A 67,904-nucleotide genomic window follows, 5' to 3' on the forward strand; every position below is an offset into this window, starting at 1 on the left:
GAATTTAGATCTATTCAGAGGCAAACAGGCATCTGTAGTCGGTTTACCCCCAGTCAGAGATAAAGGTCAGGTAAAACGGCGACTACCACACCAGTGGAAATCTTTTTCCAGGCAGAATCCTTCAAGCTGCTTTTGAACTGAGAGGAAGCAGAACAGGGTGCATACAAATAAAGCGCTGCTACTGAGAAAGAGAGAGAGAGAGAGAAGGAGAGGCATGAGCCGAAGCCTCATTAGTTTAAGGACCTCATTTGGCTTTTCTCAGCCTCACCTCTCTACCTTACCATCTGCTGCTCGCTGTCACAATGCTGCTGCTGCTGTTGCCATTGAGCTATCTGTCAAGAGGGATTATTGGGGAACCCACACGCTGAGCACGAACCACCAGACGCCAGATGCTGGCGTCTAAGTGGCCGAGCACTGCGCACACCCCAAGCGCACTTCACTCGTTCAGTTCAGGTACTCAACACCTTCAGTGCTCGTCTCCTGCACGTCGGCCATGTTGCGTTTCCATTATTTATTACCCTCGTCGAAGGGGAGGCGAGGGTATTGCAATTGGGTCCGTTTGTTTGTCTGTCTGTTTGTTTGTTTGTTCGTTTGTCTGTCCGAGCGCATAACTCAAAAACTAGTAACCCAATCGACTTGAAATTCTTACACAAGCAAGGTTCTGCCCGTGGCTCAGTCCTCCCCGAGAATGGCGTTGATCCGGATCTGGATCCAGATTCTAGAATTATTTTTACATCTGGAATTGTGCCTCTGCTGTAAACTGGCACTTTAAGAGGGGGGGAAATGAATGGCATGATGGGAAAAAGAGTCCAGAAGGAGTCTTGTAGTACGTTCCGGAGCAGCAAGCTAGAGCAGGTTTGGCCCCTCTGATCCGGAAGCCCTGTTTACTGTCTCACAAGATCGAATAGTCTTTTGGAGGAGAGGGTCTGCAATCTCTGATTGTCGTTTTCTAGTTCCATCTGTGATAGGACTGCCCGATATGGCCTAAAACCCCATGAAAACATCCCTATGAATACAACAAGACAAGCACAAAATTCATCCTACTAGCAATAACAAGGCGTACTAAAAATATCCAAACCCTAGTTCAGCCCCATTTCAAGTAAAAGCATATACTGCTTTACAAAATATTTAAGTAGTTAATCTTGTAGCACATACACGTGTTGTAGTTCAGCATTCTAGCGATGTATTCTATTTCCTGGCTTTCGCTGGATGTGAGCTTCAAGCTAAGGGCCTTCCTGCTCTTCACTCCGCCAAGCCTCGAGTTTGAATTGACAACATTAATTTTGCAATTCAATAATTGACCTTTCCGTAACACGGCCCCCTCCCGCCCACTTAATGCAGACAGAGGGGTCTCAGTCAATATTTGTCCAGAATGGATGAAAACGCATTAAGTACAATGGCAAAGCTGACAGATCTCTCAAGGATACTGATATTTCGCTGGCAATCAAATAGAAGGGCTTCAGATATTTCAGTGAAGGCTATTTTCACACTGTTCATGTCAAGCAGGGTAAGAATGCATTTCTATGACATGATGAATAAATATCTGTTTATTCTAGATAAACATACAGCACCATCATTTCATGACTATAAGTACATTTCTAAATAAGTGTGATCGGCTGAAACTATTTCTTACTATCTGACAATAGTCGACCAAAGAGGAGGTATTTACACTACCGTCTAACGGTCAATAACCATGCAGAATAATACAAGCATCCCATGATAAGATCAAAGTCAGATGCTAATTGGCTTATTAGTTGGATAAACGACAGAGTTGTCACCACTGAGGTTTGAGTTGTTAAGTGGCGTTATTCATGGGTGGCAACTGGCAATTAAAAGTTTACAAATGCTTTCAGTGGCGTGGGAGGGTACCGCTAACTGCGGCTGTCAGTAGCCTTTAGCTATAAACACTGTGATCTGCAGGTCGAGGAGAATTTAGAGAAGTGGAGGTCTGCTCTAGAAAAGAGAGGAATGACGGTGAGCAGGAGTAAAACAGAGTACATGTGTGTAAATGAGAAGGTCCCAGGGGGGACAGTGAAGCTACAAGGAATAGACGTAAAGAAGGTAGAGGACTTCAGGTACCTCGGGTCAACAGAGCAGAGTGATGGAGAGAATGTGGAAAGGAGGTGAAGAATCGTGTGCAGGCAGGCTGGAACGGGGGGAGGAAAGTATCAGGTGTGCTCTGTGATAGGACGAAGGGACAGGTCTACAAGACAGTGGTGAGGACAGCCATGATGGACGGCTTAGAGACAGTGGTGAGGACAGCCATGATGGACGGCTTAGAGACAGTGGTGAGGACAGCCACGATGGACGGCTTAGAGACAGTGGCTCAGAGGAAGAGACAGGAGGCGGAGCTAGAAGTGGAGGAGATGAAGATGCTGAGGTTCTCCTTGGGAGTGACCAGGTTGGACAGGATTAGAAATGAGACAATAAGAGGGACAGTGAAGGTTAGACGTTTTGGAGACAAGGTCAGAGAGACCAGACTTTGATGGTTTGGACATGTCCAGATAGGGACTATATTGGTGGACTCACCACCCGCCAAGGGAACCATAGGGGACAGGTGCGATGTGGATTGGGTGGCAGTCGACGGGGGGGGGGGGGGGGGCTCGACTACCCGATCCCCAGACACAGAGAAGGTGGCTGTGGCGGGGGAAGATGGATGGACGGATGGATTACCTGTAGCAATCTCCCAGCACCTCTCTGCTGTCAATACCATTTGCACACAAGGAACAGCTTCTCATCGTCACAAATCCTTTCAATCTTTTCACGTTGACAAGATCAAATGTTCCGTGTTGTGCTACACATCCAGAAGATCACATGCACAGTGTCGGTTTACAGTGACAGGGCTCGTAGAAAAGCAGCCCTCCTAATGATGGAGGAAGTCTCTGAATTACTTCCAGGCTGGAATATTGTAACTCCCTATTGTCAGGCAAGTCCCTGAAGACTCTCCAGCTGATACAGAATGTCGCCAGAACTAGTGTCAGAGATCATATCTCTCCTTGACTGGCCTTGCTGCTTTGACTCCCAGTGAAATCCAGAATAGAATTTAAGATCCTTCTCTTCGTGTTCAAAGCCCTCAATGGTCTTTGAGGGCTTGCAGTAGTCTGCTAGCTATCTAGAACATTACACTCTCAGGATGTAGGATTACTTGTGGTCCCTCAAGTCTCAAGAAGTACAAAGAGGGCAAGAGACTTCACTTATCCTCTTCTGTGAAACCATTTTCCAGTTCAGTCCAGGAGGCAGACATCCTTTCTATACCTTTAAGAGCAAACTTAATATTTTCCTTTCGATAAAACTGATAATTAAGGCTAGACTAGAATTCCTGAAGGTGTAATAATAAACACCGACTGACATCATCATCATCTTCATCATTATTACTATCATTAGTATCATCATTACGGTTACTATCAGTGTTGTTATTGTAATAGCTCGTAGAAATACTAGACTTTGTGATCTTTTGACTTTAGTAACTGTTGCTATCCACAATTGATTTTGGGGTTGCACATGTCCCTGTCCCTGTCCCTGTCCCTGTCCCTCACTCCCTCTCTGCCTCCACCTATTTGCACCAACCCTCTCCCTTCCCATATATTTCCCACTTTTACTTTCTCTCACCCACTCAAACCTGTCGAGGCAGAGGGCCGCCCACCATCTGCTCAAGGATTTTGCCTCTTAAAAGCGATGTTTCCTCAATACTGTCAGCAAGTGTTTCCTCATGAGGGATTGTTGGGGCTCTGGAGAATAAAAAGTACAGTCTAGACCAGCTTTTCCTGGAAAGTATATTTCAGAATGATAATTTTTGAGGTGGGTTGAGATTTCATCACTATAGCAAGTCAAAACGCATCAGTATGATTCGGTCATGTTTTCATTTTCACATTAATTTCTCACGTTTTGCTCTTCTGCCTTAGCGGAGTGTTGTTGGGTTTTTCCGGCGGGTTTTCGTCCCTGTTGGCTTGGACTGTGTACCAAAACTTGATTGAATACGACGGGTTTTTTTAGCCACTTCTATCAAGCGTTGTGTTGCTGAGTCCTAATTCCTGTTGGTGTGAGATCTGGCAGCCTGTTGAGAACCTGCATATATTAGTTCATGTGAAGGACTTTTGAGATCTCACCAATAACAATGTCAAACCTCAAAATGACTTGGTCAGTTAGCAAAGCTAGCAACTGTTGAGCTGTGGATGGACCTTCTGCTCTGTGCTTTACCCTGAAATGACTAATAGTCATTGTGATAAGATATACTGTACCTTTGGTGCTGCACCTTATTTTGCCTTTATATTTCCACACCGACCTTTTACCACCGAGCATGCTTTCATTAGCTTTTGCTCATAATGTGTATTCTTTTTTTTTTTTGCACATAGCCTGTAGATGTATTACTCCCCCTTCTGGTAGTAGTTCTCCATTACTGCCGAGCTCAGGTTAAAATGAGGGGAAATATCTCCTGATGAATAGACCACAATCTTTTTTTTCTATATTAATTAATGACTATTAGATTTTTTTTTTTTAAACATTTCCATCCCTCAGCCAATTCATTAGATTGTTAATTTATTTGTGAAAACAATATGACACAAAAGTGAGGGGAGGAAATCTGGTTTCAAAATTCAGTGGGGCTTAGTCCCCCATCCTCTGATATTTATCTGGTGGTCGTGGATTGTCCACATGTGCTTTCTCAAAATCCAGCTCCAGAATGTAAGTGGAGGAATTCATTTCAAAGACCAACTGACTTTACCATACGATAAAAATACTTTCCCTCAAATATTATATTGCACTGGTTCTCCATCTATATTTGTTTCCCTGCACAGTAAACAGAAGGGCCCAACATATTATCACATAAGGGGTGGATGGATGCTACCGAGGAATTGCAATGCATTGAAGATGTATTATCTATGATAAATACAGTACTTAATTGTGTTCACCTTTAAATGCTTCCACTATTCCACTGAACTTCAAATGGTGCAGCTTTTTGCATGAGAGACAGAATTAATTATCAGCTTCACCAAGACTACGGTCAGAAATAAAATAATAAGACAAGGTAACCATTAAAGGGCAAAGTTCTGCTTACATTGGAGAGGAACCGCAGCAACAATGATGAATCAAGCAGGAGTTAAATCTGGCTGTGAGTTCACCGTTCAATGGTGCACACACACACATCACATTGAATTTCGACTCTTAAATTATTGTCATTTTCAGTGCCCAGCAAAGTGAATGAGTCACTCCAGCCTGGGTGAGATTTCTGCTCTACGCTAACGAGTAAGATGTTAATTTAGTCTGAATTAGAAAGAGTCAGTAACAATAAAATGAAGTGCGTGATTACGTTGCATACAGGCTGGCCTGCTGCCTCTCGATGCCTCCTTTGATATCACTTAGAGAGGATCATTCTGAGTGAGGTTTATATCAGTTTTGCCACACAATAAAATAGGCTCTGTGCTCATTTCGAGGAATTTTCCACTCAAGATACGTTTTTTTGGTCTGCTTATTTCCAGTTGGTGTGCACAGTATGATATATAATATACCAGTATTGTATGTAATATCTGTAAATCTGCTCAGATAGGAAATCACCGAGTGATGCCAGTGAAATGTTGGCATGATGCAAGCTGACAATGAGCCATCAAAGCAAGCAAACCACAGTTGTGTTGGAGAATGAACGTCCTCCGATGCCCTTCTGTAAAGTCAAACTGGATGTCATTAAGAGGAAGGACGTCTTCTTGGGGATGGAATTGATTAATAGAAAGAAAAAAAACATTTAATGTTCGTAGCTAACCTCGACGTCTCGACACGCCATCGGGGCAAAGCAGCAACCCTTAGACGGTGGAGGCTTGTGGCTTGACATCTAGAACTATTGTTATGCACCAGTGTGGGAAATTGTGATTAGAACAATAGACAACATTAAAGTAGGATTCAGCAGAATCTGCTATAGCGAGTAAAAATAAACTGCTGCCGGTCTGCCTGATTTATAATTGAATTATTTCTATTTCTTAGGAGTTTCCCACATCGAGAAAAATGACAAAAGTCGAATAGAATCTGAAGATGATGGTGGTAAAAATAAGAAACTTCACACAAGCAGGGCGTCTGAGGGAAAGGGCTTGCATTATGAGCTGTAAATCAGCTTCATGCTACCCAGAGGCGACAACGACAGATGATGATGATGATGATGAAGATGATGATGATGATGATGATGATGAAGATGATGATGATGATGATGATGATGATGATGATGCTGTCTTTCTGACTTTCTTCTGTCACACCCAGAGATTTATTCAGATTTAAATAAAATGTGTACAAATCTCAAATTCGTGCCCCAAAAAATAAATGTGGACATTTTTGACCATCATTCGCTTTGGTGAAAATGTGCACGCATTAAACGTGCACGCATTAAACGTGCAACACGTTGTGCGTGCTTTGACTGAGAGGATGTGAGCGAGCGTCGCGCATCTTCAGTCTGAGCCACGCGTCGCCTCCACAGGTGCGACAACGCGCGGTTCCCTCCGCCGCCCGTGCCGTTTACGCGCAGATCGATGCCAGATATACTAATAATCAGCGATTATGTTTGTCGCGACGACTAAATCGTCAGGAAACCCACGCGAACAGAAACTCAAAGTTTCACTAAAATCAGGGTTTATATATCCACGCAATCGAGAGAGAGAGAGAGAAACACGCACACGTGTTTCATTAAAAAAGCCGCATCCGGTTACAAGCAACGCGGAAACATTCACCTGTGATTCACGGAGCATCCGCCAGTGCGCGGGGTCTGGATCAGCGTTCAAAGGATGGAAAACGACGCTCGTCCGGCCACACGGACGCGCACGATCCATGAGAAGCGCTCGCAGGTCAGCGCCGTGACGCAACTTTGATCGGCGCGCGTCGTCTGGTCCGCGCGCAGCTCCTGATGCGCTCCTGACTGGCACTTTTTCTTTGTGGCGACAATATTAATGGGGAGGTGGGTTGGAGGCTCGGGTTCAGGCGTCACGTTCCCACGGTTGTCCGCCAGGCGGAGCCGTTCGCAGAGACACGCGTGGGTCGGGGAGGAGCAGGGAAATAAGGACAAAACGAGCGCAGCCTCGTTTTAAAACGAAGCCATAACCTACGGTGGCCCTGAAGTGCAAAACACAGCAACAAATCGTAACGCACACAATAAAAAAGGAATCACGCAAACAAGAACGGTCCCCGTGACCGGGGCCCTGATGCTGATTGGACAGAAGCACGGAGCGAAATGTTTCTTATCATTTAGTACCAGGTAAGAGAACCGCGTCAGAGACTAGAATTCGTTTTGCCCTCGACAGCATGTCCCGCATCAAAGTAATTCCTGATCATTTCTCCGGTAATAATTACATATAAACTTTGGTCAGAAAGACAATCCAATCCGCATCCAGGCCCCGGTCACGGCAGGTACCTACCTTTTCCGGTCGGACCTCTTTTGTTTGCGTGATTCCTTTTTTATTGTGTGCGCTACAATTTGTTGTTGTGTTTTGCACTTCAGGGCCACCGTACATAACCGCCCCGGGCACGCATCAGCCTGCATGCATGCAAAACACCTTCAAAAGTCAGGACCCCATTATTGATTATCTCCATTTCAATGTTTGGAGCCCTGCTGTGGAAACGTCCCACATGGAACTACACACCATGTCGATTAACAAACTACAATCTGTAGTTGTTTGATACAATAAGCTCTCACATGAACACTTTAAATAGCAAAGATAAGACATCAAATGAATGAAATCTAACATCAAACGGAAACAGGTGGTCTGCCCTCTCCGGGTTGGTGGGGACTCTTTGCCTCTTGTTCACAGGTGAGGGAGGGGTGGAGCCTGAGGCTGACAGACGGATCGGCGCGGCGGCTGCAGCGATGGCGTCGTTAGATAGGTCCGTCGTGGTGGAGGAGGAGCTGAGCCGAAAGGCAGAACTCTCGGATTTACCGGCCAACCTACGTTCCTGCTCTCACCGACGGCCATGAGCTCTGGGTCATGACCGGAGGTGAGTTCTGGGTTCCTCCCTGGTGAAGCTCAGTCACCAGGGAGGAACTCGGAGTAGAGCTGCTGCTCCTCCACGCCGAGAGGAGTCAGCTGAGGTGGCTGGGGCGTCTATTTCGGAGGAAGTGTCTGGGGAGAGGGACGTCTGGAAATCAGACTGTTAGCTCTGCGACCGGGCCCAGGATAAGCGATGGATGGACAGACAGACGGACGGATGGATGGATGGATGGATGGATGGATTGATGGCTTAGGCGAGTGGTCGGTGAGGAAGAAAGGAAACCAACTCATAAAACATTGGAGTGGATCCTAATAAAGGGGCAGTAAGGGATTTGGATTCACTTTCTTTGATATTGCAGACTCGGGCTTTAATCACCACATCCGTGTTGACGCAAACATCTCGATGGATTTTGAGGAATTTCGATGGAAGGGTTGGGAAGCAGCTGGAAACCCCCATTTATTTTGGATTGGATCAGGATACAGTCAGGAGAGTTTGGTTGTTTGTTGTTTGTTGTTTGTTTTTCAGTAATGCAGGGCTTTTAGACCCCTTTCATGTGATATTTAAAACAATATCACATAAATAAGGAACCTTAATTGACGGTATGTAAAGACAAATTATTTATTCTATCATTTTGTTTCCACACAACAAAAGCTTGATGGCACCAAGTAGATTTTCTCCTGAGAACTGATACAGTATTTTGAAAGCAACAGCTTCAGTGTTACCTGATTTATCAGCTGTAATTTTATCTTAATGAAGATATAAATTCAAAGCTACTTAAAAGTAAATGATGCTCATAAATTCTCAGTGCAATCAGCCAAAGTAGGAAACGCTCTTCATCATAATTGTTAGCAAAATGAACAAAGTTTCTTCATAAAAAGTCAGATTTATTTAAAATTCAACAGTAAATCTACATTTTTCAGGGCGTAGACACTAGAAACACACAAATAAAATGTCTATTAACAGGTATACGTCAAGTAAAAAAACTAAATCTGTGGTTTTCTGCTGCCATTTAACAAACATGATTAGGTTTTATATTTTATAACACAAACTGCTTGTAAATTTGTGACACAAAATGGAAAGTTAAGTCAGTATTTGTATCATGAGAAATACCCGTACTGGATGAATCCATTTGGAAAATGTCTTTTTCGGGGACATTAAGAAAAGCCTGAGTGACATGTTTATTTATCATGAGTTAATAAGAACCACTGCCGTTTCAATTATTGAGGAAGTTTAACACTACAGTTTTTTAATTCTGTCTCGACTAATCTATTGATTTATAGAGAACAAGTACTAAAATAAATATAAAAAAAACAGCTTACAATAGGTAAAATAAATAAAAACAGCTTACACCAATGTGTGCATGGTCACATCGGTGTAAGCTTTTTGTTTTTTTTTACCACTGCATATCCAATTTTAAATGATATTTTGTTAATCCTAATCCCTTACCGGTCAATCACACTAACTAGTCTGAACAAGCAGACATCAATAAGGAGCAAACTTCTGCCGCTCTGATTTCTTGACACCGGCTGTTGCCATTTTTGTGCTGTAAGGGGCTAAACCCTGCGCTAGGCTAGCAGCCGCTGCCGGGTGGACAGCCAGGAGAGGAAGACCTTTCATGCCAAGCAGACTGGAAACAGGGATGGCGTAGTGGGGGTTTTGGATGGTTGGCAAGGTGGAAGAAGGGTGGACGTTAATGGTGGTGGGGGCTGGGGTGGTGGCCGCTAGGACAGCCATAGAGGTAGCAGCGGCGGAGGCAGTGGGAGTGGACTGGGGGAAGCCCAGGCTGAGGTCCACCGGGGTCGTGGCGGCAGCGGCAGCGGCCTGCATGGTGTATTTAGCCATCTCTAGGCTGCAGGGCAGGACGTTGGGAAAGGGGAGTTTGGGCGGTGAAGGGTTAAGAGGAGATGGTGGAAAATGAAAAGGGGAACGAGTGGGTGGGAGAAAGGAGAAGAGGGGTGAGAGAGAGGAGAAAAACAAAAAGAATCAACAAAGTATTGTGTTAAAAAACAAGAGATAAGGATTTTCATGCAGCCAAGAGAACAAAGCGATGACATGGCACAAATCGAGCCCCGCCCCCCGACGGCGGGAACTCTCACCTAATTCGTGGTCGCATGGCTGCAGCTGCATTGTCGCCAGGCAGCAAAGCGAAGCTCCGCTTTGCATTTTAAAATGTCTCACCTGGCATTGATGAGGTACTGAGCCACGCTAATGCTGCCCGGCGAGCCTGTTATTGTCACTTGGCGCATGGCTGAACCTTCCATGGCGCTGGCAATCTTGATATGTGCTCCAGAGACCTGGCGAATTTCATTGATCTTGCTGCCTTGTCTTCCAATTATGCAGCCAATGAACTAGGGGGGGGGGGTAGTGCAAACATGTGAATAGCAATTCGGATTTAGACTTCAAAACCGCATGCAGAAGCAACTAAATGCTTTCGATTCCTTAACCATGAAAATAAAACATTTGGATTCACATTTATATCATGACATTAGAAGTTAAACACAAAAAGAAGACTTTCAGTAATGGCGGATTCTTCTGGATCTCGATCCAGAGCTTTTGAAGATACAACAAATCCGTTTGTCCACCACTAAATCCACAGTGTCTTGATGAAGGACGGCAAAAACAGAACCTCCTTTGTGGAGAGAAATTATTGAGAGTATCCAAAAACATTCAAGAGATGAAAATCTAACGGTAATTAAAAAAAGACCCCATTCGGGCCACTGAATTTTGGGTGTGGTATTGGCTCAGACTTGGGTTGGGCACCAGGGGGGCACCAGGTCAAGTCCCGACACAGTGTGGGCTGTTCACAGGGGCCCAATACAGGGTGTAAATGTAATTTCGTTGTGTGTGTGTGTGTGTGTGTGTGTGCATTGCATGCAAAAAGAAAAAAGAATTTAAGATCTTAGGTCGAAAAAAATGGACGAAGGATGAATTTCCTCTTGTAGCTAATAAGGCGAAACCCTTGCAGCAATGGGGCATGAAACAACTAGGACTAATGATGTGATTCCGGAGCGGCATAAACACAGTGGCACTCACGTCATTAGGTAACGCCAGCTCTTGTGAACTTGTGGGGGCCGATGCATCCAATCCTGTGAAGTAGAGCAAGTGAAGTATGGCACTAACGGGTTTCACTTTCATGGTAGGACAAGTTGCCCTACTTTATCTAGTTCATCACTCGCACACTGCTATACTGTATACGTCCAGCATTCAGCGCACACTTTATCCACAGCATAGCGTAAATACAGAAAATTACATTTTCATTACCTAGAGTGTATTTACTAAACACCAGTTCTGCATATATAGTCAAAATGAACTGTTCTGTGCTCAGTTAGTTTCGACAGAGTGTGGGAAATGTAGGTCAGGGATGGACAGGGCCAGGCAATGTTAGAGTTGGAGAAGAAATGTTGCAAAGGTAAAGGATGGGGGTTGCCACGTCAGGATTTGTTTTTGAATAGAGAAAGGAGGGAAATGCAGCTGAAATTTAGAGGGGATATGAGAAATAGTGAAATATTTGCTCAGCCGTGAATATTTGTAATTTCTCACATTTTCCTCTCAGAGAAAGGGAAATGTGAGAAATTCCTCTTTCGTTCTGTTTTCTTCGAGCTGTGAAACGGATTCCAAACAGTGATCATCGATCGCTCTGGTGCTCAACCTTAAAACGTCTATGGTCGATTCAAATTGATGCAAATACTTGAACTTTTCATCAGGAGTCTGCACACTCTGAGAGGCGGAGACACCCTGGTAGGTGCATTTGCTGGTGTGATTCAGAGAGGAGTGACATTAGAGGGATAGATGGACTTCCCCAGTGAGTCGTCGGTACGTACCAGGGAAGGTAGGATTGCTCTGCCCAAGGGAAGGGAGGGGGATATGCTGCATAGCCAACTGGTGAAGCTTGGTCAACTGCAGGGTAGGACGGAAGTTAGAACTAACCAATCAAACGGAATTATTCCAGAAGAGCTAACAACGGCGGTCCAAAGCCAACCTTGATGTTCACAAGCTACTCTAACGGTGTCATGGCGACGCTTACTGGCTGATCGTAGCGGCCATCTGGAAAATACAGTCACAGCTAAGGAGAGCTAATCATTTGGAGCTTCGCTGTTTAATCAGAGCATGCTGCTGCTGTCTGTTAGCGTTAGTGGTGCCAGCAGATAAGGGTTGGTAAGAGTTTCATCTTTAGAGCGCAGGGGTACACAAAGGGCGTAGTAGTAGTGGTGGTTTGGAAGGAGTGGTAGGTCTTCAGGGTAAGCTGTCAGTCACTCAAACAAGCATACTTACATCTGGATGTGAAAAGGTATACGGCCCGGGGATTGCGAAAGCCTGGGAAGAAACACGAGAAAGGTTGCGGCCATACGACTGCGAGGGACAGACGTGTTCTGACGTGTGACTAGAGAAGGTCACGGTGCATGAAAACTAACACAGAGAATCCATCCACTTTCCCTCGCCTTCAAAGCGCTAATGCACATTTGATTTGATGGAATGTAATCGAAATGCCATCTGCTGTTCCGCGCTCTTTTGACCATGCTCGGAAATCCAATGACATCATGAACAAACGCGTGAGAGGCCAGAACAGATGGCGCAAAATTCAGCGCAGCAATAGCCGGCTCATTGAGAGCCTCAGCTTTAGTCGTAACACAATAAGTCCTTAATTTCTACAGAACAGGTTACAACTTATCTGAATAATTTGCCTCAGACTGTTGCTTACGGCAACAACATGAAGAGACTTCACTGTATAATTGCGTTGAAAATATGCTCAATTATAAGCCTCACTTTAAAAATCACAGAAAAGAAAGACTATTCAATTGTAATGTTTTTGTTGATAAAAAAATGATACACTCACAATATTGCATCCAATCCAATGTGGCTACTTACTTGTGTAGAGTACTGTGGTGCTAACACTGCATGGGCTGCATGGGCTGGCAGGGCCTTGGGACGGTAGGGAATAGTTGCCCCTTTTGGTGGAGACTAGAGACGGCCAAAGCCATTATATTCTGCTCCAATAAAATCACAGGTTTTATTTAGCACTCATTTGCTAAATATTTCAATTTTGCAGTTACAGTTGAGAAATTGGGATGAAATCATGGACCCAAGAAACATGATGAATCTGAGTCGACAGGGAATTTGACAATGCAAATAGAACAAATGGAATTATTCATGTTTTTAATTATTTATGATTATTGCTCTTAAATACAGAAATGCTGAATTTATGGATCAGTAGTTCAGTATTCAATCAATTATGATCTGTTTGAAATTACCATATTTAGCAGTCATTAAAAGTAACATTTTGTATTTTATTTTGAGTTAACAAATACACAATTTGATGCATTCAGTGATTTACGCAGCGCTTGTGGCATTTCACCTTTGCATTTATATCACTTTATGTTTTCAACCAATTAGTGCTTTGCATGAAACCAAGAGGGCTTTTAACATTGAACAGACAGCGATTGGAATTGTCAGCTAATGGATAAAAGCCATTATAATAGTCAATGTCATAGAATATATTGACAAAATCTGAAACTTTGAAAGGGCTAAATGTTACCAGCACACACAATTCAAATGTCCTGAATGTACAACTATGAAACTCTTGCTGAGAGAGGTGGAGCCATTGAACGTGCAGATCACTGGATGCTTGGCAGTGCTTACCTCCAGCATCACCGAGCAAATGTGTCTCACGCAGTGAGTGATGGCCTGCGGCGTGCCTGAGATCGTGACAGCCCTCTCTGTGGAGTCTGGCAGCATGTCTCCTGCCACCTGGACCTGAGCGCCTGTGGTCTTAGCATGGGCAGAAAACAGATGAAATAAAGGCTTTTTTATTGTTGGAAACAGCACTCTATCACTCTATCGCTCTATCATTCAGATGGAGAGGGTTGTTGTTGTTGTTTTTCAAAGCATCTACATATTCATGCGTTTCATGTGACAAAGTGTTCGCGGCGCCATCTTGAGGACCGAGTTTGCAAGATGCCGCCTGTTTAATGCAACAACTAAGTCTGAAAAACAGGGTTAATTAACCCAAATATACTGAACGTCGAGATCGACGGATGCTGCTATCAAGAGGGGCCGCTGGATTGAATCTACTGGATTCCTACAGAACACTCCAGACTTTGCAGTGAGCACTTTGTTTCAGGCAAGTAACTTAACGTAAACATTAGCATTAGTGCGTTACTAATCAACGTCTCCAGACAAATTAAATTAGTGTCAGAGTTATTGTAATAACTCAGGTATTGATTGTGATTGTATTGATTCTTTTTATGATTGTTTTCTGATAGTTTAGTTCTAGTATAGTGTTTGAAGCATGTTTAGTTAACACCGAATGTTTTGTAGTAACCATAGAGATAAGGATGTTACAGTATAAGTATTAGGCCATGTGAAATGAAAATTCCAGGAGGGAAATGTCAGAGTTATTGTTGTATTTTCATTGTCTCATTGTAGAGTTTTTAGGATGGAGGAGGCCACGAGCGTTTCTCTAGGTATAGATCCCTTTGTCTCTAGTTTCATCGAAGGGGGTAGGGATCTATGTAAATACCTGAGAACCAACTACTTTCACCGTGTTAATAAAAGGACCGTGAGGTCCCGGGGGAGAGGTCTCTTGGTCGCAGCCGCTGGGCGAGCAAGGTCCTCCTTACTGGTAAAGTATCGAAGTTTGTCTGCCTGATTCATTTTGTGTGCGTTTAATTATTTCTTACAGTGTGTCAGGGAATTACCCCGACAATTAGGTCGTCAATGCCGCTGTCTTTTTGTAAACTATGTTGACTGTTTGAGAACGAATTCAAAGTGGCTGATGTGTTATTTGTGTCTCATTTTACCACTGCAGGAGAGAAAGGTCTGTTCTCCTGCATGACACCAGACATGTTTAGCCTCCACATGAGGTTCCGCATATTTAGCCCATCCTGATGTGAAGTAGTTGCAAGCTTCTGTACTTTGAAATGCTTTGAGGGCTTTGCCCGTGGATGGAGAGGGATTATGGACGAGGAGGAATCTGTCCGCAAAAGTTGAATCCGGCAGGTGTTTGGCAGACCGGAGTGGAGTCAGCGATTGATACGGATCTAAACCTAAAGTGTTGTTGCTTTTCTAGGGCAGTTAGGTGAGGTATTTTCGACAGAGAACATCTCTCACAGCGTAGCCGCAGGTCATCGGTATGTGACTGAAACCCATGAATTAGCTCAAACACATTTTGGCAGGCAGGGAGAGAAGCTGCGAGCCAACCGCCAACGTGGGTCTAAAGAGGAGAGCACAAATAGTGTTCATCTGAAGGACTTTGGAACTTCGAGCAGCCTTTACATACTATAATAAGTGGAATTTTTGCAAATTGCAGGAAAATACACAATTTCTTGCCCCTGTTTTCACGCATTTTCCCCGAATTTCGAGGCCCCACAGATTATTCTCTATTCTGACCATAGCAAACGCCGAACCGACATTGAAAATTAAAGTCTCTTTAATGGTGTGTTCCCACCATTTCTCGTTCCGGAGTTATTGGCCATTGAAGAGAGGCAGAGTTTAATGTCAGGGTTGGCAAGTGAATGTTTGGGGTTTCAAAAAATGTCTTTAGACGTGAATGGCACTCAAAGAGTTAAATGACCGGGGAACTACAAGGCAAGGTGTGTATGATCATACTGGTGGCATCAAAGCACCAGGGATTGCGCTCTGTGCCCCCATTTTGGTTGCAGAAAAATCAACTTCCTGAGGAGACATCTAAAAGGAAGAGGAAAAGAGAAAGCAAAGGGGCCCTTACCTCTCGGATCTCCTTGATCTTTGAACCTCCTTTTCCGATCAGCGAGCCGCATTGGCTCCCTGGGAAAACCAGGCGAAGCGTCACCGGCGGCTTGCTCGTCACATTGCTGTTTGCCATTCCTGCACTGATGTCCTGGGTGGACATTCAAAAGGATTAACAACGTTAACTTCATTTAACGCTCACAGATCAAACTCCGTGGAAAAGGAGCCTTCAATGTCCTGGAAACTCCAACGCTTTTGAAAGGCGCCCGTCGCGTGAAAACATTTGGCGCTTTGATCTGTGCGACTTTACCTCTTCAAACCTCTGTGCGATCATGGAGAAAGCTCTGAAGATGCCTTCTGTGGGTCCTGTGATGGTGACTATTCTCTCTGGAGAGGAGCCTTCTGATATGTTGATGCGGGCGCCGCTCTGGTAACACGAAGCCACAATTATTCCCTCCTGAATTGGCTACGGCTGCTCTGCCACGATGGATCAGTGACAGTTGAGAGGAAAAGCTGTCAACTCGCATCATATATTCGGCTTGCAGAGTAACTATATCAGGATTAGGAGTGAACCCAAACCATTTAAATAGATCCATAGAAGAGATATATTAGGTTTTTAAACATAGAAGACAAAATTCTTTCTTTTTTTTAGACCAATGCAGTCTCAAAATTATTCAACCAATGTTTGATGGAATCCACCTTTCTCTTGCTGCAGGTTTTCAGTGCCTGAGGAGGCAACGACGCCCTCCCAATTTTTCACGGGATGCAAAATGTTTGCACTTCCTGGTTCAGACATGCGCGTGATCCACAGGCTGCTAGGGGCGGCTGGACTGAACAGTCTCGCAAAACCTCTGTGGCTGATTTTTGAGCATACTTGGAGAATCGGGTTTTGGGGATCTCGTGCATCGAGTCCTTTTGCAAATTCAACCATGAACAGAAAAAATCTTTGGGACTCTGCTGATGAAGCATGTCTGTGAAGGCTGGCACATTGGTGCGTCGTACGAATCTGTTCTCGTGTAAAAACTGCAGTTCAAGGGCTTGAATAATTGAACCATTGTCGAGGTTGCAGCAGTCTGCACTTCGTGTCGAATGTTCTATTTATTTAGGTTGACGCAAACCGCTGACAAATAGTGTATTTTGTCAAAAATCGTTAGGTGTGACAGGAGCTGATGCCAAAGGCAGGGATCCCACTAAAGACATCAAAGCGAGCGCTCACCTCCTCCCGCATTTTCTTTACTGTTTCTCCTTTCTGAAATCATGTTGGAAAGAGTGAAACAGTAGGATTGTTTGGTTATTACAAAGGGAAGAGACAAGATGGTCAGAATGAAATAAATCCAGGAACAAATTTACCTTTCCAATTATGCTGCCAACTTCCTAAGAAACAAAATTATGACATTGTTAGAGCCTCTTGTCGTTTTCTTTGTTTTCCAGAGCAGATTCTAATCATCTAGTAAAGTTTTTTTTTTTTTTACCAGACCATTGAACATTTACAACAACAAAAAATCACTGCATAATCTGATCCATGTTCATCTTGTTACCTTCCCATGCATGAGGAGCCTCAACGTCAGTGTAATATTTAGACTCCCATCTGAAGCCATTTCTTCCTTGTCAGACATTCTGAGCATTCAAAACTGTGAAGAAAAATATTCAATGATTTGAGACGGACCCTTGTAATAATTATATATTATGTAACAATTTTTATTCAAACTTTATTACTTCATAACTTTACACAGTATAGCATTTTCTAATGCTAGCTATGCTTCTATTCCATTATTGTCTCATGCAGCTGCAGGAAATGAGAAATGCATCATTTCTTGTGCTTTTTTTCATGAATTAGGTGTGAATTGTGTTGTTTGTGCATTCTTTTCTAAGTTTGCAAAAGACAAACGACGTCCTTGTTTCAAATGTTATGGATCATTAGCTTAACAACGTGGAATTGGAAATTGCTCAGAAGATGGAACAGCCTTTTTTTTTTAAATAATGCCCAAAGAAGCCAAATTCCCTCTTTCGGCGTTCTCTAAACAGTCGTTGATGTTGTTGTTTGTCTTCTGGTTGTGATGCAGGGAGACAACACTGGATGCCTTCTTGACATTGGACTCTAGTTATGGCGATAAGTTGTGTGTCCTATTTAAGATAAGAAATGTAGCCATTTAGGCGTGGGGGGGTCATGTGATATGTGTGGGCCAATTTTCCATGCTGTGGCCACATGTCTCATCAAATTTGCAGAACAAATAAGGAATGCGTCTGTGGAGTGGAACAAAGATATATTATTGCACCATGACAGACCTTGTTTATGGTTCTGAGAATTTGGCAACAAGACATTATGCACAGAACATTCCCTGAGACGACTGGGTGACAATTTTATCAAATGAGCAAAATAATATGTCTGTTTGGATGGAAATTTTATATATTTTTTATTTTTCATATTATATAAGGAGAAAAGGGAGACCCAGAGTGTCGCTGGTCATGGCCTGTTATACCCGCAACAACTAGGCCAGGTGTCACCGATGGCCCTGATCACCGCCACAGGGACTATGCCCCGCCCACAGGGGCCGTCACAATTTCATATCACATTTCTGATAAAATGGTGCCAGGATCTGTGGACCCGACTCTTCCCTTGTGCAAACGGGATTCACAACTGCCTATTTAGAAGGACATGCTTGCATGCAGTTTGGTGTATTTTGGTGTATCTTTCAAATGATCAATTTAAGAACTGCTCTGGGTCAAATAGGGGCCACGCCACACAGAAAACAAAGACTGAGTTGCAGATTTGGGGCATTTTTAGTTTTTTTAAAACTTGGGGTACATTTGGATACACTGTATGCAAGGACATGGAAACATTTTTTTTTTTGAAGCAATAGCTCTTGGAAAATCGTGGGATATTACTCTGCACGATAAATATGAAGCTGCAACCTCTGCTAGCAGCAGCAGTCTGGGTGAAGACGGTAAATATGAAGCTACAGCGAGCAGACGGTCTTCACCCAGACTAAAAATAGGGCAAATTATTTAGCCCAGCTTTATCAGAAGGTAACAAAACTTGCCTGCAATCAAATAGCCGTACTAAACTGTACATAAACACATGTGTGAATACACGGTTCGGGTTATGTGACAGGTCATTTAATGGCTGTGGAATTACCGAGAGAGAGAGAGAGAGCCCTAGCCCTGTAACTGTAAGTTACAACTTTTACAGTTGATTCTAGTCTGATAATGTTAAGAGGCATTGGTAGGAGACATGTTTTTATTATTACACAAGGCTTGCTATTTCCCCCTTTCAAATTTGTGAAGCCTACTATGGCAATGCCAAGCCACACACCGATAGGCAGGAAGTTAAAGACTTCAGCACTGCAGGATTGGTAACCTCCTTATCAGAGAGATTTATGAAAAGGTAATAAGCAACAAGAGCGACCCCCCCCCCCTTTACAGTCTTCATAAAGCTGTAGGAAGGTGAATGGCTGAAAAATATTGCTTCTACTCACACCAAGCAGTAAAACAAAGACCAAACACGAGTGTTGGTTTTGAACAACTCTATTAATCAACTGGGAGATAAGCAAATAAGCCGAGACAAAGTCTATAATTAGATCATGTTCTGGTGCATTCCAGTGTTGATAACACCAGAATGAGCTAAAGGACATTTAATAAGACGCACAACTCTTCTTCCCTCTGCGTGTCATTATAAAGTTACAGTGGATGCATCAGCTAAACAGCAACATCTCTGTCTAATCCTATCGGCTGGGATTTGTTTAGTCAATGCTAAGACCCTTTTGACCCATTTCTGTCACCTCCCGCACGTCAGCGCCCACTCAAGACTCCCCGACAGAACACGAGCGCACGACATCTACACATCTGCATTCTGCAGGAACCCATATCGCAGTTCAATGAGAGGCTTGTGTTCAGAGTGAAAAGGAAGAAAGAGCATTAGTCTTTGAGGAGAATGGAGAACACTGACTAAGTGGATTACATGAGGCTTTCTATTCCGAATTGGAGACCGAAAAAAGCATTTTGAAAGATGTAACGAAAAGATGATTGTATTTTTAAAAGATGTTAAGATACAACAGCAATTAGAGAGAAAAAAATAATTCCATGCATTTGGTGAAATAATTTATCATAACGAATTGATTATCTCAGACGATCAGTACGGGACATTCTGCACCCCCCCCACCCCCCCCCCCCCCCCTATGTAATATTTAATGAAGCAATACTATAACTCACATTCAAGCACAACAGAGTAGGCAAAAACAAAGCAGTTCATATGAACTAATAAGAGTTTAGACTCGTCCATTAAAATCAGACGCCACTTGATGAACGAGGAAGCCTGAAATGTCCAGCGTCTACGCTGACGCGGCGTCGCTACCGGTGGAAGCGGCGCCGCCAGCCTGCCCGGAGCCCGGCGAGAGGCCTGTGATGCAGAAAGAATCATTAGAACTAACCTCATATACAAAATGATGGCTCCTCTTCTCTACGTTATCTCCTCAATGATCAGCCTTTTTTTGGGGGGTTTGTGGTCCCTGTTCAAAGTTTGCCCCCTTTTGTTGTCGGCTATGCACCGAGTGGACAGATGGCTCCCTTGTGCCCTCAGACTAGCTGGAGCGAGGGCTGGCTTTGCTATTAGTCCCTCAGCTTAGCCCGAGATAAGCCCTTACACAGGGCAAGTGAGCCCGCATCTCTTGCCTAATTCTCCCTGCTACAGCCACCAAAAGAGGCGTTCCTCAGGGCGAAGATCCCGCAAGCCAAGCAGGCCCCCCGAGGGTAGGGCGAAGAGGCTCTGTGGGCAAACACCGTCCAGCGCAGACGGAGAAGACTATAGCTGTCTATCACACCAACTAATCAGGAAGGTCCCAGCCATTAGGAGCAGACAACAGCGCCAGATAGTCTCTGGAATAAATCTCCATGCGTGGAATATGTGCCGTGGACAGGGAAGACGACTCCTTGAGGGCGAGGAAGGATAATGAAGCTTAAGAGATATTTGGAGACATTAAGCACAATGTCCTTGTGGGGTGCATCTCCCCACTCGCTGCCTCTGCCGCCCCCCCCCACACCAAGCCATTATGCCCTTGTAATGAGGCCATGGCGGATACAATGCAGCCTTTCTGCATCGGGGGAAAAAAAACATTTCAGTTGAGCTTCAAAATTGTGAAGGAAATTAATCAGTGAACCTTAAGTGGCATATTTAATTACTATTCGCTGCGTTGCACTGGAACAATGATGGCTGCTATGAGCCTCTATCAGACATCTGCACAGGCCATTCTGCATTCACTTCTCAACTGGGAGTTCAATAAAACCTCCAAGTGTATTTTCCCATGAATAAAAACACTGAAGGTCCTTGTCAGAACACAGCGACAAGATGTAGTATTCTGGCACTCTGCTTCAAAATACTTTTTCAAGGTTAGATTCGGAATTAGGCTTCAAGGATGAGGCCATTAGAAATGCACCTTTTTGTTTTTAAACTGCAAACAGAATAAAAATAAATAAATAAATAAACATTGTTTTGTCAGGAATTAATCATTTATTAACATTAACAACATTCAGCGTCTTCTTTTGCCTGTAATAATAAAAATAATAAAAATAAAAAAATAATTCCTGACGACGTGGGAGGGGAGATACGGGTTTTTGTCACATGACTTCCAGCATGTCTCCGCGCTGTCTCGCAAACACCGACTTCGCGGTAGCGGTCGGTGAGAGTGCGGACCGTTTCTGAGCGGAAACGCGTGAATCAAAGTGCCGTCGACGGTGCGGCTCCGTCAGCGGAAAGCGATCGATGGATTTTCAACAACTGTGCACTTTTGAAACTTTCCAGCAAGTCTGGAGCCACTACGGTCACGGGGGGGATTTACGGGAAGTGGTCGAGGAGGAGTTCGCGCGGATCAAAGGTAGACAGGAAACGACGGCTGTGAGGTGCAGCGTGGGTTATGACATATCTGTGCTGCGTGGGGCTCGGCGATCAGCCGGAGAACCGGAACCGACCTTTAGAAGCTTCAACCCGCTTCCGAGTCTCGTTCGTGTTGCCGGATTCCGCCACAAACAGAACAGACCGGCCTTCAAGCCTCCTGCAGAAACACTCAGAAATCCCGCGACACGTAAACGCCTCTCCGCTGTCGTCGTCATTATTTAGTTCAAACGGTCATTGCGTAGGACAAACATTCAGCTGATGACGTCATCTATCAGCTTTTCACTTTGACTTGTAATGTAAGCGTTGCTGCAGTTTATAAAGTCTGGATAAAATATAATGCTCTGTTAATATCAGCATGCTGAATTCAAGCCAGGAAACACAAACTTTTAAAAACAACAACAACATTTAGTGAAAGTTTTGGCATGACTGAAAAAGGATTTCACAAATAATGAGTTGAGTTCGAGCATGAAGGCTTATTTAGGCTTATTAAAGTCTGGTGACTTTAACATACTTAGTTTAGGCTTAGAGTTATTCATCACCACGAAGCTCCCATGCGGGTTTCCATTTGGAATTTAAGGGAATAAACTGGGAATTTTCAAAAATTGAAGGTTTACTCCTTGTAGTGAACTTAAATGTAGTTGGGGAAAGTATATTTTAGCATAATCTTGACTAAAAAGAACAGACACGCTTGAATATCCGTGCCATTCCTCCATCACGTGCACGTAGCACACTGCTTACTGCATGGCTATTGAGACCACGCCCCCTACATGCACTGTGCATTCCTCCATCACGTGCACGCAGCACACTGCTTACTGCATGGATATTGAGACCACGCCCCCTACATGCACTGTGCATTCCTCCATCACGTGCACAGATGATTTCTAGAAACTGGAACACACTTTTAAGCCCAAAGCAAAGACTATTGAAGCCACACATTTGAGCCGGTGAACGACAACAAGTGAAGAAAGTTTTGAGGATATTATGGGGCAATATATTTATTTAATGTTTAAATTGCAAATATCAAATACAAATGTATTCATCTAGTAGAGAGCTAGCTGATAAGTTAGATGCTAAATTAGCCGTAGCTAGCATCACTTATATATCTTATAAAGATGCTAGAATAAGGGAGCATCGAAGAAGTGAAGTCAAAAGAAGGTTTAGTTGTCATAGCAACTGTTGTTGTTTTGTTTATCGTAAACAGGAATAACATACCTGGACCATGCAGCAACAACTCTGTACCCCGAGTCTCTCATCAGGGAATACTGCAAGGATATTTCAAGTAATGTGTACGGTGAGAGAATATCGAGTTGTGTGTTCGTTTGTGTGTTTGTTTTATTATCGTTTATTATTATTCACTCATGAGTGAGTGCTCTGTGTCCCAATAGGAAACCCCCACAGCCACAACCCCAGCAGCAGATTGACACACGACATTATAGAGCAGGTCAGATACAGGTAAGCCCCCCCCCCCCATCTGGATCCTGACGCCATGCAGGACCAAATGATTTCCAAACAGCGTTCCCTCCCAGGGTCCTGCAGCATTTCGATGCCACCCCGGAGGAGTACGCCGTGATTTTCACCTCCGGCTGCACGGCCTCGCTCAAACTCGTGGCCGAGAGCTTCCCCTGGAGGCGGCGGGCGGACGGCGAAGCCGGGAGTCGCTTCTGCTACCTCACCGACAGCCACACGTCTGTCGTGGGCATGAGAGGGCTGACCTCTGGCTACGGAGTCGTCGCGCTGCCCGTCTCCCCACGGGAGGTGGAAAACAGGGCGAGAGAGGATCCCGACGGCGACGACGGCGGCGGCGGCCGCGAGACGCCGCACCTCTTCTGCTACCCGGCACAGAGCAACTTCTCCGGGAGGAAGTATCCCCTCAGCTACGTGGAGGGCATCCAGGCGAGGCGCCTTTACCCGGCGTGCGAGCACAGAGGCCGCTGGCTCGTGCTGCTCGACGCCGCCTCGCACGCCTGCTGTTCTCCCCTCAGCCTGCGGGACTGCCCTGCCGACTTCGTTCCCATCTCGTTCTACAAAATGTTCGGCTTCCCCACCGGCCTGGGGGCCCTCCTGGTCCGCAGAGACGCGGCAAGTACGCTCAAGAAGGCTTATTTCGGAGGAGGCACGGCGGCAGCGTACCTTGTCGGAGAGGATTATTACGTGCACGTGGCCAACGTTTCCGACAGGTGAAGCCACGCCCCCCTCTGACAGCTCGCAGTCAGTCCTGTAGCTCCTCCTCCTCATTGACGCAGGGCTTTCTTTTTCTTTCTCCCCTGCAAAGGTTTGAGGACGGGACGGTGTCGTTTTTAGACATCATTGCTGTAAACCACGGCTTCGAGGCGCTTCACAGGATCACAGGTGGTCGTCGATCCGCAGAAACACAGGGCGCCACTCACACGAGCACACGGCGGTTTCCATTCGAGCTAACGTCAGCCGCGTCCCTCCCTTTGCCTTCAGGTGGCATGCACAGCGTCCAGCAGCACTCGTTCGGCTTGGCGCGCTACACTTACATGCTGCTGTCGTGTCTTTGCCATGGCAACGGGCGACCGGTGGCTCAAATCTACACCGAGGGCCAGTTTGTGAGTCCAGCCACGCAGGGAGCGATTTTAAATTTCAACCTGAAGGATTGCCGCGGGCAGATAATCGGCTATTCTCAGGTGCATCCAGGAAACACTTCTTTCTTTCTTGCCGCCTGTTTTTTGTGTCGGTGACTGTTAAAACGAACGCTCCTCTTCACCCAGGTGGACCGAATGGCCGCCCTCTTTAACATTCATTTACGCACCGGCTGCTTTTGTAACACTGGGGCCTGCCAGTCCTTCCTCGGCCTCACCAGTCAGCAGGTGAAGAGGAACCTGCAGGTACAAAGATCAACGAGCCGGCTGCGTGTCGAAAGACCGTCCGGGGCATGTGCAGGGAGAATAAACCCGTCTTGTTCTTCCGAAAGGCCGGCCACGTCTGCGGAGACGACGTGGACCTGGTGGACGGCCAGCCGACTGGATCCGTCCGCGTGTCCTTCGGCTACATGTCAACATTTGAGGACTGTCAAACGTTCCTGAACTTCGTTGCCGAGTGCTTCGTGGAGAAGCCGGTCACAGTGGACCACGCGAGGCTCGAGAAGCTGAAGGCAGCCAAAGAGAGTCCGCCAATCGGAATTACTACTAGAGAAGCCGAGGAGACTGAGAAGCCTCGCGAAGCACCGCCGGGGGGGTCCGGACGCGGAGAGTTAAACTGCACCGGCGAGGCTTGTAATCTGACCGGCATCTATATATATCCCATCAAATCATGCGGAGCGCACGAGGTTTGGGGACGCTCCGAACGCGCCTTTTCCTTTTGCTTCTTACTTCACTCTGATTGGTTGTTTTTTTCTTCACACAGGTCCACGACTGGCCGGTGGGACCGCTGGGTCTCCTCTACGACAGATGCTGGATGGTGGTGAATGCAAACGGCGTGTGCCTGAGTCAGAAGCGAGCGCCGCGCTTATGCCTCGTTTGCCCCCGGGTCCATCTATCGTCAAACGCGTTGACCCTGCAGGCGTCAGGTCAGACTTCTTCTTGCATATTGTCTCCCTGAACATGTAAGCGCCGTTTTGAAACTTCTAAATGTTCAAATCAGGCAGATGTTCTGCTTTGAGGCGTCTTCCAGAAAAAAAGGATTAAGAATGTGGGGTTTTTTTTGTCCGGTAGGGATGGATACCATTTCGGTTCCCTTGGAAAACGGCGATCAAATGCACTCGAGTTGTCGAGTGTCCCAGAGCAAAGTTTGCGGGGACAGGTGAGCCAGACGGTGACATTTCACTGCTGTTGATGCTGGTTTGCGTCTTTGTGTTTGCATTAAGATCGATGCGGATCTGCACACGATGCACGCCGTCACAGCTTGCCGAAGTGGGGGACGCATCCAGCGGCTCGTGGATTAGATTATGTCGCTCTTCTCCTTCCTTCAGGGTGGAAACTGTCGACTGCGGGGACGAGGCTGCCTCGTGGTTTTCCGGCTTCCTCGGCCAACCTTGCCGTCTCATTAGACTCAATCCCAGATTTACTCGAAGCTTGAAGAAGCGGAGGCCGAGCGGAGGTAAATACTTTATACTTCCTGTTTCCTTCCGGACTGTTTCTTTAACCTGCGTCTGTCTATCAGACCGAACTACGCAAGGTCACACTTTCCTGCTTGACATGACCGCCTTCTCTTCCTTTGGCGGCTTCCATCATTTTCTCTTTCTGCAAAACAACGCTCCTTAAAAGCAACACTTTATTGTTGTCTAGCGGGGCATCCGATATATTGTCTAACGGGGCATCCGATATATTGTCTAGCGGGGCATCCGATATATTGTCTATTGTTTTATTACATCCCTGTTACGGTTTTATTTAAATAGTTGTTGTTGCGCAATGAAATATATGGAGTGGCTAAACGGTTGAAATATTTACAAACTAAATTCAAAAATATTTGTATTTTAATTTGCAAATATTTGACCTAATTCAAAGCCTTCGTGTATATTGTGTTTGAGCAAGGCATTCTTTTTCAGGACAATTTGCACAATAAAAACTTTTAACGCAAACTCCATCGCTTCTTTCCTGGTGGTTTTTAAATTGTAATTGAATTTTAGAAAGTGGTAAATCTCAGCTTCTTTTTTTTTTATAGTGCAACAACCTGAGATTACCTTTAATGACATCTTTAAAGCTTCCAGTTCCTCCAGAGCTGCTTTCAGTGATACGCCTGACAAAACAGCAATTTAAGACCAACAATGGCACTTTTGAATTCATAAGGTGTTTTTTTAGAATCAATCTGGCTGTCTTTTTAAATAGAATCTTGAGAATTGGCCTAATTAAAATCTGAAATATGACTGTAATATTGAGACTTGAGATTTTGTATCAAGTGAATGAAAGCCTCTGTATTCCTGTGAAATCCTCGTTAAGGATGCAGGCCTGTTAAACCACAAATCAGAATGTTTCTGAAAAATGTTATTGTCAGATGAATAAATAAAGTTTTTTCCCTTGCAGCCGCCGCGTCGCTCTCCCTGGTGAATGAGGCTCAGTATCTCCTGATCAACCTTGCCAGTGTGAAGCTGATCCAGAAGCTGATCAGCAGCCGGTTTGGACCCACCACATGTTCTGATCCTGATGCGTACCGGTACTACTTATACATGTTTATGTCCACGCAGTAACGCAGCGTTTCCGCGTGCTCCTTCTCAGGCAGGATGCTTCCGAGGGCGATGACCTGCTGGACACGCAGAACTTCGTCCGTCGCTTCCGAGCCAATTTAGTCGTCGCCGGAGTTGAACCGTTTGAGGAGGACAACTGGTCGCACCTGATTATTGGCAACGCCCGTTTCGCGGTGAGCTGGCGCTCGGAGATAGCTGACGGGAGTCCTCGGGTACCTTGAGATCAGACTTCACAAAGGTTCCGCCCGCAGGTTACAGGGCAGTGTGGGCGGTGCCAGATGATCGGAATAGACCAGGACACTGGTCTCAGATCAAAAGAGCCGCTCGTGTCGCTGTCGCTCTACCGTAGAGAAAAGGTCGGTCAAAAATACTGCTCTGCTACGGATACTACATGCACGTGGAATAAACCGCCGAGCGCGTCATTTCCTACATTTCCAGGTGACCTTTGGTGTGTACTTGGCTCACGAACGACCAGAGAGCGCCACCGCTGCACACGTGCTGTCTGCCGGCGCCCTCGTACAACCGGCCACGCCGTCCTTGAAGTAGTCAATCCTGGAGCATCGTCTTTGTGTTCACGGAACCTTTTATTTTCCTCCTGTGCTTTCATTGCTGCAGTGTGTGTGTGTGTGTGTGTGAACTAAAATGACGTGATTGCAGATGAAGGGCATGTGTCACAACAGATCTGTCAGAGTGAAACTGCACCGTGGTCAGCTACAGTATGATCATAGAAAGAGATGAAGGGAATACTGCGTCAGGTTTTATGCAGCGTGCACACGTCTGCCGATACGGAATGTGTGGACAGAATTAAATGTTTAATGTATTAATTATTTATGCCACAATTCATCCAAAGCCTTTTCCCTTGTGGTGCTTTTATGGGCCATAGGATGCGATTACATAATTGAAGTTATAATGAAAAAAAAATCGGACTCATTTCTACTTAAATGTTTCCGGATCTAATATTTATTCTCTATAAACTATGATTATTCCACAAACCCCGATTCCATAACAGCCTGTAAGACGTGAGTGAAACAATGTGTTTTTTTCCCTTGGTGATGGCCGGATAGTATCACTATCATATGAGTATTACCCACAATGCAGCAGAAGATATTTAATGTTCACAGAATAAAAGTGTTTTTATTGACTCTGAATTTCATGGCTGCAACTTCCATCTTTTTTTGTGGAGATGAGACGAACTCAATTGTCTCGGCTGCGGCCGCACGGCTGACTACAGGTGGGGTACACCCCGGATGAGTCGCCAGCGCGTCACACGTAGAGACAACCACTCACACACACACACACTACGGACAGTTCGTTTGACCTAGATTGTCTGTTTATTGAGGTGGCGGAACCCGGAGAAAACCCACGCAGACACGGGGAGAACATACAAACCCCACACAGAGAGGAATCAAACCCAGAACCTTCTCGCCATGAGGCAACACCACTACCCACTGCGCCACCGTGCCGCCCATGGCTGCAACACATTTTATAAAAAGTCGGGACTGGGTCATGATTACCATTGTGTAATGTCCTCTTTTCCTAAAAGGACACAGAGAACACAACGCACACGTAAGAAAACACAACATGCACATCCAAGGACTAATGAGTTATGGATCAAAGGACAGTTTGAATCAGCTCATTTCAGAATAGTTAGGAGGTAAAGAAGCAACGAAAGCTGCACAGCGTCTGAACTTAGATTTGGAGATGCAGCAGCTAACTCTGTTTCCTGATAAAGTGTTTACTGTTATTAGCAACGATAACGTGAAATATATTTCCTTTTTATCTTGACATAGAATGTAAGAAAGTGCTGTAATTCAATTCAACATGTTATTACTTGTGCTTTTATAACAAACTATTCCATTTATTCTTTAATACAAAGTTGATTTAGGGACAGATATGTCCCAAAATCACGCCCCACGTGATCAATCAAAGAGCTAAGCTCCTGGAAAGAAAACTACAGGAGTTATTAATTAGTCAAGGCGGAAAACAGGACGACGCAGCGTGCAGCGCCACCGCTGGCCAGACTGGGAATAGCATCCAGCGCTGCCGCCCGAACTTCGTGCTCAACGCGTGCACTTTGGACTCACGCTGACTGCAGACGTCGTCTGGGACAACGTCGTGACCGGGGCCGGATATTTGGATATATTCTCCTTATTCTCCTCCAGTAATTACATAATGAGGAACAGGGTCGTGAAGCAGCTCCCCGGGCAGCACCCCGACCCCGGGGAGCTTCGCAAGGCGCAAACGCGTCACGCAACGTGAGTTTGCTAGCTCGGAAGCTAATTGCTCCGCTAATCTTTCCAAACTGTGATTGTGTAAATGTTTGAATGCACTTTTCCGTTGCCAACTCAGCGTGGTCACAAATCAGAGCAAGAAGAGCAGCGCGCCGCTGCTACCTGTGGACACGCCCACGGACGCGCTTCACCACGGCGCCATTACTAAGTGTTGGAGTGATGAACGTAAACGGCAGCACGCGTGACAAACGTCACGCACCAAAGTGTCCATAAAACACTTATTTCTGGGAGAAATCGGAAAATTAAAAAAAACTAGCGTTTCCAGGAAAAACGATCTTAATATGAAACTGTGGACAAATTTGGAAGTAAAAATGTACTCCAGAGGAAAGAGTATAATAAAGAGGAAAGAGTATAATAAAGAGTAATAGTTAATACATTAAAATGTATAAAATAAAAAGCATGTACATCTGGTGTACTGCTATTGTGTAGACAGTGTAGCTCACATTTAAATAATATTTACAATACATTCTGGTACTTGGCAAAAATACTAGTCATAAAACAAATGTCATATCTATTATGCAGGGTGCAGCAGGATACTCATTGTCTACAACCGGATACAAAGTATTCTAGTTCTTTAATATCTAACTTTAAATAAATCTAAATATTATATAATAAATAAATACTCTGATAAGGAAGAGGTTCCTTTGGTTCAGTTTTATTTTGTCTAATGACTCCGCATCAATGCTTATAGAAATGAAAATGAGATGAATTATTAGGTAACACCAGTAAATAATAAAATCAGGTAATCTGGTGATGTAATCAGACTGTAAACTGACACCTGGATTTTAATTTAGCATTAATTAATTAGCCTTTAATCAGAAACAGTTAAGTGTATGATATTTCTCAAACATTCACTGGCTCTTGAAAAGCACTAATTTATTGTATTTATTTCTGAGCTTTCTGCCTTCAAGCTTTAAATTATATCTGGCAACATGATGATATCTGATATAAAACAAATCTACAATGATTCTGATATCAGAGTAATGATCATCAATAACTGTAACTGCATGGCTGCCTTAGTGAGAGTACATTATGTCACATGCTGCATGACTGTATAAATGATTAAACATTGATTTGCTTCTCATTAATAATAAACTAGCAGTAACTAGCCGTAGTACAGGCAGTCACACTGGTAGCTAGTAGACCACGTCAGGTCGTAGTTAATAAGTACATGCATAGGAATGCTTTGGCCGGTGACCATTATAACCAGTACTCATTAATGATCTGGAATTACATATTATAAACTGATGCCATGACGTTTGGACACTTTATTCCTGCAATAGTTGAAGTTATAGGTGAAGAATTGTCGTCCATTGTTTTCTAAAGTTCTCTTTCATTTAATGTTAGGACCTTTATTTTGCTTTGTTTTCAACCTATTAGCACGGATTAAAGTAGTTCAGGTAGTCAGATTGGTTCCTCTTCTGTTCTTATTTGTTTAGTAGCTGTAAAATCACAAATAAAAAATATTTTCAGCCTGATGCTTTTTAGTTCACGATGTGATGTCAGCTGTCGTCCAACACTTGGCAATGTCGCTGTAGAAGCACGCGTCCAGGTCACGCGTGGCCATTCCATGTAATAGAGTGCACTGATCAAGAGCCTCTACATGTCCAGAAAATGGACTACAAGTGTGTCATTTCTGGTGTCAAGCTACTCCTGAAGCAGAGACAACGTCAGAACTATCTCACCTTTGCCAAGGAGGAGAAGAACCGGACATTCCTCGATGTCCAAAGTTCTCTTTTCAGATGAAAGTATATTTCATGTGGAAATCCAGGACCTAGAGTCTGGAGGAAGGGTGGAGAGACACACAATCCACAGTGTCCACAGTCAGTAATGGTTTGGGCCCGTGTCGTCTGCTGCTCAAAATGAGGGTAATGTTTAGATTTTAAGCAGTAATATTGTTTGTTTTTTCTCTTTTCTTAGGTCTGGCTGGTGGCTAATAAGAGGCATATTAGTCCTGGCGGTCATCTTCCTTTTGGCACCTTTCTCACTTCGTATAGTTTCACAATCGATTCAACACGCTGTTTACGCTCACAGAAGTAAGTGACTTTACGTTTCTACAAATTAATGTGAATCCTCACAAAAGGGGCCCACGTCTCATCTTTTACTATTTGCAGTCCGGGTGCCGTTCTTTGTCGACCTCAGCCAACCTGCTGATTTCTCTCTTAACCACACCATCAACATGTACTTAACATCAGAAAAAGGAATCTCCCTCGGGGTTTGGTGAGTTTGGTCCAGCTTCAACGTTTGTTTTCCGGGAATAGTAAAGCTAAAGAGTTTCTGACTGATCAGTGAATGTGTTGTTTCATATTGTTGAAAGGCACACGGTCCCTGAACATCGGTGGAATGAGGCGCAGGGGAAAGACTTGGCATGGTACCAGAACAGCTTAAGTGATGGCAATCCAATTTTTATATATCTTCATGGAAATACTGGTACCAGGTAATAATAAATATACACCACTTTGTTTTTATGCTAATATAGACAGTAATATAGAATTGTCCATATAATAAGTGTATTACTTCACAAGTAAAGAAAAAAGTATATAGGTGAGGAAAAAATAAAATTAGTTTACTCTATTCGTTACTTCCCCTTGAACTGCCACCTTATCGTCGTAGGGAAGATTGAGTGCCCGAGTTATTCTAGGGGTTATGTTGTCAGGAGCTTACGGTATGCTTCTGGTAGGATCTCCCATGGCAAACAGGTCCTGGGTGACGGGTCAGACGAAGAGCAGTTTGAAAACCCTTATGACAGAAATTAGAGCAAGGACTGTTACATCGCCCGGCATGGCGCAGCCGGGGCTCCGCCCTGGAGCCAGGCCTGGGGTCGGGGCTTGTATGCGAGTGCCTGGTGGCCAGGTCTCTGCCCACTGGGCTCAGCCCGAAAGGTTGATGTGGGCCCGACCTCCGGTGGACGCACCGTCCGCCAATGGAATCTTGGGGGATGGGTGCATTGTGACATGGGTGACAGTCGACGACATGGCGCTCGACGTCCCGATCCGCGGAAACGGTGATTAGCTCCACAGCGGTGTTCTGTTGTTGGACTTTTGTGCTAGTCACAGTTTGTCCATAATGAACACCTTGATCGAGCACAGGTATGCCCATAAGTGCACGTGGCACCAGGTTGCCGGGGGACAATGATTATAGACTGCTGTCGTGTCATCGGACCTTCAGCCTCGTGTCTTGGACACTCAGGTGAAGAGAGGGGCAGCGCTGTCAACTGATCACTGTCTGGTGGTTAGTTGGAGGACAGCGCCTCTGGACTGGCAGACCAGGGTGGTGGTTCCCCTTTTCAAGAAGGGGGACCGGAGGGTGTGCCCCAGCTACAGGGGGATCACGCTCTTCAGCCTCCCGGGGAAAGTCTATTCCAGGGTGCTCGAGAGGAGGATCAGACCGATAGTTGAACCTCCGATACAGGACGAACAATGCGTTGTTCGTCCCCGTTGTGGAAAACTGGACCAACTCTACACCTCCATTGGGTTCGTGGGGGGTTTCCCAACCAGTTTACATGTGTTTGGTGGATTTGGAGAAGGCGTTCGACCGCTTCCCTCGTAGTATTTTGTGTGGGGGGGGTACTTCGGGAGTAAGGAGTCCGGGGCCCTTTGCTGAGGGCTGTCCGGTCCCTGTATGATCAAAGTCAGAGTTTGATTACCAGCAGTAAGTCAAACCTGTTCCAGGTGCATGTTGGACTCTGGCAGAGCTGCCCTTTATCACCGGTCCTGTTCATAATCTTTATGGACAGGATTTCTTGACGCAGCCGGTGGCCGGAGGGTGTCTGGTTTGGGGACCACAGGATTTCATCTCTGTTTTTTGCGGACGATGTTGTCCTGTTGGCTTCTCTGAGCCTGGACCTCCAGCATGTACTGGGGCGGTTTGCAGCCGAGTGTGAAGCGAGTGGGACGAGGATCAGCACCTCCAAATCCGAGGCCATGGTTCTTGACGGGGAAAAAAGTGGGTCCGTGGGGAGTCTTCACCTCAAGTGGAGGAGTTAAAGTATCTCGGGGTCTTGTTCACAAGTGAGGGAAGGATGGAATGTGAGATTGACAGGCGGATCGGTGCAGCAGCTGCAAACAAACAAACATGAGGCAGTAAACAACAAACAAAAGCCACACAGTTGCACCGTTTGTGTCCTCAAATGTTTGCATCGTGTCTTAAAACATTATCTTATGAAGGATTTGCAAAGCAATTTTTGTAGCCGTGGATTTGTTGAACATAATTGATTGGAAGACTCTGACCTCGGATTCATTGTAAATATTGTTTTACATTATTAAGTTTAAGTTCATCATCTTATTTCTTCTTCTTTTCATGGCTCATGTGCTGTTTGTTTGAATCCAACAGAGCAGAAACTCATCGGGTAGGAGTGGCTAAAGTAAGTGATATTCAGCTTTTCTAGAGATGAAGGTACGAAGGTCTTAAGGAGTTGTTCTGATAACAGCTGCGTGTCTGCAGGTACTGAGTGCCCTTGGTTACCACGTGCTTGTGCCCGACTACAGAGGTTGGTTATGATTTTTCCTCTCTGTGCTTCTTTGTGCTTCTTTGCCTTTGTCTTGATTAAAATATGCACGTTTTTCTCACCAATTTAAGCTCTTTGATTCCTGAATGATGGGGATTGGTTGTTTAGTTGGCTGCCTTCTGGTGGCAGTGCAGCTCTGTGATCTGACTGAGCCGCTTGATTGGTGTCAGGATTTGGAGATTCCATCGGGGAGCCAACAGAAGCCGGCCTGACCACCGATGCCCTCTACTTGTTCAATTTGGTCAAAGCCCGCAGTGGAAACAGTCTGGTCATTTTCTGGGGACACTCTCTTGGGACGGGGTCAGTGAGGAAATACTCCCAATCACCAGCATTTACTCAAGAACAGTGCATGTAATGATAATAATGGATGTACATTGCATAATCCTCCTTCGGGGATTGATGAAATTGTTTGAAAGCCATGCAACATTTGCACTTTAATAGAACCTTTGTAGCCCGGGCCCTTTTGATAAAGCGCAGCAGCAGTCTTTGATTTGAGAAGATACAGACTACGACAACATGATTTTGCCAATGAAGAAAGATAATTGCGCTGAAAATGAGCAAGTGAGTGTGTCCTCACAGCGAGACGCTGTATTGTATAATTTTGTCAAACAAAAAATAGGCGACTACTGCCTTGAGATAAGATAAGCATAATTAGTCGTATTGTTATAATTCAGAACACAACATGAAAACAGATTCAATTACATTTTGTCAAATTGTTTCCTGAACTAAGTGCAGATTCAAATCGGGGTAAGAAAATGCTCATAAGAAGCTCGGAGGAGGAAGAGTAACTTCAAGCAGCGTACGTAGAAAATGGCACACAGATATTTGACTCGTGCCGACTTCTAATCTTTCTGCTTGCATACATCAGTAAACGTGAAGAAAACGATGGGAAGGAGCTCTGAGTCGCAGCGAACCTGCCCTGTCAGGAATGTTTCACAAAGCGCTTGTGTCAACAGAGAGACTTTAGCTGTTGCTCTTTGTGTGTCTGTGCAGAGTGGCCACTAATCTTGCAGTAAAACTACTCGAGCAAGGTAGGTTTTTGCTACCAATGCATTTTGGCTTCAGTAATTCCACAACTCATAATGTGACCAAATGCTCTTGTTCAGAGAGGACTCTGGATGGTGTTATCCTTGAGGGGACGTTCGGTCTACAGGACGAGACGTTTCATCCTTTTATTTGGGTAAGACCTTTTTGCTGCTAAGGGTCCACTGCTACAATATACACAAACTTTTGATGTTTGATTTTTCTTTTGTTCAAAGTATTACTGGAAATTTCCACGCATTGATTATTTTTTTACGAAGCCATGGGCAGAAAACAAGGTCGTCTTTCCCAATGAAGAAAAGTACGTTTTTAATAATAAAGCACAATCGTTTGCAGCAAATGCAGCAAATACTTAATTTGTTTGTTTGTTTTGTCTTTGGGCAGTCTAAAGAAGATGAAAAGTCCAATCCTTTTCCTGCATTCAGAAGATGATCACATGACTCCCTTGTGGATTACTCAGAAGGTAGGACAGTTCAAGGCAATAGACGCAATGGATTGGACCCAAGAGCGAGACTCAGGGTCAGTTTATCACACAAAGTCACACAAGGATTAAATGGCTAGGGATGCCCCGATCAGGTTTTTTGCCCCCAAGTCCAAGTCATTTGATTTTTAACCGATACCGAGTCTCGATCCAATACTTGGATAAAAAAACTAAAGACGAGTGAAGAAACGGATCCAGGATGTCCCTTATTTTTTATATTATCATCTTATTTCAACATTTAACTCTTAAACTGAGCATTTCTGTGGCGTCGCTTGAACATTCATTTAGTAAATAAAATGCTTTTTCCACTTTGGACTTGGACTCGTGCAACAGGAAATATTAAATACGAATATTTAAAAAAATTGAGCAGTACCTCAATCATAAGGTTTTCCTCATCCACTTCAAAATACTTCCACACGGCAGACATACTTGCACTACTAGCTTCAAGCTGCTTCCGTGTTTTGCCAGAATTCAACAAATAGCACAGGAAGTGATGTCACGCTGCTGTTTCTGTTGGAGTAGAGGGCTCACTCTGTTCCACAGCGTAACTCCAGATCAGATAATAAGTAATAAAAACAACTATCCATATAAATCCGAGTCCTGATCGGTACCTAACGTCGGGCCCAATTTCCGATGGCGACATTCCTATCTAAGGCCTAACGCTGAGCATTGTGAGATGTAGCACAGCTAGCCGGTGAGTGGCTAGCCGGGGGGGGGGGGGAAGGAGGCTGAACTCAGACAGTGACAAGCCTGGAATAGCAAAGAGCATGAAGGTCCCAGAACGGCTGTCGGTGTCGGGGATGCCGTTTAAACAGCATCCCCGAGTAATGTTACTACTCTAGTAATGTTACTACTCTAGTACTGTTACTACTCTAGTAATGTTACTACTCTAGTAATGTTTCCACTGTATTAATGTTACTACTCTAGTAATGTTTCTACTCTAGTAATGTTACTACTCTAGTAATATTACTACTCTAGTAATGTTACTACTCTAGTAATGTTTCCACTCTATTAATGTTACTACTCTAGTAATGTTTCTACTCTAGTAATGTTACTACTCTAGTAATGTTACTACTCTATTAATGTTACTACTCTAGTAATATTTCTACTCTAGTAATATTTCTACTCTAGTAATGTTACTACTCTAGTAATGTTACTACTCTAGTAATGTTTCCACTCTATTAATGTTACTACTCGAGTAATGTTACTACTCTAGTAATTTTACTACTCTAGTAATGTTTCTACTCTAGTAATGTTACTACTCGAGTAATGCTACTACTCTAGTGATTTTACTACTCTAGTAATGTTACTACTCTATTAATGTTACTACTCTAGTAATGTTACTACTCTAGTGATGTTACTACTCTAGTAATGTTACTACTCTAGTAATTTTACTACTCTAGTAATGTTTCTACTCTAGTAATGTTACTACTCTAGTAATGTTACTACTCTAGTAATGCTACTACTCTAGTAATTTTACTACTCTAGTAATGTTTCTACTCTATTAATGTTACTACTCTAGTAATGTTACTACTCTAGTACTGTTACTACTCTAGTAATGTTACTACTCTAGTAATGTTACTACTCTATTAATGTTACTACTCTAGTAATGTTACTACTCTAGTACTGTTACTACTCGAGTAATGCTACTACTCTAGTAATTTTACTACTCTAGTAATTTTACTACTCTAGTAATGTTACCATTTTTAGGGACATCTTATCCTAACACAGACTATCTGTTAAGAAGACACACATCCCCCCCCCCCCCAGTTGTTTGAGGTGGCGGTGAGTGCCCAGCATGCCGAGCGTGTCCAGCTGGTGTCCTTTGAAGCTTCCCTGGGGTACCTGCACAACGGCTTATATCGAGATGCCCGTCTGCCTGACATCATAAAGTGAGATCATGTTTTTGTAACGATGCTAAAATAATTGCGGTCTGCTAAATGGTCGCCATGGCTACAGCATGTGCATCTCATCATGTCTTCCCTGCAGGAGGTTTGTGCTGTCAGTGTAATTTTGGAGAGGATGACCGAACCAGAAAGGCCTCGCTAGCCTCGATACGTGCCGCCCTGACTTGATTTGATCAGACATTTAATTCCAATGGGTTGTCCTTCCAGATGCATAAACGTTGCATACGCCTGTGATTTTATTTTGAATATCTGATTTGTGTGGCTCCAAAATGTTACTGTTTCAGAAGGCTTTTAGATCAAGGACATCATTTTTTTTTAATATGTGTATAATTAATTCACCTTTTTTAGGACTAGAATTAAAGATTCCCATCAGGACCAATGAATTTTGTGGTAGGCGCCCTCTACTGGGAACTGTGTGGTGACAATAATAATATAAAGCAAATGATAAATTTGGTCATCCATGATTGACAGATCTGTGATTCCCTTAATCACAAGTGTGGCTTTAGAAAGAGAAACAGGAATTCTTAATCGTATTCATAAAAATGCTTTTTCTGTATTTTAATCTCAGAGTATTTTGTGCATTTAATTAAGTTTTCAATGGCATTGCAGTTCAATTATTCAAATAAATATTTTCTTTGTCTACCAGCTGTTCATAGACCTGTCTGTCTTGTTCTTTCTGATGCGAGAAGCAGATATTTATATCTTGGTCTGACTCAAAGTGGAATCTCTGGCCACACGTCTGGTCTTTTAGCCCGGAAATCGGGTCTTGGTCCAAATTAGAACACATAACATTTTGAGAGCAATCTGGATCGAAAAAAAAAATGAGAATCTGGATGTTCCCATTTACTTGTAATAGAGGCTTAATTTTTTTTTTTTGTAAAATATGCATTTAATTCACAGTCATAAATGGATCCGATATGCTCCATCATGCAAAATGTCTTCTGGATCTGATCCAGAATGAGGTCTGGAAAAAACGTTCAATTCTAACATTTACGGATTAAAAAAACACAAACTCTGATTCACTTTAACTTATCCTGGTTAGTGTAAAAGAGAACGATTTAGAACCTTTTGATGATAGCTCTGAGATGGACGTTTGATACAAATCAACCTGCAGGTCCAGCGTGTAACTGATAAATAGCCTGCTTTTAAGGACACTAGATTGCTGTATTGCCCTGTATTCTGAGCTCAGGATCATCTTATTCCTATTTTCATCATCCACCCAAATGCTGGTGGAGTTAGGAAGGCCTCCTCCTTTTCCTGAATTCTAACGATTTGCTCCACACCAGCCGATCAGAACGTTTCAGCTGTCTATCTGATCTGCATGAAGAGCTCAAAACCCACGACTGAGCTGGGCTTCAATCGCCACTTTGACTGCTTCTGGACCAGCATGACCAGTACAGCCCAGCAACCCCAACCCCAGCTTCTTTTATTGTGACAAATTTGTCAGAAGGTTCCATTAAGACCTTATCTTTCCAAATATTTGAGTGTTCTGATGATTACTTCATGGTGCGGACTTTAAAGGGTTAATACCCAGGTAATATTTACGTTGTGCAAATAAACATTTATTAGCTAATATGTGCGGTTGAATAATACCAAAAGCCGTCGGGTGTGAATCTGATAAAAGTAAAGGGCAAGGAAAAAGGCTTAGCTCCGTGGATTTTTTTTTTTTTTTTTTGGGGGGGGGGGGGGGGGCAGACATTACAGGACGTTTTCCACGACTGTGAACTTTTTGATGAAGATAAAAGTGAAGAGGAAAATGGAATGAAGGTCATCACACACTTTCTGGGAGCGTGGCTGAACGCCATCTGATTGGTTAGTATGGAGGCGGGTTGACATCCATGGTAATAATACCAGCTGAGCTATTCTGTGACGTGATGAGCAGATTACGTCACGAGAAGCAGAATAAATGGAATTATTCTGACCCAGCAAAAGACTGGTTTGCCTCATTTACATTGATCCAAGTTCAAGAATCAAAGAGACGACATTTACTGCTACAGTACAAAGTACAGTACAGTAACACAGTACAGTACACAGTACAGTATACATATACTTTTACAGAGGCCCACTTTTGTGACGTGAGATCTGTTGCTCCACCCCCTTTCCTCATTTTGGCTGTCTGTTTTTTTTGTTTTGTTAGTTTATTTTTGTTTTTATTATTATAACCTGACTGTTTTTTTTGTTTCTATTATAACCTGTCTGTTTTTTTTGTTTTGTTAGTTTATTTTTTTTACATTTTATCACCTGTCTGTTTGTTTGTTTTGTTGGTTTATTTTTTTTATTATTATAACCTGTCTGTTTTTTTTGTTTTGTTAGTTTATTTATTTTTTATTATTATAACCTGTCTGTTATTTTGTTTTGTTGGTTTATTTTTTATTATAACCTGTCTGTTTTGTTTTGTTAGGTTATAATAATAATAAATAAATAAACTGTCTGTTTTTTTTGTTTTGTTAGTTTATTTATTTATTATTATTATAACCTGTCTGTTTTTTTTGTTTTGTTAGTTTATTTTTATTTATTTATTATAACCTGTCTGTTATTTTGTTTTGTTAGTTTATTTATTTATTATTATTATAACCTGTCTGTTATTTTGTTTTGTTGGTTTATTTTTTTTAATTATTATAACCTGTCTGATTTTTTTGTTTTGTTAGTTTTTTTTTATTATTATTATAACCTGTCTGTTATTTTGTTTTGTTGGTTTATTTTTTTTAATTATTATAACCTGTCTGTTTTTTTTGTTTTGTTAGTTTATTTATTTATTATTATTATAACCTGTCTGTTATTTTGTTTTGTTAGTTTATTTATTTATTATTATTATAACCTGTCTGTTATTTTGTTTTGTTGGTTTTTTTTTTTTTTTTATTATAACCTGTCTGTTTGTTTTGTTTTGTTAGGTTATTTATTTATTATTATTATAACCTGTCTGCTGGACGCAAAGATCCTGCTTCCTGCACTCGTCCTCTGAAAGGTGACGTGCCAGTCGGATGACGTGGCTCCACGTTGAGAGGCGCGGACTCGCGTTTCTTTATTCACCATTTTATTCATCGATTGCTGCAGTGAATGGAGGATACGAACCACGTGATGCAAAGCAGCCAATCCAATGAGCGTACGTAGGGCGTACGCCATATGCGTAAGAAGCGTCGCAAAAAACTGCCTCTGTCATACAACCAGGAAGGAGGTGGGCTAGCCTTACGAAGCTAATCTTTCTGGCTACTTTCTCCGGCAATAATGGGCTCTTCTCGGGGGAAAGTGGCAGCGGCTGCTCTTCTTGCTATATTCGGCTCGTTATTACTCGTACGGGCAGATGAACATGAACACACGGTAAGGCCACCTTCTTCAGACACCGAATACAAAGGAGAGAAACCTTGAAAATAGTAATGGACGTGTGTGCTTCCTTTAACTTGCTAACTGTAGCTACGATGGCTAGCTGCACACAACACTATACTGCAGTATACTGTAGGTAGCGCGCTCGGGCTGGCTTTGATCGTGTGGTATCTATCGATACTGGGTGATCTATTAAACAGGCTCGGACAGATACACAGTTTATCGCTTTTCGGCCTCCGTGCTGATGGCTAACGTTTGCCTGCTAGCTTGTTAGCACAGTGTCTTCACTGGCTCTCCGCGAGCATCAGCGGAAACTGCGCCCAAGTTAAGTTGAATGTTGATGGGTCGATGTTAACCAAAGTAAATAAATAAAACCTGTTTTTAATATCACGTACGTTCGAAGCGCTGTAATAAGTTACGCACTATTAACAGCGTTACGTCGCAGTGGCTGATTTGCTGCTACGAGCCCTGCCAACGTTGAATTATGCCGACATACCCGTTTGACACCATTTTTAGCTTCGGGACACACTATTCTCACCCTTTATTACATGATGTTCCTACTCTAGTACTGTTCCTACTCTAGTACTGTTACTACTCTAGTACTGTTACTACTCTAGTACTGTTACTACTCTAGTACTGTTACTACTCTAGTACTGTTACTACTCTAGTACTGTTACTACTCTAGTACTGTTACTACTCTAGTACTGTTCCTACTCTAGTACTGTTACTACTCTAGTACTGTTACTACTCTAGTACTGTTACTACTCTAGTACTGTTACTACTCTAGTACTGTTACTACTCTATTAATGTCACTACTCTAGTACTGTTACTACTCTATTAATGTCACTACTCTAGTACTGTTACTACTCTAGTACTGTTACTTCTCTAGTACTGTTACTACTCTAGTACTGTTACTTCTCTAGTACTGTTACTACTCTAGTACTGTTACTACTCTAGTGATGTTCCTACTCTAGTACTGTTCCTACTCTAGTACTGTTCCTACTCTAGTACTGTTCCTACTCTAGTACTGTTCCTACTCTAGTACTGTTCCTACTCTAGTACTGTTCCTACTCTAGTACTGTTCCTACTCTAGTACTGTTCCTACTCTAGTACTGTTCCTACTCTAGTACTGTTCCTACTCTAGTACTGTTCCTACTCTAGTACTGTTCCTACTCTAGTACTGTTCCTACTCTAGTACTGTTCCTACTCTAGTACTGTTACTGCTCTAGTGATGTTACTGCTCTAGTACTGTTACTGCTCTAGTGATGTTCCTACTCTAGTACTGTTACTACTCTAGTACTGTTACTACTCTAGTACTGTTACTGCTCTAGTGATGTTCCTACTCTAGTGATGTTCCTACTCTAGTACTGTTCCTACTCTAGTACTGTTCCTACTCTAGTGATGTTACTACTCTAGTGATGTTACTACTCTAGTGATGTTACTACTCTAGTGATGTTACTACTCTAGTACTGTTACTACTCTAGTGATGTTACTACTCTAGTGATGTTACTACTCTAGTGATGTTACTACTCTAGTGATGTTACTACTCTAGTACTGTTACTACTCTAGTAATGTTACTACTCTAGTACTGTTACTACTCTAGTAATGTTACTACTCTAGTGATGTTACCACTCTAGTAATGTTACCACTCTAGTAATGTTACTACTCTAGTGATGTTACTACTCTAGTGATGTTACTACTCTAGTGATGTTACTACTCTAGTGATGTTACCACTCTATTAATGTTACCACTCTATTAATGTTACTACTCTAGTACTGTTACTACTCTAGTGATGTTACTACTCTAGTGATGTTACTACTCTAGTGATGTTACTACTCTAGTGATGTTACTACTCTAGTAATGTTACCACTCTAGTAATGTTACCACTCTAGTAATGTTACCATTCTGTTAATGTTACTACTCTAGTGATGTTACTACTCTAGTGATGTTACTACTCTAGTAATGTTACCACTCTAGTAATGTTACCACTCTAGTAATGTTACCATTCTGTTAATGTTACTACTCTAGTACTGTTACTACTCTATTGCCTTCCTCATGTATTCTCTGGGTTCTCCGGCTGAAGTTGACTTCACTGCATGCAAACATAGCTTGTGCTACATTAGCGCAACAAAAGGTGTTAGGTTTTCCAGTGAGTGAATGTGGATATAGTTGCACTGTTTAATCAGTTCGAGCCCCCCCCCTTGGTTGTTGGGTTTACTATTACTCAGCTTGTATTTGTTATTCGTGCCTACCTTTTGTTTTTGTAGATAAACAAATAGCTGGGCATTCATGGATCCCTTTTTTGTTTCTTTGTCTGCAGTATACAGATAAGGAGGAGGTAGTTTTATGGATGAACACGGTGGGGCCGTACCACAACCGACAGGAGACGTACAAGTACTTCTCTTTGCCCTTCTGCGCGGGCTCCAAGAAGACCATCGGTCATTACCACGAGACGCTGGGAGAGGCCCTGCAGGGAGTGGAGCTCGAATTCAGCGGCCTCGACATCAAGTTCACAGGTATTCAGTTGGGCCGAGGAGAAACCCAGAATCTGATGTTTGTGTGTCTAACTGGAACAAATGTTCTTGTATTTTGTCCCCCCCCCCGTAGATGAAGTCATGCAGACAACGTACTGTGAAATTGATCTGGACAAAGCCAAACGGGATGCCTTTGTCTATGCCATAAAGAATCACTACTGGTACCAGATGTATATCGATGACCTTCCCATCTGGGGTAGGTGATGCTCGGTGGAATAATCCACAGCAGATTGATCCTTATTGTCATTATATGCAGGTCCAATGAAATTGAGCATCACTTCTCTAAGATAGAAGAATAGAAACTGGTGAAAAATGTGCAAAAATGTAAAGAAAAAGTGCGTACATTTCTAGATTTGGTGTGTCAACAATCGATTAAGTAAAGGTGCGGCGTGAGGTAGCGGTGCCTGTTCCGAGCTGCCCACTCGTGTGGATTGTTTCCGTGCGCTGGACCAATTCTCTGTTTATAAGGTGAGACTTGTTTATTGTGCCTCCACATCTATAAACATCTCGAAGGCGACAGTGGAGGTGGTACCAGTGTCCAATCGTACGCATCCTGAAGCTGAGGTGGAACGGCAGGACTTTGTCTACTCCAGGAATAACTAGAAAACGACAATCAGAGATTGCAGACCCTCGCCTCCAAAAGACTATTGGATCTTGTGAGACAGTAAACAGGGCTTCTGGATCAGAGGGGCCAAACCTGCTCTAGCTTGCTGCTCCGGAACGTACTACACAACACCTTCTGGACTCTTTTTCCCATCATGCCATTCGTGTCCCTCCCTCTTAAAGTGGCAGTTTACAGCACAGGCACAATTCCAGATGTAAAAATAATTCTAGAATCTGGATCCAGATCCGGATCAACGCCATTCTCGGGGAGGACCGAGCCACGGACAGAACCTTGCTTGTGTAAAAAATTCAAGTCGAGTGGGTTACTAGTTTTTGAATTATGCGCTCGGACAGACAAACGAACCCAATTGCAATACCGTCGCCTCCCCTTCAGCGAGGGTAATTATGATGGTGCCACTGGTCTCTGCACTGGTGAATTATGATGGTGCCACTGGTCCCTGCACCGGTGAAGTATGATGGTGCCACTGGTCTCTGCACCGGTGAATTATGATGGTGCCACTGGTCTCTGCACTGGTGAATTATGATGGTGCCACTGGTCTCTGCACCGGTGAATTATGATGGTGCCACTGGTCTCTGCACTGGTGAATTATGATGGTGCCACTGGTCTCTGCACTGGTGAATTATGATGGTGCCACTGGTCTCTGCACTGGTGAATTATGATGGTGCCACTGGTCTCTGCACCGGTGAATTATGATGGTGCCACTGGTCTCTGCACCGGTGAATTATGATGGTGCCACTGGTCTCTGCACTGGTGAATTATGATGGTGCCACTGGTCCCTGCACTGGTGAATTATGATGGTGCCACTGGTCTCTGCACCGGTGAATTATGATGGTGCCACTGGTCTCTGCACCGGTGAATTATGATGGTGCCACTGGTCTCTGCACTGGTGAATTATGATGGTGCCACTGGTCTCTGCACCGGTGAATTATGATGGTGCCACTGGTCTCTGCACCGGTGAATTATGATGGTGCCACTGGTCCCTGCACCAGTGAATTATGATGGTGCCACTGGTCTCTGCACCGGTGAATTATGATGGTGCCACTGGTCTCTGCACTGGTGAATTATGATGGTGCCACTGGTCTCTGCACCGGTGAATTATGATGGTGCCACTGGTCTCTGCACCGGTGAATTATGATGGTGCCACTGGTCCCTGCACCGGTGAATTATGATGGTGCCACTGGTCTCTGCACCGGTGAATTATGATGGTGCCACTGGTCTCTGCACTGGTGAATTATGATGGTGCCACTGGTCTCTGCACTGGTGAATTATGATGGTGCCACTGGTCCCTGCACCGGTGAATTATGATGGTGCCACTGGTCTCTGCACTGGTGAATTATGATGGTGCCACTGGTCCCTGCATCGGTGAATTATGATGGTGCCACTGGTCTCTGCACTGGTGAATTATGATGGTGCCACTGGTCTCTGCACCGGTGAATTATGATGGTGCACTGGTGAATTATGATGGTGCCACTGGTCTCTGCACCGGTGAATTATGATGGTGCCACTGGTCTCTGCACCGGTGAATTATGATGGTGCCACTGGTCTCTGCACTGGTGAATTATGATGGTGCCACTGGTCCCTGCACTGGTGAATTATGATGGTGCCACTGGTCTCTGCACCGGTGAATTATGATGGTGCCACTGGTCTCTGCACCGGTGAATTATGATGGTGCCACTGGTCCCTGCACTGGTGAATTATGATGGTGCCACTGGTCTCTGCACTGGTGAATTATGATGGTGCCACTGGTCTCTGCACTGGTGAATTATGATGGTGCCACTGGTCTCTGCACCGGTGAATTATGATGGTGCCACTGGTCTCTGCACCGGTGAATTATGATGGTGCCACTGGTCCCTGCACTGGTGAATTATGATGGTGCCACTGGTCCCTGCACCGGTGAATTATGATGGTGCCACTGGTCCCTGCACCGGTGAATTATGATGGTGCCACTGGTCTCTGCACCGGTGAATTATGATGGTGCCACTGGTCCCTGCACCGGTGAATTATGATGGTGCCACTGGTCTCTGCACCGGTGAATTATGATGGTGCCACTGGTCCCTGCACTGGTGAATTATGATGGTGCCACTGGTCTCTGCACCGGTGAATTATGATGGTGCCACTGGTCTCTGCACCGGTGAATTATGATGGTGCCACTGGTCTCTGCACCGGTGAATTATGATGGTGCCACTGGTCCCTGCACTGGTGAATTATGATGGTGCCACTGGTCCCTGCACTGGTGAATTATGATGGTGCCACTGGTCTCTGCACCGGTGAATTGTTCCCATGAACTGCAGTGCTTGATCGGTGCAGCAGGAATGTGGCCCAAACTCGAAGACTTGTGAGGCCGGGTTCAGCAGCGCCTCAGATGAAGGTTCTCGATCTCGATGCTGCGGCGCGTTCTGCTTCTGCCGGTGTGACCTGCTTTTAGCCTGTCACGGGTTTGTAGGGTGTTTTTCTGGATCCTCGCTAAGTCACGCCAGGTGTTAGTCATAAGTGGGAGCACTGATCCACTCCCGGCCGAACCCGAGGCGTGTTCGCCCATTCAATGGGCTGAATGGAACAATGCCGTGCACAGACTCTGCTGAAGGGTGCAGCGCTTCGGTTGATTTGCAGGTAAAGCATCTTGTTTGGCTTCTTCTATTCTCATTACGCGAGCTTGACACCCAAAAGTCTATCTTGAATATAGCGACTTATTACTCCCCCTGGAGAAAGACTGCTGATGCGCCACTTCTGTTTTGTTCTGCGTAAGAAGCGGCGATCCACTTGGTCTCAGACCGTCAGCGGGGGGGGGGGGGGGGGGGTAGCGATCAGTCGCATGCGGTACTCGGCGGTAGTTCCACGCTGGCACCGCGGTAGCTGATGGTGTGTTTAACGGGCGGGGCGTTGACATTTACTCAACTGCCATGTTGGATGTCACATATTCACGGCTCAATAGCAGTAAATACGGACCCTGGCCCCGTGACTAGAGAATAAAATGTGTCTCTGGGGACCGTCCATTCACAGAAAGTGTGGATCAAACAGAGATGGAGTGAGTTTGTGAACACAAAATGGTTACTGGTACACATTTATGTATAATTACGCAAAAAAGGGTGAAATCTGGAGAGGCTCCAGAACGTTTTCCACATCGCCATGTATTTGTACTATGTACTTACAGCTACATAGTTTTATTGCTTTACGTATGACAGTCAGGCAGGTCTGACAGATATTACTTCGTCCTGAAAGAGGTCCGAATTACAAAAAGTGCTGTTTTTGAGAACAGCAGATGATGATGATGATGATGATGATGATGCTCTGGCGAATCGTGACTTCAGCTGTTTCGTCTTTCTAACGATTAACGCTGCCCCTCCTGCGCATTTAGCCACTTCAAGAGCCGGGTCCAGATCCCACAGTTCAACGCGTGCCGTCTTCTTTTCAAGGCATTGTTGGCGAGGCGGATGAGAACGGAGAGGACCATTACCTGTGGACGTACAAAAAGCTGGAGATCGGCTTCAACGGCAACCGGATCGTCGACGTCAACCTGACCAGCGAAGGCAAAGTCAGGCTCGTACCCAACACCAGAATCGCCATGTCCTACTCCGTGAGTGCTCGTTCTCCACACCTCCTACCTGTTCCTCTCTCTTTTGTGTCTTTGTCGTGCGTATTGGAATGTGATATTTCCTCTCACAGGTGAAGTGGAAGAAATCGGACGTGAAATTTGAAGTCCGATTTGACAAGTACCTGGACCCGTCGTTCTTCCAGCACAGGGTGAGTAGGATATTATGGGTTGAGTCTCATCTTGCTGTGAGGCAAGTCTGTCCAAAGGTTGGACAGAATCCAGTGAAATGAGTGGATGAGAGGAAACGGAGCAGAAGCTTCTCTTTGACTAAATGTTCTACTGAAACGCTTTTCTAAGTGAACACACGAGGAAAAGTGCTTTAATTCCCTGATGGATATTTAATCGAAGCATAGAGTGTTTCATTAAGATCCCAGCGTGCACCTGAACGACCTTCACGCCGCGCTCATCGCCGTCGTCAAACGGCGGGACGCGTTCTTGTCCGAGCTCCGTTTGTGCACCTTGTTTTGCGACATTGGGGCGAGCAGCTCTGCAGGACTGCTGCTTGGAGATCTCCCATCCATCCGTTCTCTGGATCCCAGCTTTCTACGGGGCGAGAGGCAGGGTACACCCCGGACACGTCGCCAGCGCATGGCGGGGGCCGCACAAAGACCGACAACCACTCGCGCACACACACTCCGGACAATTTGGAGTCATCAATTCACCGAAGCAACCCGGAGAAAACCCAGACGGACACGGGGAGAACACGCAAAGTCCACACAGATGGGAGTCGAACCGCGCTAACCACTACGCCACTGTGCCGCCCTTGCATGTTCTGTCGGGGTCGTCGTGCTGCTGGATTGGAGCTCTGTTTTGTAGGGTTCCTCAGTGGGATGGGCTGCATCCGTACCGCAGCGCTTCCATTTAAGTACGACCTGCAGTACATGTAAGACGTGCAAGGCGGCGCTCTTCTTGTTCAACTGCAACATGAAATGAAAGCACAGTGAAAGTAAAACGCTCAAACTCGCACACTCAGTCCGGCAGCAATTTTCCTGTCCACTTTGGGCTCTTGTTCTTGTTCCAAGATGAGGAAATATCGCAAGTAATGCATTTAAATGGCAGCGTACTGAATAGCTAACGTTGCTATAGAGACTTTAAATATTCTATTAGATTTTATTTAATGAAATGATATTTGAATAGTCATTGAATGGAAGCTGTTGGAGGTTGTTTGCGGCCTCAGATCCGTTATTTAAGTAGTACTCGCCCCTACCGGTATGGAGCGTCTTAAACTCACTTTGAACTCTTCTCGTAGATACACTGGTTCTCCATCTTCAACTCCTTCATGATGGTCATCTTCTTGGTGGGTCTGGTGTCCATGATTCTAATGAGAACTCTCCGAAAGGATTACGCCAGATACAGCAAAGAGGAGGAAATGGATGACATGGTATGTTTTTATTCCCACTTTATTCTGGACACTAGAAGAGCACTCGGAGAGCGCAGACCTCCGCCAGGCAGCTCGTAATTAGATCTTTAGATCTCCACCGTCCACATGGTGATCTGGATCATCATCAAAAGGGTCTAAATTGGTCTTGGTACATCTATTTACACCAACCAGGAAAAGTTAAAGTGAATCAGAGTTTGTGTTTTTTTTAAATCCGTTAGGATTGAAAGTTTTTTCCAGACCTCATTCTGGATCAGATCCAGAAGACGTTTTGTGTGACGGAGCGTATCGGGCCCTTTTATGAATTAAATGCATATTTTACAATAGTTTTTTTAAAGCCTCCATTACAAGTAAATAGGAACATCCAGATTTTCTTTTTGTTTTTTTTTAATCCAGATTGCTCTCAAACTTTTATGTGTTCTAATTTGGACCAAGACCCGATTTTCGGACCCCCCCCCCCCCCCAGATTTGTCCAGCAGTTTTTCCGTAATCCTCTTAAAAACAGAGAAACGGCATCAAAGATATAACCTCGTTGGCGGAGGTAATAATACAGGACTGCGTTTCAAGGTTTTGGGCTTGGCTGGTATAATCTTGGTTCTTTTCGTGACCGGTAGATTTGGGTCTTAGAATAAATGCTCCGCGTGCAGAAGTCTTCGTATCCGCCTGCTAACCCGTCTCTTTGACTCGCCGAAGCTTCGTGTCAGTTTGCCCTCTGCCGCTGCGTGTCCTCAGGACAGAGACCTGGGGGACGAGTACGGCTGGAAGCAGGTGCACGGCGACGTGTTCAGGCCCTCCAGCCACCCGCTGATATTCTCCTCGCTCATTGGTTCCGGCTGCCAGATCTTCTCGGTCTCCCTCATCGTCATCATTGTTGCAATGGTTGAGGATCTGTACACGGAGTGAGTAACTGACAGAAGTATTTGCGTAATGCATTACTGTAATTGGGTTAGGTTTGCAGCGGCATGAGGCCTTCACAGTACTGCTAGTATTTCACTGCTGTAGTAGCACCAGTGACCCATAAATGAAGGGCAACATGCATGTTTTTTGTTTTCCTTCGCTCTCGTTGCATGATAATCTTTTATTTGGGGGGGGTGGACATGTGGCAAAGGGTAGCAAGCCGGAATCGAACCCACAGCCACTGAGGACTGCAGCCTGTGCACATGGAGCGCCCCTCCTTTTTTTGGACTCCCCTATAATTTTTTGGTGCCAGGTTTATGAATGAGCTGCACCTGTGCTTTTATCTTCAAAGGGTTGTTGTGTTGCAGGAAGTCCTTTGATTTTCCTCCACTCATGCCGTGTGTTTGTCTGCCCCCCCCAGGAGAGGATCAATGCTGAGCACAGCTATTTTTGTGTATGCTGCCACGTCCCCCGTCAATGGCTACTTTGGTGGGAGCTTGTATGCAAAGCAAGGAGGTAAAAATAAACGTCCTTTCTTTCTCGCTCACAAACCGATCTTTCCTCTTTAATGCCGGCGGACATTGTTTTATATTTTGCCCTTTGGTTTGTCGACGTGATTCAGGAAGAAGATGGATTAAGCAAATGTTTATTGGGGCCTTTCTGATTCCGGCCATGGTGTGTGGCACCGCCTTCTTCATCAACTTCATCGCTATCTATTACCATGCCTCCAGGGCCATCCCATTCGGCACCATGGTTGGTTTGACTCACTAAAACACCCCCATGAAAAACGAAGTGAAGGCGTTGTTGAGCTATCGGTTTGCGTTTTCTTTTGGAAAACTCTCTCCTTTAAAGCCTTTGAGAGTATAAAGTAACACGGAACAACTTTTTTTGAACTAAATCCAGAAAACTGTCCCCAAAATACCGGTACACATTTTATTTCCAAGTAATACAATGTTTTTCCAATGAAATATTTTCTTCATGACACAAAAATGATGATATTCTCTATCTCAATAGCAGAAAACAAATGTCTCTTGTCATTTTATTCTGGGGGGGGGGGCTGCTGCGCTTTGGCTGAGCTTTGTGTTTCTAGGTGTCCCTAGAGTTGAGAGAACGTGGGACTCAAGAGGTCTGAGTCGAAAATGTTTTCTGAGACGTCAGGAAACTGGACTAAACTTCCCTGGACAATCGAGCCGAGTCCTGGAGGACCTGACTGGAGCAGGCTGGAGCATTGACCGTCTGTTTGCTGCAGGTTGCCGTCTGCTGCATCTGCTTCTTCGTCATTCTGCCTCTGAACCTCGTGGGAACCATTCTGGGACGGAACCTGTCTGGCCAGCCGAACTTTCCCTGCAGAGTGAACGCCGTACCGCGGCCGATTCCCGAGAAGAAATGGTAGGTGTAGTCGCATCGAGGCGACGCCTCTGACTTAATATTTACGCCTCGCCCCGAGCTACGTTCGCTCGGTTTGCCCGCTCGTAACGGTTCTCCGGTCTCAGGTTCATGGAGCCTGCGGTCATCGTCTGCCTCGGAGGAATCCTCCCCTTCGGCTCCATCTTCATTGAAATGTAAGTCTGTGGTGGAGACGGGGATCTTTCTGGTTGGGTTTTTGTTGTTTCTGTAGAAGCTGACATGTTTTATCCCCCCCCCCCTCCCCTCTCACTTCAGGTATTTCATCTTCACGTCTTTTTGGGCCTACAAAATCTATTATGTGTACGGCTTCATGATGTTGGTCCTGGTCATCCTGTGCATCGTGACTGTGTGCGTCACCATCGTGTGCACGTACTTCCTGCTGAACGCCGAAGACTACAGGTGGTGAGTACTTGGAAGTATTCTGCAGCCGTCGGTTCCGCCTCGGGCCTTCTGTGATTGCGTTCTCTGTTCCAGGCAATGGACCAGCTTCCTCTCTGCTGCATCCACTGCCGTCTATGTTTACATGTACTCGTTTTACTACTACTTCTTCAAAACAAAGTAAGTCGTTTTGTGCTAAGCATGCAACACGTCAGATAGACTCCTGGCGTGACTTCATGCCGCTGCGTTTCAGGATGTACGGCCTCTTCCAGACGTCCTTCTACTTCGGCTACATGGCCGTATTCAGCACCGCGCTGGGAATCATGTGTGGTGAGTCCTGCGTGCGTGCGTGTGTGTGCGTGCGTGTGTGTGTGTGTGCGTGTGTGTGCGCGTCGGGGTTCTTCGCTGCTAACGTTTGTTTGTTCTAGGTGCCGTTGGATACATGGGAACAAGTGCCTTCGTAAGGAAGATCTACACAAATGTTAAAATTGACTAAGACGTGACGCAGCTACGCGCCGACGTTAAGAGGATTTCGCCGATGTTTCTTCCGGACGACGGCGGGCACAAGTCATTCTTTCTTACTTTCCTTCATGCAAAACGAGATTGGGAGAATCTCACTTAGTACAGCGCCGCGTTCCCATTACCTGAATCAGTTTCACAGCCGCAGCTCAAAGAGAAACACGAGTTTTCCTGTTTTTATCGATAGCTTTCAAGTCTATGTCGGGGGTGGGGGGGGCACATGTTTAAAGGTTTCCATCCCAGTTGCGACCAGAGAACATAAGATGCTCATTGGAGGAACAGTGTAGCTCTCTTCAGTGAAGAGGCCCGGGTGTATCGAGAGCCTTGGTTCTGCTGCGTCGGGGTCGTGCCTGGATTCGGACTCCAGTTCTACTTTGTTCAGTTAAAGTCCCCTGAATCTCGTTAATACTGAGTACACAAGTGTTTTCTGATTGGCAGCCACTGCTGTGAGGTTCTGCAGAAAGTCGTCCCTTCAGAATCGTGCCCTCCATCACGGAGATTCTCTGGCTTTGCCGTTGTAGCAGCGAATCCATCCAGTTGCCGGACCCGAGTCCTGCTCGCCGTTTTACTGTACCGACCGGAAAAACCGACCCGCAGCCAGAACCGATTTTAAAAATGGACGTTGAAAGGATTTCATTTCCCTGTTTCGTTTGGGCTTTTCTTAATGTCTGGGTTTAAATGAAGTCTTCTTGTAAAGATAATATATGGATGGGAGTGTATATAACCTCAGTGTACCTTTAAATGTAGATCCCAAATGTATTTTTGTTGTACAGATTTACAACAGGGTTGATTTAGGTTTTTTTTCTTTTTTTTTTTTATGAATCAATGAGTTCTGTGTCCTTTGTTTTGTGCTCTGGGTGGGGCCGGGGGCATCGTTACATCTGGCCTGAAATTGCATGAAGTTTTAACCCCCCCCCTCATCTCTCTCACCAGCTCAAAATGTGACGGTACATTTTGAGGTACCTGCTGATGGACAGCTCTTGATTTCGTGAAGCTCTGAACCTTCCTTCGGTTCTAAACTTGAACATCTTTTCTGAATGTCAGAAGCAACGAGGCGCTCGCTTCGTTTCCACACTGTACAAAGTCAAGGTAACGTACACTTCAATTAGATGTTCCATCAGTGCTGCAGGGTGTTACCAAATACTTTGTCTGCCCATTTTATGTAAATATAGTATGTGCTCTGCTTGTATGAGAAGTGGCGACCCCCCCCATTACCCGTTCTCCCACCCTAAAGTTGATTTTTGCATCTCATGTTGTGTACCAGTGTCTGATCACACAATTTTGAACCTGCGTATTAACTGACTGTAAAAAGAGAAAATAAACAGGTTTATGTACACAGGTTGTCAAGAGTTGTAATTTATTCAGGGCTAGAAAATATCTTTATATTTTAGCTGCATCTGAGAAACACAATCTACGTACACCATAAGGTCTACATCATATTCCGTGGATTCCATCCCTCTCAGGCTGGGCTGCAAACTGCCATTAGTTGACTTTTTCAAAGTACTCTTTGGATCCCTCTGGGTTGGGTTTGATCTGGAAAAGCAAACGGTTACACAAAGTTACATATCCTGAATGTAAAACGCTCTCCCACACAAATGCATCGGTTTATGACCCACCCTTCTGTGGAGAAGAGGAACAAACTGCACCCCCCCCCCCACCCCTGATCTTTTCATGTTTAACGGTAGAGAGAGCGCTCCTGATCTCAGATCATCAAATGTATGAAGACACTTGTCCGACATCCTGGCTGCATGGACACCTTTCAATCGGATGAAAAGCCTGATTTGAATTTAAAAAATGCTTCATGTGCACCGCCAATTCGGATTAGTCTGACTCAATCGCGTTCCTTCCGATCGAGAGGGATGGTTTATACCGATTGATGATCCGATCAGGGCGCATGAAAACACTTATTCCGATGTTTAAGCCGTCGTTACTGCGCATGTTTGTGACGTCAGCTAAACACGCTGCTGCTATTCCCGGAAGCTAGCTGAAGCAGAGCGAGCGAAAGACAGAACTGGTCAGTATCTGAGGCAAACGCATTGCTGGAGATATTAAAGGAACTTAAAATGGTTGAAACAAAGAAAAATGCACGAAATAACGCTGACATTTCAAGCAGAAAAGGGCGGAGCCATGTTTTGTTTACAACGGAAGTCACAACGGTTTCTTCTTTTTCCGGTATATTTGGTAAAAATTGTGCATGTCAAAATAATTTATTCTGATCGAAGGTGTGATGCATGAACACGCAGGTCCTAATCGGATCAATATTTTTAGGGTCCGATCATAATTTTAATCCAAACTGATTGGATTAAAGACATTTTGTAAACGCAGCCAGTGTCTGTGGATTGAGTGGGTCAACGGTTTAAGTTTACTTAAACCGGGACTCATGAAAGGGACTCATGGAGTCCAGACCAGGACCAGGACCAGGACCAGGAACGCTCGCGTTCCGGTGCTGAACGGACTGAGGAGGACGGCGTTGGGAAGCAGCTACCGATCCGATCAAACTCACCGTTGGGGAGTCCGGGGTCCAGCTGGCCGGACACACCTCACCGTGGGTCTCCACAAACTGGAACGCCTTCACCAGACGAAGGGTCTCTTCCACACTCCGCCCCACTGGCAGGTCGTTCACGCTCAAGTGCTTCACCACCCCGGCGGGGTCGACGATAAAAAGACCTCTGGAGGAAGAAGAATGTACGTGTTAGAGTACAAGTACAGTCACACAGTAGCATGTATTACAGTACAAGTACAGTCACACAGTAGCATGTATTACAGTACAAGTACAGTCAAACAGTAGCATGCATTACAGTACAAGTACAGTCACACAGTAGCATGTATTACAGTACAAGTACAGTCAAACAGTAGCATGTATTACAGTACAAGTACAGTCAAACAGTAGCATGTATTACAGTACAAGTACAGTCAAACAGTAGCATGCATTACAGTACAAGTACAGTCACACAGTAGCATGTATTACAGTACAAGTACAGTCAAACAGTAGCATGTATTACAGTACAAGTACAGTCAAACAGTAGCATGCATTACAGTACAAGTACAGTCACACAGTAGCATGTATTACAGTACAAGTACAGTCACACAGTAGCATGCATTACAGTACAAGTACAGTCACACAGTAGCATGTATTACAGTACAAGTACAGTCACACAGTAGCATGTATTACAGTACAAGTACAGTCACACATCCTGTCTAAGGAGCATTTCTAAAAAGCCCTTGCGGTCTTGTTTCCATTGAAAGTCCTTCGTACATAAATCATCGTCATTTAGCAATACCAATAAAATAAAAATAAATTACTCCAGATGCTTCTGCATCTGGAGAATAAAGGGAGGGGGGGTTTGATCTGGAGAGAGTCGTGATGACTATCTCCGTTTCTGTCCCCCTAAAAGGTGTATTTTTAGGGCCGTTTTGAAGGAGGCCAAAGAGGTGCATGTTTTGAGGGCAGGAGTCAAACCGTTCCACCCTTAGGGGGCAGTATTATAAAAAGATGATTTACCCATGTTAGTCTTAGAGGACAATAATGAGAATCAGCCAGAAGCTAAAGAGAGAAAACACAGCACCATAAAAACCATGCAGCAACGGGCAATAATTACAAAGCAACATTCACCAAGTGGGGGAAACGCAGCAGCAACTCAGGGATGAACCGGACATCCCAGTGAGATGAATATTTAAAAAAAGGACAATCGTTAATGGCAGCCGTGAATAAACGGGAAGCACGTCATGAACCCACCTGAGCGCGATGCCCGGACCCTCGAGCAGCACGCCGTAGTCTCTGGACATCTGCTTGTTGAGATCCGACAGCAGAGGGATGTTGATTCTGCCCAAACCTCCAGTCTGACCCAACGACAGGAAACACACGACGCCCGTCACGCAGCCATCGTCGTATCGATCGTTAATGTCCCCGATGCAGATCGAGCTGCGATCAATACTTCTGCTGCTTCTCATAATCCCTGCCTGGGATTACTAGACTTCCACCACGGTCACTGGAGACAGATTACAAAAGCACCCCCCCCCCATGCCCTAAATGAGGGTTCAACCTCACGCCAGCTACGGGACGGTCGGAGACAGAACCTTGCGTGGAGTGTTGATCCACGCCAGGTGGCTGAAGTGCGAGTCCACGGACACGCCCACGACCTCGCAGTTAACGTCGTGGAACTCGTTGGCCTTGTCGCTGAACGAGATGATCTCCGTCGGACACACGAAGGTGCTGAGAACAAAGAGGCGGAGTCAGTGACAGTGAAACAGAGTGGAAATCGCACGCTTGCGATTTCCTGCTGTGTTGCATCACGCCATTAACGCCATGGCGATATGGACTCTTGAGCCACGGCGTCACGTCGACGATATTGCGGGGCGCGTTCATTTAGGCAGGATCAAGGTAACAATCGTCCTGATGTCAGTCACGCCATCCTTCGTGCGGTGACGACACTCACAAGTCCAGCGGGTAGAAGAGGAGAACGAGGTATTTGCCCTTGAAATCGGCGAGACTCATCTCCGTGAACTCGCCGTTACGGACCGCCGTGGCCTTGAAGTCCGGAGCGGGCCGAGTGACGGCGGCGCCCAATCTGGAGGAGCCTGTTGGCAGCAAAGTGGAGCGTGATTTATTAACGTGAGGACGTGGGACTCCTGCATCATGCGCACGCCGTCCGCTGAACGCTTCACCTCCTACTGCTGGATGCTACATCCTGAGCAGTCAGCACAGCTAAACGGAGAACAGGAATGGCTGTAGCCATCATACAGGAAGAGCCTGCATGCTTTGAGACGGTGGATCTGTGCATACCTGTAGAGAAGCAGGCTCTCTGGGGGGCGGGGCTAGAGAAGCAGGCTCTCTGGGGGGCGGGGCTGGAGAGGCTTCTTGTTCCATGTTGCCAGGCGACTGTGGCTTTCAGCCCTCTGGCTAGCGCCTAAAGAGAAATCATGCAAACACAAATACTGCACTGCAACAACAAGGCGCTTTGATCCGTAGCTCGTCAGCGCCACATTCGTGACGTTTTAACTCAGTAGAACAATGTGGCGTCAGAGATTAGAGGTTAAAGGCACGGAAACGGAAAGTTGATTTATTCATTTTCTTTCTTTGTAAAATTCAAAAAAAGAGGTACCACAAGTTATCTTACTAACAGACAAACAGAACCTCTCTGGTGGAGGAAAAACACATTATTATTATTATTATCATTATTATCATCATCATTATTATTATCATTATTATTATTATTATCATTATTATCATCATCATTATTATTATCATTATTATATCATTATTATTATTATCATTATTATTATCATCATCATCATTATCATTATCATCATTATCGTTATTATTATCATTATCATCATTATCATTATCATCATTATTATTATCATTATTATATCATTATTATTATTATCATTATTATTATCATCATTATCATTATCATCATTATTATCATTATCATAATTATTATTATCATAATTATTATCATTATCATCATCATCATTATTATTACTATTATTATTATTATCATCATCATTATTACCATTATTATTATTATTATTATCATTATTATTATTCCATCTCGGCCTGACTGAGAACACAGACACGTTACTTGTGTATATTGTACGCCAAATGTTCCCTACGTCACAGGCCACGCGCCGCGGCGTCCTAACCAGTGCCTATTCCACCGGTGCCTATTCCACCGGTGACTATTCCACCGGTGACTATTCCACCGGTGACTATTCCACCGGTGACTATTCCACCGGTGACTATTCCACCGGTGACTATTCCACCGGTGACTATTCCACCGGTGACTATTCCACCGGTGACTATTCCACCGGTGACTATTCCACCAGTGACTATTCCACCGGTGACTATTCCACCGGTACCGCTGTCGACGTCCGTCTCCCGACCAGTAACACAAAACTGTGACGTAACAGTTTGTCAAATAACGTCAGGTTGCGGCTGCACTTACGGAGGTCCTGACAATTCGTCCTGTGATGGCTGCCATCTTGAATTACGTCAGACGGAAGCGCGGTTGGGTCGGTTATTACGTCATCTACGCATAAATCCAACGCAAAACTGGAAAAACAAATGACCTTAATAATTACGTGAAGTTTCATTCACGCAACGGATAGAAGCCGCCTAATTCTAGAAATGCGTCATGTATTTTTATTTTTTATGACATTGCGATGTCCCAGAATGCAACATAAACCCGCCCACAGCTGAGCACGTGATTAAAGGCGGAAGTAGCTTCTCTCTGGGCTTTGACCGGGTTTATTTTCATAACTAAATGGACGCGAATCTCTCGCACTGGAAGCTACACGGACAGGTACGTGCACGGACAGGTACGCGCACGGACAGGTACGCGCACGGCTGTGCTGTGACGTGTGGAAGGAACGTCTGTCGCTCTTCTGATTCCTCTGAAGGTTATCGATTCTCTTTCAGTCTTTCCTGAGTCGTCTGCGAATATGGATCGATCTCATTGATCCATTGCTGCTGTCGCCTTCTGACGTGAGTGATGACACGAGATTTATTGATCATTGATCAGCTGTTCTGAACGGTATCTGATAGCTGATTATTGATACTGTTAAACCTTTCCGGTTCTGGTCTCCGAACCTTGGTTGGGAGACACCGGGGAGACGTCTTCTCCAGGGCCGGGGGGCAGCTCGTCCTCCGGGGTTAACCTCCCGACTTCTTCACGCTGGGGGAGAGGGCTGAATTGCAGCAATACAGGACGCCAGACGTGCTGAATTGCTGAAGCTACTTTATTCTCTTTTTGCACTCAAAACAAGCCTCCCTTTTCCTCTATCGATATCCCCGTCTCTCTCCTCGTTCTGTCTCTCGCTTCCTCTCGCACGCCCCCTCTCTCTCTCTCTCTCTTCCACTCACTTTCCTTTCGCCCCGGCTGCGCGCGCACACACACACACGCATCCACATCTCACAACAATACCCTCCTCAGGATGAAGTCTTTTAACGGTATCTGATCGTTGATTATTGATACCCTCCTCAGGATGAAGTCTTTTAACGGTATCTGATAGCTGATTATTGATACCCTCCTCAGGATGAAGTCTTTTAACGGTATCTGATTGTTGATTATTGATACCCTCCTCAGGATGAATTCTTTTAACGGTATCTGATAGCTGATTATTGATACCCTCCTCAGGATGAAGTCTTTTAACGGTATCTGATTGTTGATTATTGATACCCTCCTCAGGATGAATTCTTTTAACGGTATCTGATTGTTGATTATTGATACCCTCCTCAGGATGAAGTCTTTTAACGGTATCTGATCGTTGATTATTGATACCCTCCTCAGGATGAAGTCTTTTAACGGTATCTGATTGTTGATTATTGATACCCTCCTCAGGATGAATTCTTTTAACGGTATCTGATAGCTGATTATTGATACCCTCCTCAGGATGAATTCTTTTAACGGTATCTGATAGCTGATTATTGATACCCTCCTCGGGATGAATTCTTTTAACGGTATCTGATCGTTGATTATTGATACCCTCCTCAGGATGAAGTCTTGTAACGGTATCTGATTGTTGATTATTGATACCCTCCTCAGGATGAAGTCTTTTAACGGTATCTGATCGTTGATTATTGATACCCTCCTCAGGATGAAGTCTTTTAACGGTATCTGATTGTTGATTATTGATACCCTCCTCAGGATGAAATCCAGGAGGCCCACGCTCGCCTTGGAAGCGGAGAGAAGTTAAATGAAAAGGTTGGATTGTGTTTATCAGACGTTTAAATGGACGTCACACATTTATTTGACTGTCCTGCTTCTCCCTCCAGGATGGGCGCGTGCCGGCGCTCTCACTCGTAAGTCTCGCTGCGAATCAAATAGTTCACTTATATTTTTAACCATAAATCCCACCCCTTTTTTCGGGGGGGGTTATATCTGAATGAAGCCAGTTAATGCGAAGGTCTAACCTTCCTGCTCTCTGTCTGCAGTCGTCGGTCCACGCTGACACTGGGGCGACTCTTCCACTAGTTTTTCGCCCTCCAGGTAAATTATTTGAAGTATTAATACTGCACCAGTGAACATAAACCTTTGCTTTGAAGTGAGAATGAGAAACTGATGAATCCCCGTTTGTGTCGTTTCCTCTGCAGCCTTCCTGCTGCTGTCGGCGCCGCTGGTACACGCATCGTCCAGCAAGCATTCTGCTCACACCATTTCTGATGGTGGATGTGCAAATTGTTGAAATCTTTATTCTTTCCTTCCTTGCAGGTGATTTGCAGCTCTTCGCCTCACAGTAATGTCAGAGCCGCTCTGTTTTGGCAGGTATTGAAGCTTCTAGGCGTCGCGTTTCCTCAGATCTGTTGGGGCGTGGCTTCAGCGCAGTAACGATCCTTCCTTTCAGCTGTTATTCCAGAGCTACGTTGCTGGGTTCAACCTTGCAAATAGAAACTCTTCCTCGGAGCAGGTAGTGTACGACGAGACACGAATGTCGCCCAACGGTTCGCCCCCCATTGATCCTGATCCAGCTGCAGAGATTTCAGCTGCTCTCTCTTCACTTTGTTCCTTCGTCTCTCGAGGGAGGGAAGAAGTTGTCGTCGAAGCAGCTGCTGCTGACTGCTGGAACTGTTTCCTATGTGACGTGTGCTGGGGTGTGTATATGTATCTGTATATGTAATATATATATAGCGTGTTTATATCACGACAACCTGCCAATGCCGTTCTTTTTCTTGCTAATGCTTGTTGCTATGGGGGAAAAAATACGGCCAATGGGACAATGTTAGATTTGAGTGGTGATCTGGTTCTTGTTTACCTCCCTAAACCACTGCAGGACGGGGGGTAGTTAGACTAGTCATGATGTCTGTGCAGGTTCTCAGTCGTCCAGGTCACGGCAAATCAGAAAAGAAGAGTCAACTGGACGTGTTAAAGTTTGATCAAAGACGTTTCCCACGTGACGGTGCTCTGAAAGTTTGTTTCACGAAGAAATCGCAGTGTGAAAGCAGACCTTTCAACTAATTATGAATGCAAGAATTTGCTCCGAAAGGAACCGAGTCATCTTGGTGCAGTGTGAAAGCACCCTTTCACTCTTGTTGGAGCAGAAAACAAAGAAGGGACTGAAACCACCAAGGCAATCAGACTCCCCCAGAGCATTAGCATTTCCTTTATGAATGCTAATGCTCCCCGGCAGTCATAAAACCTGAACTAAAGAGTTAGCATTCACCTTATGGATGGCTAATGACTCCAGGGGACTCTGATTGCCTTGGTGGTTTCGGTCCCTTCTTTGTTGTCTGCTCCAGCAGGAGTATAAGTACCTAAACTCTCTACCAGTCTCTCAGAACTGAAGAAGCCTCTTGGGTGAGACGTGAAACGTCTTCAATCTAACTTGAGCACGTCCAGTTGACTCTTCTTTTTTTGCTCATCGTTGCAAGTTATGATCTTTGCATCTTCGCAGATGATGCCTATAACGCTTGAAATAAATGGCATCCCATTAATATCGACTGCACAGTAACATTTGATCTGATCCAACCCCAGGCCTGGTGATCCATCATGGGTCCATTTATAGGGCTCATGCCACAGATGCCCGGCTAGATCAGATTGTAACTGAACCAACGACTTCGGTTTTCGAAGGGTAAAATCTACATATCTTCAAAAGTTAATGCAACTTATTTTAAACTCGTACGTGTGTGTGTGATCCAAATTGTAGAGATATGAGTTCATGTATCTGAATATTTATCCTCGTGTTAATGTGCAGTCAATGGGAAATAGTGTACACGTCATTTGAGCATCAGCTTTTCGGGGACGGAGGAATCAGTCAGAGTAAAAACGAATCTTCCGTGTCGTCTAGCAGAAGGGTGCCGAATGTGAGATGTTTGTTTTTTTAAATGACTGCGCTTGACTCTCGTCTGCTGTGGGAGGTGCAGACGTGACTCACCGGGTTCATGATAATCCTGGGCCGACTGAATTTCTCGTTTGTCTTCTATTTCAGGCCCTTCCTCAAATCTTCATGAACCGGCTTCGTATCACAAGTCCACCAATCCAGACTTTCTTTAAGTCAGTCCTGCCAATTCCACTCTCTGGTAAATTCTTATTTTCATCTAAAATATTGTAAATCAGAACCCCCCCCCCCCCCCCATTTATTATTAAACAAATTTGATACAAGGTCGACACCAATCTGTGCAAAGCTTGTTTCTGTGTGTGCAGCCAGCGTTACCCGGAAGGTCTATTAATATGGAGGACCAAAACTGCCACAATTAAATATAAATGGAAAAAAAAGCGGGGGAAATAAATATATATACATAAATTCAAACCAGTTATATAAAATATATATATATAAAACAAGATTCTTTTTTAAACATGAGGAAATAAATATGAAAATAAATGTATACATATAATTAAATAATAATCAATAAATAAGAACTCTCTGCTCTTATTTTTTTCATGCTGCGCACGAAAAATGCCGCAAAAATTGAATAACATTTGAATAAAAAAATATCCCTGCATTTTTCGTCTACAGCATGAAAAATATAAGACCAGAGAGCTTTTACTTATTTATATTTAATTATATGTATTTTCGGATTTATTTCCACCTATATATTACATTTTTGACTTGTTTTGTATTTATTCATTTATATTAACTGTTTTTTATTTAGGTATATTTATTTTTAATTGCGGCCGTTTCGGTCCTCCGTATATTTAAACTGCCCTCTTCCTCCACTCTCCAGCGGCTCTGGCCTTTTTCAGCGTTTACGCGGTCAGGAGCGAGGAGTCGGAAACGGGAATCCGAGTGTTCGATGCCGATGGGAATCCAGTCGGCTTCTCTAAAGCAGCAGGAGGAAAGGTTAATAAAGTACAACTGGGGGACAGTAGTCTTTTCATAAGGCTTCAGCGCTGATTCCGTGTCTCTCCTCAGGCTGTCAGAGAGACTGCTTTTTCGAGAGCGGTACTGTTTGGAGCGACTGCTGCGGTTCCAAACCTGCTGGCGTTGCTGCTACGGAGGTAAGGCACCGTTCAGCGGACTTCCTGTGGACGCCGCCGGTCTCAACCACACCCCCCTTTCCCCCTTTATAGACGGCTTCTCCAGAGGAGCCCGATCACGGGCAGTCTTCTGATGAACACAAATAGGTTTTTTGTTCTGGGCCTGATGATCCCGTTCTCCTTCAGTCTCTGTCCACAACTGGGAGCGGTAAGGCTCCGCAGCCTCTCGTGCGGTGGCGTGCTCATGAAGACGAGCTCGGCTGAAGTCGCCCGTGTGTTGCAGATAAAGAAGGAAAAGGTGGAGGAGGAGCTGCGGACGGAAGCAGGCGACGGGCAGCTCTACTATCACAGAGGGCTCTGATCCTCGACCAGGAAGAGCCTCAGTAATGAAGATGCACGATGCACGAAACCTCTGCCGCAGGTCAGATGTTTTAAACATGCTAAAAGGAGCTCCATTTTTAGCTCCTTTGTTTTGGAGTGTTTGCTGTATTAATAGAAAACAGTTTATTTAATCAGTTTATGAAACTACATTATTTCACTGACTGTACAAGAAAAACAAGATCATTTTCAGTTTCTCTGAATGGAATAAAGAACCTGAACATGCATATTTTAACATAAATTAATGTTCTGTTCTAAAACTACAGAGCACATAAATAAAACACCAGGTGAAGGAAAGTATCAGGTGTGCTCTGTGATAGGAGAGTGTCAGCGGGGGGGGGGGGGGGGGGGCGTCACACAGACGAGAACAAAAAGAACGTTGAAGCGCCGCCGCCTGGTGGATAAGACACTTTATTCTGATCAGCAAAGCCGTCCTGAATCATTCCACCTGAGGTCAAACAAGTTATGAAAAGACACAAAATGGAAAATCAGTATCGGCCATTGGAATCGTGTAAATATTGGTCGTCACCTTGAGATGAAAGAATAGTCCTCAGAGTATCAGACGAGGTTCTGAACTGGAGCGCAGAGACGGAGGCCGGTCATTTTCCACCTGGATCACTCTTCGGCTCTTTCTCTGACGTCCTGATTACCGTCACAATCATGAGCGTGAACAAGCCTTTGAGGCGACGCCCCCCCCCCCCCCAACCCGCCTGCGCCGTCGACGCTCTTAAATCCGTAAGAGCTGCTCGGCAGCTGCCAGGTGGAACAGGAAGTTCTCTGTCGCGGGAGGGAAGCGGTGCTGCTGTAAACCCTCGAATGTAATCTTGCCGTCTTCACACTCGCGAGCGAGGGACACCAAGCTGGCGAGGACCTCTTTGGTCTTGAGGGAAATGTCCTGGAAAGGATCGAGAGGCCGGTCGCGTGAGACTCAGGGCTGCGTTTCTCGGATGGAGTCCAGACGCGGGAACGTTCTCACCTTGACGACCTGAACGTCTGACCTCTCGGCATCTTCTGCCGACTCGACAATCAGGCAGCCGATGTCTTTGTGCAGTTTGCCCATGGCCATGGCCTCTGTGGTGGGAGACCGCGCGTCAGCCGGAGGGAAGCGCAGACGAGTGCTCTTTACCGATAACGCCGCGTACCTTTGGCACTCTGGGATATCGTGATGACGCCGTCTGGGAGGTTGACCAACACATCGAACAAGTCCGGTCTGTTACCGACTTCCGGATCCACGAATCCTGCCACATAGCCTGCAGAGAAAGGGAAGTTGTTTGGCTCAGTGCAGACAGGGGGGACGGGGACGGGGACGGGGACGGGGGTTGTCCAACCGGGGGGCGATCCCACCTGAGCATTTCTTCAGATCCTCCAGCTCAACGTCTGTCAGGTGAACGTACGGGTGCACAATGGACCAGTCCTTCCGATGCCAAGTCAGAGTGGGCAGAACTCTAAGGGGGGGGGGGGGGGGCAAGTGGAGAGTTACTGCAGCAGTCCAGAGACGAGGAACACGATTCCAAGGCCGAGCCGAGATCTTCAGCCACCTCACGAACTCCAACAAGGCTTCGATCCTGGGATGGTGGACGGCGATCCTCTTCCTCAGCAGCAGGGCGGTATACAGGATGACGGTCTCCATTCCGAACTGAGACACCACGTCTGAGGACGGACAAGAAGAGCGGGATTAGACCGGATCACCCACCGGAATCTCTGAAGCGCTTTGATGATTGTCCTCCAAGTGAAGATCTAGGAGCAGTTATCAACAGTTCACTGATTTTATAACAATTATTCAAATAGTATTTAGGAATATTAATTGCTCTGCAACACGCCGGGTTTCTCCGGTTTTATCCCGCCTCCGAAAACATACGATTTTAGCTTTACTCTGATTACTCTAAATTGTCCGTAGTGTGTGAGTGGCTGTTTGTCTGTGTAGCCCCGCGATGCACTGGCGACACTTTCGGGGTGTGTGTGTGTCCAAGTAAATAAAATAGACGACCACGCCCACCGAGACGATAATGGTTATGGACATTAGTCTGTCAATCCGTCGTCTTCATTTTATCCACAACGTATGCTGCAAACTACATGTGTATTCACTCTAATTATGTCTTTGAGGGACATATTTTGTTGTTTCCACGGAAACGTGTTTCCGCCATCTTGTCCGCGGCGTATTCATCAAACCCGACCTGTTGATTGTGGCCTGTGGGTCCAGATTATTTGTTTTTTAGGGACCGATGCGTCCTCTTCGGGTGACTCTTCTTTTATTATCTGCACAGGAAGAGTCTTTCCTGGAAGATGCTTCCGTTTACCTTCGGCCTTGTGTTGGAACGAGTTACTGGGTCCGTCACATTTAGTCACGTTAAAGTACGGTGAAGTTCGTCCCGGTTCCTGTAGCACAGCACAACTTATAGACGACTAACTAATAGAACCACAAAATGTCGGATGTTCCAGCGGAACACAACGGCTTGAGTGCATTTTACCGATCTGAACTCTGATCCAAAATCCCCATTTGTACCTGGAGCCGTGTCTGATCGGCTTTTCCTTCAACCGAGACCCAAAAGGGCATCAAAGTATGAGAATGTGTTTTTGATGATACATGAGCACATAAAAAAACACACATGGGTGATAAAAAAAATCCACCAGCTATTGTCCGAAAAGGTTAAATTCACAAATAAGCGCGTGCCCAGTTCAAAGGCGTGGCGCCCGCGTGCAAACAAACAAACCTTTGACCGATCCAGCCAGATACGCTTTCCGGGCGTCGTAGTCCTGGATCAGAAACGAGCCGTTCTCATCGCTCTGGCAGATTCCTTTGGTGAGGACGGTGACGTAAGCCTCCATCATTTTCACCGGGCTGCCGTGTTTGTTGTACACTCTGTCCAGTAAACAAACAAAGACGCCCGTCAGTCAAAGGAAGGAACACTTTACGGGCCGGTCTGAACTGCACGCCGTACCGGCACAGGATCCGGCTTAGCGCCGCGTACTTCTCAGGGTTGAAGTCTCTTGCCGTAACGACGACGGAAAAATGAGTGACCTAGAGGCAGAGCAGCGGGGACAAAAAAAAAACAAACATCGCAGCTCAAAGCGTCGGCCGGGAACCCACAACCATCGAGGTCTGAGCGGTCGCCGGTACCTTCCGTAGAGCCGTGGGCTCGAGCGCCTCCGCCGTGGTGACGTAGTACCAGGTACGACGAAACTGGCCAAACACGAAAATGTGGAAATCCCGGCTGCCCTGCGTGAGACAACACTTACTGAGCAGGATCCGTCTGAGGTCCGGGCCCACCGAGGGGTAGCACCACACCCACAGCGTGTCGCCGTTCACGTCTTTCTCTGGGGAGAGACATTAGAAGCTCTTAGACCACGTCCATCGTCCATGTTCAGGACATGGTTTACTGCGGTGGTCCCCCGGTACCGGTCCGTAAGGCATTTGTTACCGGGCCGCACAGAAAGAATAACTCATTATTACAATTTCCGATGTCCCTATTTTTAGCATCTAAAAGGTGTTTTATTTTGAAAAACGACCGGATTTACTCCAGCGTAACGATCGCCAGTGAATTTTCTTGGTCACGTGATGCGTTCCTAAAAACAGACGTGAACTAGCGAACATTAAATTAATAAAAGACAAACATCTTTGGAGAGCCTCTTTGCTAATGGTAAAAGTCCAATTGAGGAGGAAGAAGGAGGAGGAGGAAGAAAATAAAACTTATTTTAACAGACAAACCAGGAGTTAGACTTAAAACACGGCTTTAGCTACAGCTGCCTTGCTTCGTTAACGAGGCAATGAAGGGTTCGAAACTGCTTCATTGAGACCAAGAACCCTGGATTAACCCGGCATGCACACGGTCCGTGGCAGGAAAAAGGTTGGGGACCGCTGGTTTACTGGATGATGGAGCCCGTTTGCTGTAACTTTATTAAAAAAAATTAAGCAAACAATCCAATTCAAACTGCGTAGAGATGATGTTAGAGCGTTCACTGTCAGCTAGCAGGAGACGCGACAAAGTCACTTTAGTGTCATGTGATTGATCCTCCGGACGGGAAGTCACCATCGCTACAGAAACGACCAAGAGGAAGAAGCGAGCATCGAACCTGTGGCCTGACACTCACCGATCAATCCGACGCTGAGAATAAGTTGCGTTTCAGTCGCTGCCATCTTCAGAATCACACGGTAACCGGAGGGAAGCCACGGAACGTCTTCCTCTGCACACCGGCGCAACTCATGTACCTCGGAGCTGGAGGGGAAGGTGGAAAGAAGGACTTCCGGTTGTACCTGGAGCGCTGGGGGTAAAGGTGAAAAGGACTTCCGGTTGTACCTCGAGAGCTGGAGGTAAAGGTGAAAAGGACTTCCGGTTGTACCTGGAGCGCTGGGGGTAAATGTGAAAAGGACTTCCGGTTGTACCTGGAGCGCTGGGGGTAAAGGTGAAAAGGACTTCCGGTTGTACCTCGAGAGCTGGAGGTAAAGGTGAAAAGGACTTCCGGTTGTACCTCGAGAGCTGGAGGTAACGGTGAAAAGGACTTCCGGTTGTACCTCGAGAGCTGGAGGTAACGGTGGAAAGGACTTCCGGTTGTAGCTGGAGGTAAACGTGAAAAGGACTTCCGGTTTGTTTCTCTGCTATCAACTGGAATTCATCTCTGAATGAAATCTCGGATCGAGTTAACAAATGTCTATGCGAAGAGGGCGGAGTTGTGTTTGTCCCAGACGGGCTTCCGTTGTCTTCTTCGTTTGTTTTCTGGATGACAAGCTTTACGCTTTAGCGCCACCTTCTGATCGGGAGTGTGGATCGACTGGATTTAGTATTACAACCCAAGCTGGTATCCTGAGGGAGGAAACATACTGGGAAACTTTTCTACTTCTTCACACCATCATTCACAAATTCCTCCTGTCTGAGATTTTATTTTAATTTAATTTTCTCAATAAAACTCTGTGAACTAAACAGAAAGCAGCATTTCTGAAATCGCAGCGCCGGAGCTGTCAGTGCGCCAGAGACGGGTCAAACCATTTTCTTCTAAGACGGGGGGGTAGATGGGCAAAAAGGGCAAACATTTATATTTATTTAAAA

General features: G+C 45.0%; 7 protein-coding genes across 10 annotated transcripts; 4 read left to right on the top strand and 3 right to left on the bottom strand.

The window, feature by feature from the left end:
- Window positions 1-9,438: 9,438 nt before the first annotated feature.
- LOC137895435 (poly(rC)-binding protein 3-like) lies at window positions 9,439-20,871 on the bottom strand. Of its 2 annotated transcripts, XM_068740900.1 has the most exons (13): window positions 20,846-20,871; window positions 17,199-17,277; window positions 17,011-17,034; window positions 16,877-16,909; window positions 15,971-16,087; window positions 15,680-15,811; window positions 13,594-13,722; window positions 12,823-12,915; window positions 12,229-12,270; window positions 11,778-11,853; window positions 10,990-11,042; window positions 10,135-10,304; window positions 9,439-9,805 (listed from the first exon to the last, which is right to left on the bottom strand). In XM_068740900.1, the coding sequence occupies exons 2-13, from the start codon at window positions 17,274-17,276 to the stop codon at window positions 9,439-9,441; spliced, it is 1,314 nt and encodes a 437-aa protein (XP_068597001.1). In that variant the 5' UTR covers window position 17,277; window positions 20,846-20,871. The 2 variants fall into 2 exon arrangements, with proteins under 2 accessions (XP_068597001.1, XP_068597000.1); XM_068740899.1 differs by lacking the exon at window positions 20,846-20,871 and having other exon boundaries at window positions 17,199-17,285.
- A 318-nt stretch (window positions 20,872-21,189) lies between these two features.
- mocos (molybdenum cofactor sulfurase) lies at window positions 21,190-27,832 on the top strand. Of its 3 annotated transcripts, none has more exons than XR_011105559.1 (15): window positions 21,190-21,527; window positions 22,749-22,838; window positions 22,933-22,999; window positions 23,074-23,724; window positions 23,820-23,896; window positions 23,996-24,195; window positions 24,280-24,396; window positions 24,483-24,836; window positions 24,914-25,076; window positions 25,222-25,309; window positions 25,479-25,606; window positions 26,530-26,620; window positions 26,722-26,863; window positions 26,949-27,046; window positions 27,129-27,832. XR_011105559.1 is itself a non-coding variant. In XM_068741168.1 (15 exons), the coding sequence occupies exons 1-15, from the start codon at window positions 21,416-21,418 to the stop codon at window positions 27,234-27,236; spliced, it is 2,493 nt and encodes an 830-aa protein (XP_068597269.1). In that variant the 5' UTR covers window positions 21,190-21,415; the 3' UTR covers window positions 27,237-27,832. The 3 variants fall into 3 exon arrangements, 2 of the variants coding, with proteins under 2 accessions (XP_068597269.1, XP_068597270.1); XM_068741168.1 differs by having other exon boundaries at window positions 26,942-27,046; XM_068741169.1 differs by having other exon boundaries at window positions 24,280-24,378; window positions 26,942-27,046.
- Window positions 27,833-28,862: 1,030 nt separating this feature from the next.
- On the top strand, window positions 28,863-37,021 carry LOC137896022 (lysophosphatidylserine lipase ABHD12-like). Its single transcript, XM_068741552.1, has 13 exons — window positions 28,863-28,945; window positions 30,902-31,017; window positions 31,096-31,201; window positions 31,299-31,418; window positions 33,314-33,344; window positions 33,425-33,470; window positions 33,659-33,788; window positions 34,482-34,523; window positions 34,599-34,668; window positions 34,748-34,830; window positions 34,914-34,992; window positions 36,781-36,902; window positions 37,000-37,021. Exons 1-13 carry the CDS (start codon window positions 28,863-28,865, stop codon window positions 37,019-37,021), a joined length of 1,050 nt encoding a protein of 349 aa, XP_068597653.1.
- Window positions 37,022-40,142: 3,121 nt separating this feature from the next.
- On the top strand, window positions 40,143-52,902 carry tm9sf3 (transmembrane 9 superfamily member 3). The gene is made up of 15 exons (XM_068741731.1): window positions 40,143-40,235; window positions 42,559-42,754; window positions 42,846-42,968; window positions 46,811-46,971; window positions 47,061-47,138; window positions 48,239-48,370; window positions 49,100-49,266; window positions 49,686-49,780; window positions 49,887-50,017; window positions 50,514-50,653; window positions 50,758-50,826; window positions 50,927-51,073; window positions 51,146-51,229; window positions 51,303-51,379; window positions 51,478-52,902. Exons 1-15 carry the CDS (start codon window positions 40,143-40,145, stop codon window positions 51,543-51,545), a joined length of 1,761 nt encoding a protein of 586 aa, XP_068597832.1. The 3' UTR covers window positions 51,546-52,902.
- A 6-nt stretch (window positions 52,903-52,908) lies between these two features.
- Window positions 52,909-57,612, bottom strand: prdx3 (peroxiredoxin 3). The gene is made up of 7 exons (XM_068741732.1): window positions 57,517-57,612; window positions 56,352-56,475; window positions 56,005-56,146; window positions 55,646-55,781; window positions 55,305-55,408; window positions 54,072-54,237; window positions 52,909-53,101 (listed from the first exon to the last, which is right to left on the bottom strand). The coding sequence occupies exons 1-7, from the start codon at window positions 57,550-57,552 to the stop codon at window positions 53,051-53,053; spliced, it is 759 nt and encodes a 252-aa protein (XP_068597833.1). The 5' UTR covers window positions 57,553-57,612; the 3' UTR covers window positions 52,909-53,050.
- A 198-nt stretch (window positions 57,613-57,810) lies between these two features.
- On the top strand, window positions 57,811-63,082 carry sfxn4 (sideroflexin 4). The gene is made up of 14 exons (XM_068741403.1): window positions 57,811-57,873; window positions 57,990-58,055; window positions 59,218-59,274; window positions 59,346-59,372; window positions 59,505-59,559; window positions 59,664-59,689; window positions 59,782-59,835; window positions 59,915-59,977; window positions 60,090-60,161; window positions 61,496-61,586; window positions 62,232-62,347; window positions 62,420-62,505; window positions 62,578-62,692; window positions 62,768-63,082. The coding sequence occupies exons 1-14, from the start codon at window positions 57,835-57,837 to the stop codon at window positions 62,843-62,845; spliced, it is 945 nt and encodes a 314-aa protein (XP_068597504.1). The 5' UTR covers window positions 57,811-57,834; the 3' UTR covers window positions 62,846-63,082.
- Window positions 63,083-63,265: 183 nt separating this feature from the next.
- On the bottom strand, window positions 63,266-66,997 carry dennd10 (DENN domain containing 10). Its single transcript, XM_068741454.1, has 9 exons — window positions 66,952-66,997; window positions 65,981-66,177; window positions 65,802-65,881; window positions 65,574-65,722; window positions 64,401-64,512; window positions 64,207-64,307; window positions 64,005-64,112; window positions 63,839-63,933; window positions 63,266-63,757 (listed from the first exon to the last, which is right to left on the bottom strand). The coding sequence occupies exons 1-9, from the start codon at window positions 66,995-66,997 to the stop codon at window positions 63,590-63,592; spliced, it is 1,056 nt and encodes a 351-aa protein (XP_068597555.1). The 3' UTR covers window positions 63,266-63,589.
- Window positions 66,998-67,904: the final 907 nt, after the last annotated feature.

The sequence above is a fragment of the Brachionichthys hirsutus genome, chromosome 7 (assembly GCF_040956055.1).
Source record: "Brachionichthys hirsutus isolate HB-005 chromosome 7, CSIRO-AGI_Bhir_v1, whole genome shotgun sequence".
Classification (NCBI taxonomy): domain Eukaryota; kingdom Metazoa; phylum Chordata; class Actinopteri; order Lophiiformes; family Brachionichthyidae; genus Brachionichthys; species Brachionichthys hirsutus.

What these genes read in the sequence shown, in the direction of transcription:
- LOC137895435 (XM_068740899.1), bottom strand. Translation starts at nt 17,285, where the DNA reads ATGCTCAGAATGTCTGACAAGGAAGAAATGGCTTCAGATGGGAGTCTA. An exon ending in GGCTCCTCATGCATGGGAAG is followed by an intron (nt 17,035 to 17,198) that starts GTAACAAGATGA and finishes TTTGTTTCTTAG; the next exon opens with GAAGTTGGCAGCATAATTGG. An exon ending in AGATCAAGGAGATCCGAGAG is followed by an intron (nt 13,723 to 15,679) that starts GTAAGGGCCCCT and finishes GCCCATGCTAAG; the next exon opens with ACCACAGGCGCTCAGGTCCA.
- mocos (XM_068741168.1), top strand. Translation starts at nt 21,416, where the DNA reads ATGGATTTTCAACAACTGTGCACTTTTGAAACTTTCCAGCAAGTCTGG. An exon ending in GGAGTTCGCGCGGATCAAAG is followed by an intron (nt 21,528 to 22,748) that starts GTAGACAGGAAA and finishes TATCGTAAACAG; the next exon opens with GAATAACATACCTGGACCAT. An exon ending in ATAGAGCAGGTCAGATACAG is followed by an intron (nt 23,000 to 23,073) that starts GTAAGCCCCCCC and finishes GTTCCCTCCCAG; the next exon opens with GGTCCTGCAGCATTTCGATG.
- LOC137896022 (XM_068741552.1), top strand. Translation starts at nt 28,863, where the DNA reads ATGAGGAACAGGGTCGTGAAGCAGCTCCCCGGGCAGCACCCCGACCCC. An exon ending in CATGGAAATACTGGTACCAG is followed by an intron (nt 31,419 to 33,313) that starts GTAATAATAAAT and finishes TGAATCCAACAG; the next exon opens with AGCAGAAACTCATCGGGTAG. An exon ending in CGTTTCATCCTTTTATTTGG is followed by an intron (nt 34,669 to 34,747) that starts GTAAGACCTTTT and finishes TTTTGTTCAAAG; the next exon opens with TATTACTGGAAATTTCCACG.
- tm9sf3 (XM_068741731.1), top strand. Translation starts at nt 40,143, where the DNA reads ATGGGCTCTTCTCGGGGGAAAGTGGCAGCGGCTGCTCTTCTTGCTATA. An exon ending in GAATCGCCATGTCCTACTCC is followed by an intron (nt 46,972 to 47,060) that starts GTGAGTGCTCGT and finishes TTCCTCTCACAG; the next exon opens with GTGAAGTGGAAGAAATCGGA. An exon ending in CGCGCTGGGAATCATGTGTG is followed by an intron (nt 51,380 to 51,477) that starts GTGAGTCCTGCG and finishes TGTTTGTTCTAG; the next exon opens with GTGCCGTTGGATACATGGGA.
- prdx3 (XM_068741732.1), bottom strand. Translation starts at nt 57,552, where the DNA reads ATGGCAGCCATCACAGGACGAATTGTCAGGACCTCC. An exon ending in GACGAATTGTCAGGACCTCC is followed by an intron (nt 56,476 to 57,516) that starts GTAAGTGCAGCC and finishes ATTTCTCTTTAG; the next exon opens with GCGCTAGCCAGAGGGCTGAA. An exon ending in CTCTTCTACCCGCTGGACTT is followed by an intron (nt 55,782 to 56,004) that starts GTGAGTGTCGTC and finishes CTTTGTTCTCAG; the next exon opens with CACCTTCGTGTGTCCGACGG.
- sfxn4 (XM_068741403.1), top strand. Translation starts at nt 57,835, where the DNA reads ATGGACGCGAATCTCTCGCACTGGAAGCTACACGGACAG. An exon ending in GAAACTCTTCCTCGGAGCAG is followed by an intron (nt 59,978 to 60,089) that starts GTAGTGTACGAC and finishes TCGTCTCTCGAG; the next exon opens with GGAGGGAAGAAGTTGTCGTC. An exon ending in CCTGCCAATTCCACTCTCTG is followed by an intron (nt 61,587 to 62,231) that starts GTAAATTCTTAT and finishes TCCACTCTCCAG; the next exon opens with CGGCTCTGGCCTTTTTCAGC.
- dennd10 (XM_068741454.1), bottom strand. Translation starts at nt 66,997, where the DNA reads ATGGCAGCGACTGAAACGCAACTTATTCTCAGCGTCGGATTGATCG. An exon ending in CTAAGCCGGATCCTGTGCCG is followed by an intron (nt 65,723 to 65,801) that starts GTACGGCGTGCA and finishes TTTACTGGACAG; the next exon opens with AGTGTACAACAAACACGGCA. An exon ending in TCTGGCTGGATCGGTCAAAG is followed by an intron (nt 64,513 to 65,573) that starts GTTTGTTTGTTT and finishes GTCCGTCCTCAG; the next exon opens with ACGTGGTGTCTCAGTTCGGA.